The sequence below is a fragment of the Erigeron canadensis genome, chromosome 6 (genome assembly GCF_010389155.1).
Source record: "Erigeron canadensis isolate Cc75 chromosome 6, C_canadensis_v1, whole genome shotgun sequence".
Lineage (NCBI taxonomy): Eukaryota > Viridiplantae > Streptophyta > Magnoliopsida > Asterales > Asteraceae > Erigeron > Erigeron canadensis.
The window spans coordinates 28116673-28185918 of record NC_057766.1 but is presented as its reverse complement, the minus strand read 5'-3'; the positions used below and the strand labels follow the sequence as shown (position 1 = coordinate 28185918).

At 31.7% G+C, this 69246-nt stretch overlaps 4 protein-coding genes across 8 annotated transcripts; 2 read left to right on the top strand and 2 right to left on the bottom strand.

Moving 5' to 3' along the window:
* Positions 1–18818: 18818 nt before the first annotated feature.
* Positions 18819–22327, top strand: LOC122605200 (mitochondrial phosphate carrier protein 1, mitochondrial-like). 2 transcript variants are annotated; one of them, XR_006324560.1, is made up of 7 exons: positions 18819–19224; positions 19618–19967; positions 20044–20087; positions 20546–20760; positions 20831–20955; positions 21191–21364; positions 21934–22327. XR_006324560.1 is itself a non-coding variant. In XM_043778101.1 (6 exons), exons 1-6 carry the CDS (start codon positions 19093–19095, stop codon positions 21252–21254), a joined length of 930 nt encoding a protein of 309 aa, XP_043634036.1. In that variant the 5' UTR covers positions 18819–19092; the 3' UTR covers positions 21255–21803. The 2 variants fall into 2 exon arrangements, 1 of the variants encoding a protein (XP_043634036.1); XM_043778101.1 differs by lacking the exon at positions 21934–22327 and having other exon boundaries at positions 21191–21803.
* Positions 22328–24746: 2419 nt separating this feature from the next.
* On the bottom strand, positions 24747–28106 carry LOC122603247 (plant intracellular Ras-group-related LRR protein 4-like). 2 transcript variants are annotated; one of them, XM_043775905.1, is made up of 5 exons: positions 27961–28106; positions 27142–27781; positions 26117–27030; positions 25858–26027; positions 24747–25131 (listed from the first exon to the last, which is right to left on the bottom strand). In XM_043775905.1, the coding sequence occupies exons 2-4, from the start codon at positions 27764–27766 to the stop codon at positions 25893–25895; spliced, it is 1674 nt and encodes a 557-aa protein (XP_043631840.1). In that variant the 5' UTR covers positions 27767–27781; positions 27961–28106; the 3' UTR covers positions 24747–25131; positions 25858–25892. The 2 variants fall into 2 exon arrangements, with proteins under 2 accessions (XP_043631840.1, XP_043631841.1); XM_043775906.1 differs by having other exon boundaries at positions 27142–27771.
* An 11869-nt stretch (positions 28107–39975) lies between these two features.
* LOC122603904 (histone H3.v1-like) lies at positions 39976–43065 on the bottom strand. 3 transcript variants are annotated; one of them, XM_043776752.1, is made up of 4 exons: positions 42714–43065; positions 41755–42279; positions 41480–41649; positions 39976–40481 (listed from the first exon to the last, which is right to left on the bottom strand). In XM_043776752.1, the coding sequence occupies exons 2-3, from the start codon at positions 42209–42211 to the stop codon at positions 41624–41626; spliced, it is 483 nt and encodes a 160-aa protein (XP_043632687.1). In that variant the 5' UTR covers positions 42212–42279; positions 42714–43065; the 3' UTR covers positions 39976–40481; positions 41480–41623. The 3 variants fall into 3 exon arrangements, with proteins under 3 accessions (XP_043632687.1, XP_043632688.1, XP_043632686.1); XM_043776753.1 differs by having other exon boundaries at positions 41755–42271; XM_043776751.1 differs by lacking the exon at positions 42714–43065 and having other exon boundaries at positions 41755–42587.
* Positions 43066–49818: 6753 nt separating this feature from the next.
* LOC122604616 (AAA-ATPase At3g28580-like) lies at positions 49819–52439 on the top strand. Its single transcript, XM_043777493.1, has 2 exons — positions 49819–49873; positions 50860–52439. Exons 1-2 carry the CDS (start codon positions 49819–49821, stop codon positions 52437–52439), a joined length of 1635 nt encoding a protein of 544 aa, XP_043633428.1.
* Positions 52440–69246: the final 16807 nt, after the last annotated feature.

Here is a 69246-nt window from a genome sequence, read left to right as displayed (position 1 = left end):
AGTGTAACCAACTATGACTAAAAGGTTATGTAGTGTAACCAACTATGAACAAAAGGTTATGTAATGTAACCAACTACTCAACTAGCTATGTAGTGTAACCAACTTTGTAATTCCACTAACAAAAATAAAGTTATAGAATTATTCATTTCTTTTGCTTCGTTTATCTTCTTCATTTTATCACACGAACTATGGAACACAACCCAATGAGAATTTAAACCAAAATATATTAACCTACCCGATTTACCATATCATCATCAATCAATATATCTTCTTCTATCTATCACTATATATCTATATCTATATAAATTTCTCCTTCGCCGTCGTAGACAAATGGTTTCACCATGTCGATTCGTAGAAAAGCTAGAGAGGTCGCTTGTTGCTGTAATCTTCAAAATCAAAACCGTCGCCACCATGATCAATGTGGTGTACTTTGTGTTGGAGTGTGATCATTTTATTATAAATCGCATATCCGGGAATAATTTAAGCCTACAGGGTCACATAAAATGACATGGTAACTCGGTAATATTAATTGATATATTAAAGAAATATATTGATTAGTTTGATCACGAAATGATTAATTAAACATAATTAAAGGGTTAGTTATATTTAATTGATTAAAGAGGAGGATTAAAATGTGAAAATCAAAAAATGGACTTGGACCTAAAGCCCATGTAGGGGGACGGCACATTAGAGGCTCATTTAAGCCTTTATGTTGCTTATTTTCCAAGATATGTTAATTCTTGGTTTTTCATATACTTTTTCACATAAGCAAATTCTCTCCTTTTTCTTCCTTTCTTTGAAGGGGCCGAAATTCATTCTTCTAAGAGGGGTTTCGACTTTGAAGTTTAAGGTTCAAGCAAAAGGTTTGTTTGGTTTGTGATCGAGTACTAACATACGTTATTCGGGGTGTCTAGTGTGCGATCGTAGAGGGGTTTTGCTTTAAACCCTAAGCAATAATAATATCATTATTATTATCATCTTATTGGAGCTTTGCATAAGGTACATGACTCAATTCTATTCTTTGTTAATTAATTTGATTGCATATTTGATTCGATTTCTTCTGTTGCGCTTACTCGTGATTATATGGTTATTTATGTGTTCATATTCTAACACTTTGTAGAGAAAATAGGTGTGTATATATATATACATTAAATATAATTGTTTATATATAAATATTTAGTAAATATATATTCTTAATATATGTGACACGTGACCCCTTTTTTTAATTAAAAAAGAATAAAAATGAAAGTGGTAACCAACAACCTGTTTCCCATCCGGTTGCTTACATTACATAGCCCAACAAACAAAGGTGGTTACACTATATAGCTAGTCGAGTAGTTGGTTACATTACATAACCTTTTGGTCATAGTTGGTTACACTCCTGTGCCATTATCCCATAAAAATAAAGGTGGTAACCGGCAACTTGTTTTGTATCCGGTTACTTATATTGCATAACCCAAAGAACAAAGTTGGTTACACTACATAGCTAGTCGAGTAGTTGGTTACATTACATAACCTTTTGGTCATAGTTGGTTACACTCACGTGCCATTATTCCTAATATATATATAGACGTTAAAAAGAAAGTTTTTGCGGAAAAAAAAGTATGCTACCAATGGCTATAATATGATATCTGGAACACAATAGTTTGAACTAAAAAATGTGAAAATAGATCCAAAAAGGTTGGCTCAATATAATTTTAAAGATAGTACACTTTAAAGTAAACAAATCTCTTAACATGCAACATGTCCAAAAAAAAGGGCCATATTATTATCATACTTTTAGCCCACTTGCTAGCAAGCTAGGTATAAAGCCAAGAAAATATCATTACTAGATCCGAGGATTAGGATTCCCTTGGCTTTTTTTATAACCTTTAGAAGCCATTTGTGCACTTTATATTAGTATGGATAACGATGGCTTCGGTTATAATGGAGCTGTGACACCTACTGACCTACAATGATTTGTACAATGACTTTTATAAATCATGATAGATACAAACTTTTATTCAACATATTGATTTGAATAATACTGAACCTATAGTTTGAAATATGGAATCTTGAAGACCAACACAATGTTGGTTACTTGCTAGCAAACAGATTAACAATCCTAATATGGTTATAACCAAATGAGCAGCTTTTTTGTAAGATGGAATTAATTATATATATATATATGGTTACCATAGCCAAGAGAAAAAAATAATTTATCTTTTAATCTCAACCCTTTAAAATAAACTAAAAATCTAATCCTCACCATTGAAAAGAAAAAACTAATCTAGGCAAGTTAGTTATTACACCCAATGTTTTGACTTTAACATTAATTTGAAACAAAAATAATTAAATATGTTAGTAATGGAAATTGGAAAGTAAAGAAAATCATCGATATGAAGTAAAAAAAGACATTTCACCCATTATGCCATCCTTGTCGACAAACTAATCTGTACAACTGTAATTATATATAAAATCTCTAAGTCATTTATTGTTTGAGTTTTCTTTTCCATTGTTTGTGATAATGTTTGGTTTAAAAAATGCGTAGTATTTGATTAAGTTCAGGATATTTTGGTCAAAAAATGTTGACAATATAATAACATTAAAAGATATATGATTTTTGTAGGTTTCAAATTCTTTTAAGAAAAAAGAAATAATAAAAACAAAAGGGATAATGGCACGAGAGTGTAACCAACTATGACCAAAAGGTTATGTAATGTAACCAACTACTCGATTAGCTATGTAGTGTAACCAACTTTATTTTTTGAGTTATGCAATGTAAGCAACCGGATAAAAACAAGTTACCGGTTACCACTTTTATTATATATATATATATATGGCTACCATAGCATAGAGAAAAAAATCAACTTCACAAAATGATCTAAGCCATCTAAATTTACAAGCAAATTAATCTTGACCTTTTAAATTCAAAGTCAAATTATTCCAACTAAAAAGAAGTCAATTTTCTAATTAATAATGTGGTATATACATATTTTTACACCTAATATGTATTTAATTAACATGCTAACACAATAAAACACTTTCCTAATCAAAAATACAATAAAAATTGTGACACAACTATTTTGAATTTCTAATTACCCGTATCAAACCATGTTCCCTAAAGTGGAGTTTTTTTCCTAATACATATAAACAAAAGTCAAAGTTTCTAATTAGTAAAAAATCCTTACAAATGTTAAAATTATTTTTCTATACCATTACAAATACCACAAATAATTTTTTTTCATTTTAATACATCAAAAATTTCAAAAAAAATAATAATCAGTAAAGTGTTTTATATTCATATCTCTTCATGTTTTCTCCATATTCATGTTAGTTCATTTATGTTTTCTCCATATTTATATTAGTCATTCCATACGAGATAATGATGATGATGATATCCATTGATCAAACGTAATATGAATCAAGTGAAGCTGAAAATGAATATGTTCCATCTAATAGATGAAGACTAAACTATCATCTTTTCATGTTATCAAATAAAATATGTTACTTATTTATTCCAATAATGCTTTAAATCTTTTAAACCATTTTATTGTGAATGGATCGAAGTTTTGATATATCTAAGATGTTAATTTCTTATATTCCAATATTTTTTTTTTAAATTTATTTTATACATTTGTTTGTTTCTTTTTAACCTCATATAATTACATGGATATATTTACTTAAGATTTGAAATTAATAAACTGTCAGTAAAAAGGAAATTGTAAAACTTCAAAGATGGGGAAAAGGGGTAAGTGGGTGGCCACCATTTGGAGCCATGTACCTATTGGTACCCAGCGCGTTTACCGCATATACGCATACGCCGGTGAAAACCCTGAAGACTTGGTTTGCAAGTCCCCATTTTTAGGGGTACGGTACCACTAGGGTTTTTAACCCATCGGTAAAAAATAAAAAATAAAAAACTTCAAAGATGCTTCAATAACATTCTTAATTTCTTTGTTATATTTATTTTTTACGTCCAATATAGTTGGAAGAACAAATTTTGATTGATAACAATAGTTAGATGCACATTTGTATTTAATTGATATATATAGATGGTTGTTGTGATGCATAAAACAAATATAATTCACCATTATTGTACAATATATCTTTCCATTTAACTTAGAAGTTTATATAGAGCTGGGAGGCATGGTATAAAATTTGATGTAAATATATGATTTGCTAGAAGTCAAACTTGCAGACATGCATGGTATAAAATTTGCATGTCATGGTATACTTTGGTTAAAATGATTGGTCAAACTTGTAAGAAATAAGCTACACCAATTCATGATGCTAGAATAAATAGTATATGTTTGCAAGAAATATGATACATGACCTGTTTTCAGCTGGCTAACCTTGACATGGCAATGCGAATTGCTTGTTAAGTTTGGACAATTGGTCAAAACTCAAATATAGATGAATTATAGCTCATTTTGACTATTATTTTTTCTATTTTTATCTTTTTATCAGGGAACAAAATTCATTGTTGGTGTCAATTTATCTAAGGATTAGAAATACATACATTAATGCACAAAATGACTTGGAACTGTGAAATTACAAAAAGGTTTGGGTTTACAACTATCTTAAGTTTGGTTTTGCAATGCTTTATGTTAATTCTTACTAGACTTATGTCCGCACAATGTGACGGCGGTGGGGGTAGTGATGGCGGAGGTTGTGTTAGTGACGGTGGTGTGGGCGGCAGGGGAACGGTGATGAGGGCGACAATGATGCTGAATGTAAAAGTAATTGATGTTGAAGGTGGTATTGTAGTTATTTTAAGTGTTGAAAGATCTACACCTGAAAATTATTTATTAAAGGTATTATATTATATGTATATTAAATGAAGATGTTTAAATTAGTGAATAAAGGAAAGAGTTTTTTTTTTGGTTTTTCAAATGTAGAAAGTTTAAGGAAAATAAATACAGGAGAGGTGATTTATTTTACTAGATATTATAGACTAATAAAAATTGAATATTTGTATTTTTATCAATTTATGGTATTTTTATATACAAAGTTGAACATGTTTCGCGTACTCTAAAATATAAATTTATTGTTCATAACCCGGTCAACGACCGGGTATAAATCTAGTTAGACATAACTAGAGGGGTTAAGTTTAATTCATATGTGAGATTTAGTTGTTTTGGGTTGCAATTAGTGTTAGAATATAAGTACATAAACATATAACAATTCACGAATACACAGCGGAAAGAATCGTATATGCAATACTATTAATTAACAAAGAGAGAATCAAAACGTGTACATTTGCGCAAAGCTTCCAATCAGGCTGGCATAAACGGTCACACGAAACCTGTTAAGACACGAACCTGTTAAGGTCAAACATGAACACGACCTATTAACTAATCGTGTCATTTTTTTCAAACACGAACACGACACGAAAATTAACAGGTGCACCTGTTAAGACATGTTAAGGAACCTGTTAACATGTATATTATAGAATTTTTGACTAATATTGAAAAAAAACCTTAAGGATACAAAAATTCTTACAAATTCCAACTATTATATAGCGACAATAATTCTTACATTACAAAAGTTCATAAACATCTTACCTTATAAAAATCATATATCAAATCATAATATCAATTCTTGGTATTTTATATATATGTATAATTTTAACATGTCTTAACAGATCCTAACAGGTCCGGATCTGTTAAGACACGAATCTTAACAGGTCTTAACAGGTCTGGACCTGTTAAGACACGAAACCTGTTAAGGTCAAATACGAAACCTGTTAAGAACAGGTCGTGTCGTGTTAACAGGTTCCATGTCAAAATTGCCAGCCTTAGCTTCCAATAATATTATTAATAATATAATTATTATTAGTTAGGGTTTAAAGTAAACCCCTCTACGATCACACACTAGATACCCTTATACCGTATGCTAGTACCCAAATCACGATCCAAACAACCTTTGTTTATACCCTTTTATTTGAACTCCTCATGAACCATAGACAATATGTATTTGTCATATATATATTTGTTGATCAAAACCCAACCTTAATTAATGATGAGCATTAATTAAATATACATATGTTCCATGATATGTTCGACAAGCACAAAACCAAAACAACCTTAGATGGTTCGGCCGAATGGAAGAGGAAAAAAGAAAAGGTTTTTCACAATTGAATGTATTAGGCAGAAGTGAGAAGCCAAAGCAAACAATATCTGATACAGTGGTCATGGCTTGGGCTCTTAATAGATGATATCATCATCAGAATGCAAAACCGAGGCAGCTGTGAAGGAAGGTCATTTGTAGTCGACATTGGTTGGATGACTTGAAACATCTACTCAAGATAATTTAAACTTTCAGTTATCAAATGAAAATATATGCATCCTGGTTTCCTTCTGCGTACAATCTTTTCGACCACTTTATTTAGTGACCAACATACATAATAAGCAATTTTCCAATTTTTTTTGTACTTTATAAGTACACTTTAGAATCCTTACTTTTATAATTTGCTAAACTACTTTTCATTTTATAAATGAAAAATTCCTTATATGCTTTTTGCATGACAACTAAACGCATTTTCAGAACCAAGGGTACGTATACCGTATACTAACGATAAAAGAAACCCTTACATTTTCAACTTAATTTAATGAAATGAAATACATTCATTTAATTAAGAGTTGCTATTCTTTCCCAGGCTCAATAGATGTCTTCTGTACGTAGTACTTAACGTTGGCTGGATGACTTGAAACATTGTTCTGTTTGAATAATGTATAAGAAGAATTGAAGTCATAATTTCTAATGTCAATTTATGAAACCGCCGTTTGGGTGTTAGCCAAGTGGTAGTCAAGGTGTTTTCAACAATGTAGTTTCCTTTTGCAGGTCTTAAGTTTAAATCCTGACACATGTAAATATGATGAGGACTTTAGTAACGGTATACCCATCTAACCTATGGAAAGGGAAAGAAAACCCTTTAAGGCGTAGCTAGGAGTCGAAGCGGTGTAAGCGCACCCGCTTGAAGTGTTTCTCATTTATCCGTTGTTACCTTTCAAACAAAATTTGTAACCCATTTCTCATGAACGTTTTCAGTGGCTATATCTAAAAGCAAAATATACATTTTCATCATTATTATATGCCTAAAACTTTAAATATATATCAAAATTTATTTAAAAATAAACTTGGAAGTAGATATAGGTTAATTACAAAAGACAATATATGATAAATCTCTTACCATTCGTAAGTCATTAATTTACAATTTTCAAAAGAAAAAAAAAAAAAAGAAGAGAAAAAACAATAATAATGCATAAAAAAATAAAATAGGATCATGCATGGTCGTCATATACATCTAGTTGAAAAATAAACATGCTCCATTAAAATAGGATTATTTTTTTTTTTTAAATTTTAAAGACACATGTCAAAGAATAACAGCATAATTGCACTTTTGTGCCAACTAGAAGATTCAGCGCCCGCAATTAATCGTGGATACGCGATAAAATTAGAAGAAGACAAAAAAAAATTCTGGTCATTGCACAGTCTTTGGGCGTTGCCCCGGAAAAGATAACAACATGTAAAATTTACAACTCATGGTAATTAAGGAATTTATGTGATAAAAAAAGACTGAAACTTCTGTGACAAAAGTTAGAAAAATGAAATTTTAAAAACTAAATAAAACAAAACTTTCGTGCGAAAAGTAAAAGAAATAAAGTTATGCGACAAAAAATAAAAAGGTTAAAAGTTTCGTGGCAGGAATGCAAAAAGTTTGACGAAAACTAAAAAAACAAAAGTTATATAATAATGAAACTTTTGTGGCAAAATTAGAAAAAATGAAAATATAAAAAGTAAAATAAAACAAATTTTTTTTGCAAAAAATAAAAGAAGCGAAAGTGATGTGGCAAAAGTAAAACGGCGAAAACTTTCGTGGTAATTAAGGAATTTATGTGATAAAAAGTACAAAGAATGAAACTTTCGTGTCAAAACTTACAAAAATGAAAGTTTAAAAACAAAATCAAATAAAAAGGTTGAAAGGTTATGCGACAAAAAATAAAAAGGTTAAAAGTTTCATGACAGGAATGCAAAAAGTTTGACGAAAAGTAAAAAAACAAAAGTTATATAATAATGAAGCTTTCGTGGAAAAATTAAAAAAAAATAAAAATATAAAAAGTAAAATAAAACAAAATTTTTTTGCAAAAAATGAAAGAAGCGAAAGTGATGTGGCAAAAGTAAAACGGCGAAAACTTTCGTTGTAATTAAAGAATTTATGTGACAAAAATTACAAAGAATGAAACTTTCGTGTCAAAACTTACAAAAATGAAAGTTTAAAAACAAAATAAAATAAAACTTTCGTGCCAAAAGTAAAAGAATTAAAGTTATGTGACAAAAAGTAAAAAGACAAATTCTTTAAAAAAAAAATAAGAGTTAATTGCAAGATTGGTCCCTGTGGTTTGTACAATTTAGCAAGGAGGGTCCCTTTTCAAGAATCGTTGCAATGGGGGTCCCTATTTTGAGAATTTTTTGCAAATTTGGTCCCTTTTTGATGGTTCCGTTAAAGGTGGCCGTCAATTATGCACGTGTGCCGCACGTGTGGGGGTATTTACGTACTTTCTACCCCACAGGAACCCCCATTGCTAAAATGGAAAAACCACAGGGACCAATCTGGCAACTTTTTTAAAAATCCATCACTAAATAATACTACCTTTTAACTTTCCCAAATTTTTTTTTTATTAAGTTATTAACTTAAATATAATTTATAACACTTTTTAACTTTTCATTATTATTTGTTGTTAAAAAACTAAAAACATATAACCACTAAAAATTAAAAGGTATTATTTAGTGATGAATTTATAAAATTGTAAGTTTATAAAACTTTTTAAAAAGTTAAAGGTATTAGTTAGTGATGGATTTTTAAAAATTGTAAGTTTATAAGACTTTTTAAAAAGTTAAAAGTTATTATTTTTTTTCGAACATTTAGTTGGTATGCGACATCACGGCCCATGGTCAACATCTCGTATTTAGTGATGGATTTTTAAAAATTGTAAGTTTATAAAACTTTTTAAAGAGTTAAAAGGTATTAGTTAGTGATAAATTTTTAAAAATTGTAAGTTTAAAATTTTTTTTAAAAAGGTAAAAGGTATTAGTTAGTGATGAATTTTTAAAAATTGTAAGTTTATAAGACTTTTTAAAAAGTTAAAAGTTATTATTTTTTTTCGAACATTTAGTTGGTATGCGACATCACGGCCCATGGTCAACATCTCGTATTTAGTGATGGATTTTTAAAAATTGTAAGTTTATAAAACTTTTTAAAGAGTTAAAAGGTATTAGTTAGTGATAAATTTTTAAAAATTGTAAGTTTATAAAATTTTTTAAAAAGGTAAAAGGTATTAGTTAGTGATGAATTTTTAAAAATTGTAAGTTTATAAGACTTTTTAAAAAATTAAAAGTTATTTGTTTTTTCGAACATTCAGTCGGTATGCAACATCACGGAAACCTCACCGTATAATGGTGAAGCCTTGCACGTACCCTAGACAACGAGATTTTGACCATGAGCCGTTACAAGTATTCGAAGGAAAAAACCCCAAGATTTGACATCCCTAGGGATCGAACTCAAGACCTTGAGTAAAACCTAGGATGCCTCTGACCAGTTGGACTAATCATCATTGGCTAAAAGTTATTATTTTAGTGATGGATTTTTAAAAATTGTAAGTTTATACAAATTTTTAAATATTTAGTGGTGCGTTTTTATAATTGTAAGTTTAAAAAGTAAGTTTTATAAACTTAGAGTTTTTAAAAATTCATCGCTAACTAATACCTTTTAACTTTTTAAAAAGTTTTATAAACGTACAATTTTTAAAAATCCATCACTAAATAATACCTTTTAATATTCAAAAAGTTTTATAAACTTACAAATTTTAAAAATTTATCACTAATTAATACCTTTTAACTTTTTAAAAAGTTTTATAAACTTACAATTTTTAAAAATCCATCACTAAATGATACCTTTTAATTTTTAGTGGTTATATGTTTTTAGTTCTTTAACAATAAATAATCATAAAAAGATAAAAAGTGTTAAAAATTATATTTAAGTTAATAATTTAATAAAATTATTATTTTTTTTTTGGAAAAGTTAAAAGGTATCATTTAGTGATGGATTTTTAAAAAAGTTGCAAGATTGGTCCCTGTGGTTTTTTCATTTTAGCAATGGGGGTCCCTGTGGGGTAGAAAGTACGTAAATAACCCCACACGTGCGGCACACGTGCACACTTGACGGCCACCTTTAACGGATCCGTCAAAAAGGGACCAATTTTGCAAAAAATTCTCAAAATAGGGACCCCATTGCAACGATTCTTGAAAAGGAACCCTCCTTGCTAAATTGTACAAATCACAGGGACCAATCTTGCAATTAACTCAAAAAATAAAAAAAAAAGCAGGCTGACAAACTGTTGCACAGCTAAGCAGGTTCACTGTTCATAAGTATGCTCTTTGTTATATATAGTAATATAATACGCATATATACTAATACTAATATTTTACTAAATGAAATGAGCAAGTGCAGGTTCTCGATGAGCTATTTTTTTACGAGTAATACAATTCATATTCTATTCTATAAAACACCTAAGGACACGTTTTTTTTTTATATTTAGGAGGTGTTTAGCTTAGCTAATTAAGAATAAGATAACCTCGATTCTCATTGTTAGGTATACTTCTTTATAAAAATTATTGGTTGCTGTTGAAAGTTTAAAATTTTTAAGACATGCGAATTTACTTATTTGCCCCTACACACCTATTATTCCCTACCCATGTTTTCTATATTTTATAGCTCTCTTTCTTTGACAAACACTCTCCTCTTTCTTTTGCAAACAATTAAAAAAGTAATATACAAACTGACCAAAAATCAAAAGTCAAAAGCAAGGTAATCATGATATGAGAAACCCTGTCCATGGTATCCACAGCAAAACGTGGGTACCATGCTCGCCATTAATTAGCGTTAATAAAAGCTGTTTAGAACAATGTGTTAGAATAGAAAGGATTTTCGGGATCAGCCAATACATCATTTCCCTAGAAGATTGCAACTTTCTGACCAAAAAAAGATAATGCCAGCCAATATCACGAAATCGTTTCTGTAATTAGGCCATATGTCTTGGTATAAATTCAGACCTTTGTTTCTCATTGTAATCATCAACTTATCGATAAAAACCAGATTACCAATTCTATTAATTCTCACAATGTCAACAACTAAAGCCAACACAAATGTGTGTGCGCGTGGATTACATGTTTAGAACTATGTCAACAATTAATGTTTGTATCTATATTATATTTATCAATTTATTACAAGTTTACAACACAAATAGGGAAGGCTATAATGTTAGGGATGGTCAAACACATGAAAAATATGGTCACATGGCTCGTTGTACAACTCGTGCTTAATCGGAATAAACTTAGTTTTTATCTTGTTTTGATCCAGGTAGAATTAGCTCAAGTATGAGTAGAATACGTCGGCATAATTATAAATGAAAAATATCTCATCATTTTAAATTTTGAGTTGTCAAGTTTGATGTTATAAAACAAAATCATCAAAATATATACGCGGATCTCAGTGGGCTGGATAGAACCTGACCTATCCTAATCAGCCCAAGAACATCATTGAAATGGTTGTGGTTAGCCCAAGGTTTGAATAGTTCACTTAATGCGCCTTGCGTTCAAAATTTTGTAACATTAGACTAATTCACTAAAGTAGAACTTATAAAGTTTTAATCAAGGTTACAATTACTTTTGTTTTTTTACAACACCGAGTTAATCATTTTCAAAACATGATAGGCGTATTACAATTGCTCTTCTAACATCTCCCCAAGGGTAACATACTCTATTCTAATATAGTAATGTGTAATGACCGAAAGAAAAATAATATCATAAAACAAAAGAGTAATTGGTTAGTGACTTATTGGGAAAGTTTTAAAATTTAGAGAAATTCACGAGGATTCAGATTGCACTACCTAAATTTGTAGGTTTGAATTATTAGGGGGTTTTCGAGGGTTTTATTCCATTCATGCGTGGTTCAAGCTCCTAATTACTACGCGCTCTCATGCGCATTTTTTTCGTTTTTTATATTTAATTATTATTAAAAACTTCTAAAACTATTTTTCAATCCTAAATTCAATCCTTTTTTGATATAAAACCCTACACAATTATTCCCTTCATCTAATCTTCCAATCGATTCTTATGTTTATGAGCGGACATTATCATCGAAAGCATAGATTATGTATTTATCTTTGAATTCTAGAAGGTATCTTTTAATTTAATGGTAGGATTTTGTTATCTTTGCTGAATCTGATTTTGTTATTTTTTGATCTATTGATCATGATTTGATATTTTAGTCCACAACGTTTTTGAAATCAAACAGCGGGGTGTCGTTTCTCTTTGGGCTTGAGGTCAGTACATATTCTCTCCCTAAGTGTATTATATTCTAATCTATTTTATTATCATTATTTTGTAACTTTTATACATATTTTTCAATTGGTGATATAGATATGGTAGTTGACAATAATAATGAATGTAAGTATTATGGGGCGCTCAATCAATTTAATTAGATTGATTAATGGGGCATCGTTTTGTTGTTAAGCTCATAGCTATATTCTTCTTTTAGTTAGGTATTAGATTTTGGGCAAAAAATGAATGCTTAAAGCATGTGAGTGAGTTCAGTTACTTGTTACCAAATTTTGCAGATTAATTGCTGTGATCTTGGCTTTTCTATGTTGGCATGCAAATATCTGAGGTGAGCTTCACACATTCCTCAAACGACGGCCTGTGGCGTGCTGAAAGGGACCGCTAGGCATCATGCTAGGTAATTCACTATATTTAGCTTTTTAATACGCCACATGATTCTCTGCATTCGAAAAAAATCAAAACGTTTAAGATGGTCTTTGCTGATGTATTGATGTATAGTTTTCAAATTATATATTGTACACTTTTGTTTCTATGTTTTGTTGAACTTTTTGTTTCACTTTTTGTCTAGCTTAACTCTAAATCTTTTAGTCAAAAATTATTGTTTGTGTTTGTAGTAAGTTTAGATATAACAAACTGCAAAATTTTTATTTAACTAAAGTTGAAAAAAAAGGTAAACTAGAATCAATATTTATATATGAAGTTAATTTTCATATGTTTCTTCTTTAGCTTTCGTATTGATTAAGTTGTGATATTGGTCATATTAATGGTTACTCGAATCATACTGTTACTGTGTAAATTTTTAAATCGTCTATATTTGATGGAAACCAAAAGAAATTAATGTTTGATCGCTAGCTTTTTGTCTTTGTTAGCAAGTGAAGCTGAAACGGATTCAGATTTTAATCTAAAAGATGAAGATTCTGACGAAACTGATGTTGATGATGAAATGCTTGATAAAGATGAATCCAATGATGAAGGTGAATGGAACTATTCAGATGAATCAGATGACGATCCTATGTTTGATATCAATTATTGAAAGAACCCGACTCGATAAACCGAAAATACAAGATTTTTTTTTTTTTACCCCCACTACGACTCAGTGGGGTTAGGACACCTCCCACTGCGACTCAGTGGGAAATCTCTGATCTGCAAGTGAAAAACCTCCCACTGCGACTCAGTGGGAAATCTCTGATCTACAAGTGAAAAACCTCCCGCTGCGACTCAGTGGGGTTAGGACACCTCCCACTGCGACTCAGTGGGAAATCTCTGATCAGCAAGTGAAAAACCTCCCACTGCGACTCAGTGGGGTTAGGACACCTCCCACTGCGACTCAGTGGGAAATCTCTGATCTGCAAGTGAAAAACCTCCCACTGCGACTCAGTGGGGTTAGGACACCTCCCACTGCGACTCAGTGGGAACTTTCTGACCTACACCTGATGCAAAAACCAGCCATTTGACATACAAAACAACTCCAAACTATAATATTCATTTGCCCAACTTCCACAAACTAAATTTCAAATATTCCAACAACTATAAAGACACATTTCAAACACATTTACAACATCAACGAGTACACAAATCAAGATTTCCATCAAACGGGTCGTTTACCCATTTTGACACCTTTTTGACCGAAATTATGAATTCACAACTATCCAAAAACTTTACAACTGGAACATTTACAGAAATTTACCCAAAAGCATGACCCCAAACTAAAATGTACCATGAGCCAAGAAATGAGGGACAACTAAGCTTCTATACCAAAAGATCGTCATTCGCCCGGGAATGACCTAATTACCTTCAAGACATCCAAAAATCGCTTCAAACTCTAAATCAACTATCTTCAAACAACACTCACTAGTTCCTTCCTCCAGAACTACCTATATAAGAGGGTAAACATCTAAAATATAAGCAAAGGCTTAGTGAATATACTTGCATACATTTACGACTACGAAGGAGGGCATAGTACAAGGACTTTCACATGTAACCTATGGCATTGTCATGTCACATTTACATATTCACTTTGCACACAAACAATACATATATGGATCCATATAAGCTAAACAATCATAAAAAATCATATCTATCGGGATTCTTAGGCCCCGGAGGTTCTTAGGCCTCATATCACATCAACTATCGGGATTCTTAGGCCCCGGAGGTTCTTAGGCCTCATAAACAATGCCCCACATGGGCTTAACGCCGAACCAATTACCATGCTTGGAACATTCACATCTCATGGTAATTGGCCCAACGTATACATAAAGGTATGCAAGAATACTCACCTTCTCCGCAACAAAGATAATAACGCTAAATGAACAAGCACAAGCAATCTTCAACCTATGATCATATCGTAAAAAATGTACAAGCTTACATTCACAACTATGACTAGCTCAACCTAGTCATACTCAATCACTAGCCTTTCTAGACCCAAAACCCAACCCATTTGTTATTGAGTTTCATTTTCTTTAACAAACACACTAGGTAGCTCAATCTACCATTTTCATCAACAATTCCATAACTAGTCAAAACTCATATTTTCTCAAGAACTCAAATTTATCACATGCACTCATTATTTTCATAATCAAACATATCATATAACTCAATGAAAACTAGGTTAACTAAGGAATTGGGGAAAAATTAACCATAAATCATTTTTCTAGTAAAACCCCCAAATTGGTTCACTCATGAACCCTAATTTTCAAGAGAATTGACAAAGCTAGATTGGGGAAATTCATTACCTCACAATGGAAGACAATTACTTGAGATTTTAAATTCACAAATCCTTCCTTTTTTTTTCATCTCAATTTTCGGCCACCCCCACCAAAATCACCAAACCCTACTTTTAAATTCTTGAATGAAGACTAAAGTTGGTGATGATTGTTATTGTGATTTCTATTCTTGAATTAAAGAGGATTACTTTGATTTTTGAAGAAACAAGATTAGTCTTGCATGAAGAAAATAGAAGATAATGGAAAATAGTGAGTGGAAGGAGGTTTCTAACAACAAAAGGGATGTCTGGCACATCCAGAAGGTGCCATGACCCATTCCAAATTTTGAGGGTATTTTCCCGCTATCCGCTAAAGTTCTAACTAAATTAACCCCATATTCAAAAATAAAATACTAGGAAATTACTTTAATGTCAAAATTATAAAAAGGGGTTAATTTCTTTTACCTTTAAAATCTTTGGGGTGTATGAACCGAACAACAATGAACCGAACATCGGGAAAAGTTACCTTTGGGGTTCCCCATCTAAGCTTAGATGGGGGACAACCTCATACTCACTTTTTCCTATAGATATATAGTGAAAAGTTATTTTGAGAACCTTTTTTTTGTGAGAACCTTTGAGAACTTTTCAAATTAAGCCCAACCGATGATTATTCTCTACATAAAAATTGTTTTTTAAATAACTTATGTGTAATTTTGAAGTTTATAATTGTGTGGAGATATGGATTATCATCCGTTATACAATTATGTGGAGATTTGGATTCTTGATCACATGTGCACGAATATTGCTATGATCACATGTGATACATTTGATCATAGCAATATTCGTGCACATGTGATCAAGAATCCAAATCTCCACATAATTTTATAACGGATGATAATCCATGCTCCACGCAATTATAAACTTCAAAATTACACATAAGTTATTCAGAAAACAATCAAAAAACAACTTTCATGTAAAGAACAATCATCGGCTGGGCTTGATTTGAAAAGTTCTCGAAGGTTCTCGCAAAAAAAAGGGTTCTCAAAATAACTTTACCATATATATATATAACATAAACCAAAATCTTTTAGATGAGTACTAGCATATTACTCACACAATACGAGGAATTTGTACAATTTTTTGCATTAATTCTTTTTTTATACTTGAAAACTATTAACATCCAAATAAATATTTACAAACTTTTGAACCACAATTATAATGAAATAATTATTGTCAAAGAAGAATGTTAAATAATAATGTTTTCAACCATAAAACTAAAAGATATACATATAATATTAAAGAGAAATTTTTATTAACAATAACTTGTAACTATACATCTACTCTTATCAAGGATACCAAAGATGTTATTTTAATTCATGTATTTAAGCAATCACATAAAAAAAACATGTAATATAAAGATTTTTGAAAAGTATTTGTAGTGTCATTAAAATAAAATGTTATAAATGGAAAGAAAATGTAATTGAAATTTCTCGTAACAATATAATATTTTTAATGTTTTATTATAATTAAACACTAAATAAAGTAAAAAAAAAATACAACTAAGATTCTTTACTAAAAGATAATTAGTGATGTGAACGGTATAGATTATCAACAATCAAATAAGCATATATTTTCCATCAAAACTTAAATTTCATATTCAACTTATCAACCCATTTTAGATTGAAATTTTGTCAAATACTTAATTAGACGACATCTTACATACAAATATATAATATATAAAATTTTATATACATGAAAATATAATATATACTATATAAATAAATAACTTCGTTAGAAATTATAACATTAAAAAATGAGTATCATCATTATTATAAAGATTTGGTTAATAAAGTTATTGCGTGGTATTCAATTAGGTCATTTATTAAACTAAAATAAATAAAATTAAACTATTTATTTGTATAAAAGTAAAATAGGAGGACTAAAAAATGTTATTGACCAATTTTTTTGTCAATGATAATGTCATCAAGAAAATCTAATGGTGGAGAATAGAGGTGCAAGAAAAAAACCGATTAACCGAACTAACCCGATTTGTAACCGGTAACCGAAACGGGTTCGTAACCGAAATAGTAAAAACCGATTATAGGTTACCAAAAACCGTCGGCTACTAACCGATTACTCTTTTAAAACCAAAACCGATTATTAACATGTTAACCTATAACCGGTTAATTATTCCAAATAATAACCGGTTAATCACATATTATATATATTGGATAAGCATCTGAGAATGTAATGAACTATGCACGAATGTTTATGTTGTGTAATGAACTACTTGGATGTTTATTGTATGTAATAAACTTTCAAATCCCGGTTATTAGATGAACCTGGGTATATGTGGCAACCATATAAGCTGCCACTTGTAAGTTTTTGATTGATCAAATACATCCAATAACCTGGATTTGAAAGTTCATTACATACAATAAATATCCAAGTAGTTCATTACATAACATAAACATTTGTGCATAGTTCATTACATTCTCAGGTCCATATCCCTATATATATATATATACACACACATATATTTTCAATCATATTATATTCATACGCTGATATATAACCGGAAAGATCGCACCATCAGATGATTTCGTAAGCTTTCAATATATCTATACTATATATAGCTTAATGCTTATTTCATCATATCCAACGTGAATTTTGGTTGTTTTAGAGATTTGTGATGATGAATTTTGTTTTGTGTTTAAAAAATGATGTTTATTTGGAATATGGGTTTTTTTGGAATATGGGTTCGTCGCTCAGACTGTTAAGTTATTATTGTTTTAAAATTAAAAACCGAAATCAGTTAACCGATTTCTAGTGGAGAATAAAAGATAAAATTTAATCAATAGTTCACAGTTTTCCAATTTAGAATTAAGGGTTTTGTTTTAATATATATTAAATATTACAATCATCAAAAAAAATTCTTAGTTGTCATACAACACAAACATCTTTAAATTCTTTTCTTTTTGAGTAATGATAATTACATAACTATTTTTTGTTATATAAAAGAAGTACTATAATGTTTCTTTTTTTTTCCCCTAAAACAATGACTTTTTTTTATTTATATCATTGCTAAAGATTTGCAATATGTTAATAACATATCTATCTACCAACTCCACTTAGATGAATTGTCAGAGATATTTTCTAAATCTACTATATGGGTCTTGAAGGTGAGTTTTTTCCCAAGGTCTCAGGTTCGAGTCTTAAATTTCTCATCTCAAGATATTTTCCATGAGGAGGTGGTTGGAGGTCCAACAAATCGCTGGTTAAAATTGCCTCCAACGCATCTGAATCGAAACTAACTTTACAAAAAAATAAACTATATTACAAAGAAAATACCTCCTTTGTTGAAAGTTACATGGGGTAAATTGTCTAAAATGCCCTTAATGGTTAAATTACACCATGAGTCCTTTATCTTATAAAATATCTCCAGTAACCCTTTACATCATCAATTATTTATACCTCTCGATGTCGCCTCCAACACCACACCGTCGCCGTCATAACCACCGTTGCATTGTGCGGGTAACGTGCTAGTTTGATTTAGATAGATATTGGACAAATTTAAGAGTTAAGATTAGATACACTTTATTCTATTACTTTATTTATTATTATTATTTATATTTCTTCTTCTTTCTATTATTATTACATCTTTTTCTATAGTTTCTCCCAAAAATCAGGCATACCTTTTCTTATTAGAAAAAAAAAAACATCATTGGTCGTGTTAGGAAAACGAGAACACAAAATCCTGTCCGTTTGTCACTAGCATACCTTTAACCTAGTTTTATGCCGTAAAAGAAAAAAAAACGGTGATTAGTAATCTTGTATCCCAATAACAAAATAACGGCAACAACAAATTGTTGAGGCTAAAAAAGCAAATTCCTAAGCCACTTTTTTTTCTTTTTCTTTTGATCATAGAAAAAGAACACACGAATAAAGTGTTATTGTTGCAACAAAAGATGCTTGTTTTTTAAAGACCAAAATGAGTTGAAGCAACCAACATGAAAGATATGAAATTGTGTGAAGAATTTACACCAAAATATTATGGGATTTGCACTATTGGAGGAATGCTTAGTGCTGGCACAACACATCTTGTTATTACTCCCCTTGATGTTCTCAAAGTCAATATGCAGGTTTATATGTTATTTTTATTTTATATATTCTACCATTGCCAACGTAGGGTTAGCCCACTTAGTAGACGCTCGTGGTTCTTGGAGGAAACTCCAAAACGCGGTTTAAAAAATATATATATATAGGGGTTATTTGGCTTAGCTTAATATCAAGTTTATCTGCTTATTGAGTTTGACTTATGTTTGATAAGCCCGTTTTTATAGCTTATTTACAAGTCACCATTAGCTTCATAAGTCTAAAATTAAGCCACAAAATTGGGTGATACCAAATGCAAAAACAAGATGGAATAACAAATAATGAACATGATCCAAATCAAAGGCAAATGTAAATATGATAAAAGACTACTACTCAAAAAGAGTGAGTTTATTGATCATTTTTGTGTTTCTGGAATTTAGGTAAATCCAGCCAAGTATAATAGCATTGCTACAACCTTTTCCACTTTGTTGAGAGAAGGCGGGCTGTCGGCTTTTAAGAGAGGGTGGGCAGGAAAATTCTATGGATATGGTGTTCAGGGCGCTTGCAGATTCGGTCTATATGAGTACTTCAAGAAACTTTACTCAAACAATTTAAAAGACCAAAACAAGAGTCTAATATTTTTCTTGAGTAGTGCATCTGCTGAAGTGATTGCTAATGTCGCACTTTGCCCTTTTGAGGCCATTAAAGTTCGTGTTCAATCTCAACCACGTTTTGCAAAGGGTCTAATCGACGGTTTTCCAAAAGTATATGCATCAGAAGGTCTTCGCGGGTACAAATCTCAACTACCCTCTCCTTACTTTTTATATATATCGTTGGAGTTCTAATTAAAAATCATCATTTTGCAGCTTGTACAAAGGGATCATTCCACTATGGGGTCGTAACTTGCCATGTAATAAGTTTGACAATCTTGATATATACAATTATATTATAGGTGGCAAGGTGGGTGGATCGGGTAACGGGTCAAGCAAGTGCAAATTAAAATGGATTATCTTTTCAGTGCAGGTTCAATCTGGCAGGGTTAAGCTGACCTACAAACTGTTATTGGCATTTTGCCTGAATACTTTACACCTATGAATATTTAATGCTTATTATCATTATTAACACAATATCAGTGTCTTTGATTAAATCGATTTAGGAGGTTGTATGCATCAAAATATACTTCAGATTAACTTTCAATGTGTGTGAGCCTATTAATGACCCGTTCCCCTGCTATTTTTTACATTTGACCAACTTCAGATCAAACGCAACCCAAATTTTGAAGATTTCCACCTCTGATCTATATGATCATAGTTACTAAGAGAATTCTAATGCCGAGCCTTGATGTCCTTTCTTAAATCTTGTGGGCAGTCTCTATGATAATGTTTTCAACCTTTGAGCACTCGGTGGATTTTCTATACCGTTATGCTATTAAAAGAAAAAAGGAAGATTGTTCAATCACACAACAACTTGGGGTTACATGTTTAGCTGGATATGCTGCTGGATCGATTGGGAGCATCATTTCGAATCCTGCTGACAATATTGTTGCTTCTCTTAATAACAAAAGAGCGGGCAGTCTGATGACGGTAAATATTCATTACTTTAATCCTTTGATAATAGCATCACTTGATTGGTTGTTTCTTGACATGTAAACAGGTTGTGAAGAGAATTGGGTTTCAGAATCTGTTTACTAGAAGTCTTCCTATTAGGATCATGCTTGTCGGGCCTGTAGTGACTTTACAGTGGCTATTTTATGACACTATCAAGGTGTTAAGTGGCTTGTAAGTTAAATTATTATCACTTTGATTCAAGAATTTTATATAGTTAGATGATTTAAGATAAATGCATATGTTAGAATATATATGATTTAAGATAAAGAACCGGAAGCAGATGGAAATAATCATTATGGGTACACAGAACAACGCCAGATATAACTTGAATTAAGGTTACATAGATATAGATATTCTTGTTTATACAAGGTAAAACTAACCAGATTTTAAATTTTAACTTTTGCAGACCAACAAGTGGACACATTAGTACTGATGTAGAAGCCACTGGAGCGAAGATTCAACTTGCTTAATCAAACTCTTGCTAGCGTAGTGTGCAAAAGTAACACTCTGCTTCAGGGTCTTCCTGCAAAATCCATGCTACTAATCGGATCCTTGAACCAATCGTTTGCTTGATTGTCTGGTACTGGGAAACACGTGTTTTCCTTGGCTTATGTTTCATTTTGCGGAGATGTCTCAAACTTTGATCTTGCCCAGAGCCCTCCAAATAAGTTGATTACTTATTTTTTGTAGAATAGTAATGATAATTGATATATCTGGGTTCTTAACAGTCTGACAGAGAGCTCATTCCACCCAATATTGGTTATCTTCTAGAGACTCGGATATTTTAACAATTGATGACTTTGAACTACGAATACAGTATCATCAGCTATAGCCTATAAATGAAAAGCTAGTGGCATATGAAAATTTGGATGGCGTGCTCGTATATTACAATAATCCTATGCAGAATGCAACTGCAAGGGCTAATTACACAATAAATTGACCACCAGATGGCAGTAAATTCAACTGTTGAATTTATTCTTTACCAATCACCATGTTTATGTCAAAACACAAATTGTTGATGTCATGGCTAAGGGGTTAACATGATTGCTTGTATCATTGTGTTATCTGTATGTGTCGTTGTACTCCTTTCTATGCAATCTCTTTTCTTCGAGTTTTACCTCTTTTTAAGAATGGTCTTTTCACTTTCAGGGGTGGCAGCCAAATTCTTTGGATATGGTGTTCAAGGTGCTTGTGAATTCAGTCTTTATGAGTACTTCAGGAAGTTTTATTCAACAATTTAAACGACCCAAACAAGATTTTAAATTTCTAATCATTTTCATGAGCAGTGCATTAGCTGAAGTGATTGCTAATGTAACTATTCGCCCTTTTGAGGCCGTCAAAGTTTGTGTTCAAACTCAACCCAGTTTTACAAATGGTCTAGCCAACGGTTTCCCGAAGCTATATGCATCTTAAGGTCTTCGTGGATAGTGGATACAAGTTTGAACTTCCCTCTTGTTAGTAATGTTTGGATTTGTTTTAAGAAGAGATGATCCAACTCTGATCAGTTTCTAATAATAAAACTATAACAGATTACTTTTTCTCATTGCCTGAATTAGTTTTGAATAAGTAATATTACCCGCTGCAATCCCTACATTATATAAATCTCACTTCAAAATTTGTTAGTTATTGCCTATGTGGCATGCTTAAAAATGCAAGAAAGCCCAAAAATCATTACAATATTGCTCCTTGGAAGGTCTACGGATTAGTTACTTTTATAAGAAGTTCAAATTTTCGAAAACATATTAGTTATGCTTTCAAGAAGTTCAAATTTTCGAAAATTTGAATGTGTCACCGTTCGTGTATTGCTTGTGGCGGTTACTTCCTTGCATGTCTATGTCTATATAAGGCCACTTCCATTCAGTTTTATGACATTTCAAAACGTAAACACATAACAGATCAATTTTAGCATGACTTCACTAAACCATGTTTCAATTAGAAATTTGCGTCCAAATAATAAGCCATGTACAATAACGGTTAGAATTTTGCGGCTATGGAAGCAACCTCTATATGGAGATGTTAATAACATAGATAGTATTGAGATGATCTTGATGGACGAACATGTAACTATTCATTGTTTGTGAATTTTTCTTTTTTGATTAGATTACTTTTTGACATAACTTTCTTTCGAATTTATAACTAGCTTTTTAACATTCTAATGTATAAACATTTTCATTTTGACAGTTTGATAAAGTGGTTGTTGTTGTTGCAACAATCGGTTTTATTCCAACCGACCAGTTATGGTATTCAATGGAGTGTGTGAACTGTTCTCAACAAGTTAAGTTGACCGATCTCTACATGGATGAAGTCGACATTATTGATGCTTTAAGGGACAACAAAATGTGGATTTGTTGTTCATGTAACAAGGAAGGAGTTCTCATCAATCCTAGGTTTTTTTTCTATATTTCATATTAAAACTCTATAATCATTAAGTTGTGTGGTAAAATTGTATCTCTGTTTTTTTTTTTTGGTAGGTTTAATGTGCAAGTTAGGATTCTAGATGCCACTGGTGCTATTGGAGTTAAAATGAATGATCAACAAATTTCAAATCTTATACAAAGAACAACCTATCAAATTTGTGATGAAAATTATGAGGTATATTTGGTTTATTTTAGTGCTAAATAAGACTTTTCTATGCATTTTAAGTCATTAATTTTTTTAAAATGGTCATTAGTTGTAATAGGATTACATTTACTTCGCTACATGTATGCTTGAACTGGTGTTAAAGAAATTATTTAAGGTTATAGCGCATCCACGTGGGTCTATATATCAAAGTGGGAGAAAATTCATAATACCTATCACATCCAGGTAACCAACATAATCCTTCTTATATGCGCCTACTATGGGCAATCAATTTTATAATTTCTCTCCGGCGTGCAATGTACACGTTTTAAGCCCTCGTGTATCATTAATAAATCCCAAGGTATATCTAGCATTCTTCTTCTTTATATTAATCAACTCATAAGAATACTTTTATTATGTCCAACTGAGTTATATTTATTCATTGATACAATTTTAAAATAAAGTTTAAGAAAGATTATTTAGGGTTGTCCGTGCATCGCACGGAATCTAAGCACTAGTAAAAAGTATAAAACCAAATGGTAAAAAATAAAATGAACTATTTACTATTCTTTTAGATTTGAAAGAGTTTTCCCTTTATGAAAAAAAAAATACTCTTAATAAAATAACACACCAATTGTCATTTGTCACAGGTTTGGATGTCATTTGTCACAGGTTTGGATCCCAATATCACGAGAGTGTATCAAGGGGGTTGATGTATTATGTACGTAAATTTCCTAGATAATCTGAATTTTTTATAGACTCAAACATGAAACATCTGAACTCTCCGTTATATTTCAGATTTTCACCTGAAATATCATAGGCACACAATCAGCACACAATCACTTTTTACTTATCAGTAGTTCAAACATGTAATGTCATTAATCTATTTGTATATTTCTCACTCTCAGAAAAGTGAAAGGAAAAGTGGTCTATAGGAATATGAAAATGTCGGGTCATTAGGCGTTGCCACATGACCACAACGATGTTTTGATGCTTACAGCAACCGAACAATTTGTTGAATTCATAACAGCTATACCTTCTCCCATTTAAGAATGTCACGAGAATGGGCTTCTCATGACGGGAACACTTTCGATACATAGATAGCTGTCATAGACATGGCCCAACCCCATCATGAATCATGATCAACACATGGATATGCAGGTTAGAAGCCAACAAAAGTTGGAGTAATAAAGTTTCTGTCTCCTAACAGACTCTCATTTTTAACGTGTCAAATTTCCGCTTCCACGGGTAATGTTATTTTGGACATATGCTTCAAATGATTTTCATCTGCGTATCTGATCTAACATCACTAGCTGTTTTCAGGATGTAACTTAAAACCTACTAGAATGTACCCAACATAATATGCAAATTCTTACTCCAGATAGAAACATGCAAAACTATAATGGGTACAACAAAAACAGAAGATTGTTGCATTCTTAAAGAAAAGTGAAGTTCAAATAAATACATCGTCACAGATTTACAACAAATAAATGAAATAAAGCAAGCAAGTAAACGATCAACAAGTCATAGTCAATGCAGAAATTCAATAACAGTCACTTTGCCTCTTGTGCAGAAGTATTATTTTATTTAACGTGTATATTGAACTTTGTACAGTGACTCGTTGATCACCTAATGTCGGTTTTCACGATATATGAAAAAGCAAAGATACAATATAGTATAAAGGTATATCTATAAAGCCTACTTGAAGGAAGGAGGAATGAGTTGGTCTTCGAAGATTAAACACATCAAGAACTTAGGTTTGTTCCAGCACAGGACAGCTCATCATTCCTGAATTTGGATAAAAGCATTAGCATGTGATGGATCCCTTTGTTGTAGCTCCAAAATAGTTATTTATGATACAGCCTAATATTGTTCACAATCCCACGTGTTTATGACCTTCTTTCCTATTTCCTGCCAATATCTTTTACCTATATAACTATATATATAATTATTATACCTGTAACAATTTTTTTTTTTCTTGCATGATATATATAAATATATGCATTTTGTGAATAGGGTTATATTAAACATTCACTTTTTACATAGTTAGTAATCAGTTACAAAATAGAACACTCTGGCTCACCCCGGAACTTTTGTGATATACTCGTACCAAAGAGTTTTGGCCCGACAGTTATTGAGGGGACCCACTAACCAAAGATTGAGGGTTCAAGTCATATTTGGGACAATTGTGTGGAAATCAAGTGTTATTATGTTCCTTTCTAATAGTGAAAAAATATGACCTACATTAAGTATCCATATTGGCCAGAATGTTTTTAGAATTAGTTTGGTCAAGATGGGTAACAAATGAACTTGCTGAATTTCAAGTATTATACTAACAGTGAAGTAGACTAACTAAAATGTGACCAAATCAAATCAAAGTTGATACCCAAAGCTAGTCGAATGTACATTCTAAAGTAGAGCTTTCACACTTTTTAGTAATCAAGTTTGCGGCCACAACAAGTAGCAGAATCGTGGTACTTAGATAAATAATGATAACTGGGCATACGGACTTACAATGAAAACTTGTTGAAGCTGATGAAATTAGGAGTTCATGTAGACAATGTGATCCGCTTGCGTTTATTAGATATTGAAAAGAACTTCTGAGCCCAAGATTTCTTCTTTTTGACTGGCTGAACCTTCTCATCCTTTTTTTCATGGAGTTCATTCAAGTATATGACAACAGCCTGAACACCATAAAGCATATACATCAACCATGAATCTAAAACAATTGGGCAACTATTTACTATCCAAAATAATGGAAACGAGAATTCACCTGAGCGCCTTTGTCAAGAACGTCTCGCGGTGGTGCTTCCAATGGGTTCCCTTCAGTTTTCAATACTCGTAACTTTGATAACATCCTAAACGAATCTGGAAGGACTCTTATCTGGTTGTTACTCATATCCAACTCTTCCAAATTCTCAAGGTTCCCTATGGATCTCGGCAAGGATCTTAAATCGGCAAAGTTGTTGCTAACATTGATTTTCACAAGGGTGGTAGCAAAACATAAGCTTTCAGGCACCGATTCAAGTTCATTAAAACTGACATTAAGCTCCTTTATCTTTGTCAGAGATGACATGGTGGTTGGCAACCTACCTATGTTATTGTAGCGAACAGAAAGTACTTCCAACGAGTCAAGTTTTCCTATGGCTTCTGGTAAAGCTTTAAGTTTGTTATAGTCTGCAAGAAGCTCTTTAAGCGATACACATTGACCGATAATATGTGGGATTTCTTCAATATCATTGGTCTCAATGTTAAGCTTTTGTAAACTTACAAGTGAACCGACCGACTCAGGAAGAACTGATAGGCTATTTGAGCTTAAATCAAGCTCTTGAAGACGGAACAACCGACTCAAGCTAGCAGGAAGAGACGACAACTGGTTTGCCCGTAAATCAAGAAAGACCAAATTAAGAAGATCCCCCAAAGATTCTGGCAGTTCAATGATTTTGTTAGAATGCAAATCTAGTTTCGTCAACGATGAAAGCCCTGAAATGGAAGATGGTAACGTAACAAGCCGATTTTCTGACAAATCCAATGTGATCAAAGTTGATAACTTCCCTATTGAATCAGGAAGCCATTCAATTTGATCCATCAATTTACTTTGAAGATTTAATTCTTTCGTTCCTTTCTTCGCAGACACTTCAATCAAACTCGCTAGCTTCATAAGATTCAACTTCACCCCTTCTTGTTCTACAACATTAAACCATCAAAAAAATTACACAGAAAAATAATCATAACAACAACCTTCAATACACAAGAACACAACAAAGTGACAAACCATACCAAAACGGCAAAACTCACCAGAATTAATCGCCGGTGTTAAAGTCGAATCCACAATTTTCGGCCTTGAAACATCACTCGACTGAAACCCTGTTCTTAACCCATCCCCATTGAACACCGACTTTGACTTACTTACATAACTATCATCTCTAGTAACCAACAAATCCGAACTCTTACCAACATTCTCTTTATCATAATACAAACTAGAAACCGGCTTTGCAGCCACACTAACCGAACTCGGCAAACCATAACTCAACGAATTACTACTCGAAGTCGACGCACCAGATACCGTACCATTACTAGCCGAGCCACAACAACTCGAAGCTCGTTGAATCAATTCATCAAACACCTGGTGGTAATGTTCACGATCCAACAATTTAACCGCCTCTTTTTTCTGTTCTTCAATTTGAAACCGAACTAAACACTTTTGCATCTCTATTAACACACTAAACAGTTCATCAGGTACATCTTTTCGCTTTTTTTGCCTATTTATATTTTCTATTTTCGCTTGTTCTTCGGTTTCTAGATTTTTTATTAGAATTTGTGCTCCTTCAATTTCTTCAATTTCAGGTCGCTCTGGAAGCGATCTGTGAATTCTCATTATTTCTGCTAACACTTCATCTACTGATTTCCCAACCGTCTCCATTTCCACTACAAAAACCTAATACTAAAATATATCAAAAAATATCTATATCTATATATGCATATTATATATATATATACAGTAATACTAATATATATACTGTAATACTAAAATATATCTATATATGTATATTATATGTGCATATATATATATACTGGAATTACAGTAAGTAAAGAAAGAGATAAAGGAAAATGTACCGAAATTAACTGAACTGGTGTATGGATATACTTTCTACAGCATTATTAGCAGCTCAAACATGAAGATAATTGTGTTAAAAAAATTGAAGAAATAAAATGAAAGGAAAGGAAATGAAAATGTATAAAAAGAGTGAAAATGTAAAAGAAACAGCAAAAGCCGCCCACAGATTTCCTGAATATATATATATATATATATATTGTTTAGATAATAATTATTTTTAGTGAGAATAAATTAGGGAATTTATTTAAATTGAAAGAGAAAGAAAGGAAAGGAATTGGAGTTCAGAAATGGGAAGAAAGGAATGAAAAAAGAAAAAAGAAGAAGGGAATGGAAATGAATTTTGATTAAATATTTTGATTTGATGGAATGGAATGGAATGGAGTGGAATTGGAAGGGAGTGGTGGCGGCTGTATTGGTGAGAGAGAGAGAGAGAGAGAGAGAGAGAGAGAGGAATGGAAAGAAAGAGAGAACAGCATCCAGGTTGCTTCTTGTAAGTCCGATCTTAGGTGATATATATTATTTAAAAATGATTGAATAAGTTGTATGGTTTATATTTTAATAATACTCGTGATAGTTTAATCGAATAATAAAGGAAATAAGATAAGGTTTTTAGATTTGTGTTTTTAATAATTGGTTTTGGTTTTATTATTTATTTATCTGTATATATAGTTGGCTTTGAATCGGTTTCCACAAAATTTGTTTTTAAATGTTCCGTTTTTATTACTGCTTATTAAAGTTTGGGTGTGATTTAAGAAGGGGATAGAAGGATTTGTTTTTGTAAGAAGTTTTAGATTTAAATCTAAGCATTGATTTTAATTTCCAATTGTTTCATTTGAAAGTAACTAGCTAACTATCCGTGTTCAACCTGGATATATTAATAAAACTTTTATAAAAATGAATTTTTGTTATTGAAGTTGTGATAGTCCAATGACAATCATAACTTTGGATTAGTATACCTTATGTTCTAAATAAATATAATTAGTTTTTTAACCTGCATAATATGCCGATAATTTAAAACTTTGCTATGACAAAATTATTTTAATGATGCAAACTTAAAAGACCATATATAAATTATTAGAGATTTCATAAGAAAATAAAAACAGTTTAAAAAATGACATTATAAATAACAAAAAAAAAAAAATTTAAAAGGAAAGTGTTTATGACATCATAAATAAATTAATAAAAAAAAAACTTTGAGAAAAAATTTAAAGATGACAAATAAGTTAATTTTATAATATATTGATGTCATATAAATCCTCTTTTATTTAGTATAAAGATTATTAGATTTATGTTAAATAAATATCAATTTAGAATGGTTAAAATACTTAAATGTTCAAATATCGTCACAAAATCAAAAAGTTTGTGTTTATATGTTTAAGTAGTTCTTGATGGTTACATAATAATAATAATAGGTGTATCACAAGTGTGTGCTAATAAGCGGAAGTGGCGAACTAGCATTTTTTGTTGACAACTAAAATACACAGACGTTTATCTCATGGATACCACGTTCGCAAACTAAGATTAGGAATTCTACGGGAAGGAATGAAGATAATTTACATTATCTCGGGTAAAATAGTGAATGGTAATATGACAAGTTTTCAAGGCTGTTTAGAGTGAGGGGGACTTGAGCTCGCCGCTGCCCACTTCCCCCCAATGCCACCCAGTATATTGTTCCGAGGGGCGGAAAAGGCTTAAAACCATTTTAAGTGGAAGAAGCTTGTCGCCTAGTTCCATTGATTTTCCTAAAAAAAATTAGCGTTAACCTTGTATTCTTTTTTTTTTAACCCTTATAAATATAACACACTTACTCCTCATTTTTATACTCCTATCTTCCATATTCTCTCTATATTTTACAAAATCTTCCATTTTTCCTCTCTATAAATGGTTTGGACTCGGTCCGAAGAAATGAACTTAATGGAAACATCGGTCGAGGTGTTAGACGACCCGCTGTGCGATAACTACTAAGGGAACGTACGTTTTGGTCGAGAGCAACCCGTTTATTCCTCAGTTATGAAAAGCAACCAGCGAAATATCGAAATGAAGACGCAGTGACGGCTTAATGGCACCGCATGTGCGCAAACATTCACGTATTTGATATGATGTTCAACCGTTTGCACCAAGTTCACGACGGTGAGGCGGGTGAACACGATGCAGTGGTCGAAAAAACTTTGGCTGAGTACACGAAGGCATAGGGATGAGAAAAAAAAACGTGACCCGCCCCGGAACCGCCCCGAACCGACCCGCACGTAGGGCTAACGGGTCGGGTCACGGGGTCAAACTTTTGTGGCATTTTCGGGTCACGGGTTGCGCGGGTCGGGCCGGGTCAAGCCAAAAACCGAAAAAAAGTGAAGAAAACCCATGACCCGCCGGCGACCCAACCCGAATCGAACCTTCACGGACCGGGTCACGATTCCTATTTTCATGCATTGGCGGGTCGCGGGTCGGGCCATTTGCACATCCCTACAAAGGCATGTGGAAACACTTTTCATCATGGGGGAATGGGAGTTGGTACGAAGCAATCCGAAGTTTAAACAAGTTTAATCGTTTAGTTGTATGATGTAATGTTTTGGAATAGTTTACTTTTTTTTTGCAATGTGAATAATTGTTTACTTGTATTGTGTAATGTTTGGAATAAGTAATAAAATTATGTATTTTCATATAAATTAGTAATGTAAAGTAAAAAAAAAAAATGAAAGATGCCCCAAATGAATGTCTCACTCCAAGAAAAAGGAGAGCATCCCTTTGGGGGAGGCACCACCACATGGCGGAAGACGCCTCCATGTGAGTTGTACCAAAACCCCTTACTCCTTATAGCTTAAAGAATTAAGGTTTTAGTGCGCCGGAATGAACAAACTATGCCCAAAAAGTTATAGTGTGCACGAACTAACATTTTTTTTTATTGTATGCATAAACTTAGTAAAAATGTTCAAATCATGTAATGTGTATACGTGGCAGCCCATATGAGTTGCCACGTGGAATTTTTTTTTTTAACAGGCCACGTTTAACGTTTTTATTGGTCAGTTACAAAAAGTTACATGATTTAAACTTTTTTATTAAGTTTATGCATACGATAAAAAAAAACATTAGTTCATACACTCTATAACTTTTTAGGCATAATTAGTTGCATTTCGGCGCACTTGCACCCATATATGGAGAAGCTAAGATGTAATTTATCAAAGTTAACCAAAACTATTATTGTTTGTAATAATCTAAAACATGTTCAAATTACCCATTTACCTTTTTTTTTTTTGTCATGGTCATTTTGTCCATTAGATGTATCATGTTTATGTCACAACTACCATCACTACCTAGCCACCAATTTTTCCATCCATTAGATGCACGTGCACCTATATTATACTCGTAACACATATTTTCTAAATAGAAGTCTTTCTAAAACCAAACTCTCTAGCTCGAGTAAAGATACGAGTGTCTACATCCAACATTTCCCATATCAGATTGTGGTTGTCGTTGTGTTTATTTTATACTTGAGGTTAAGTAATAAACTTGAGGTATGACCAACAGATATGTGTGTTGTAAGTTTGAGATTCTCGATCAATTTATTGGTATAGCGTGATATATGTATTGTGAATTGTAAGGATGGTAATGATATGAGCCTATGACTTACTATGAGAAATGTAAGAACGATGGTGGTTAGTAGGGATGTTAATGGGTTCGGGTTGGTGGGTCGAAAAACTTCGACCCTAACCCAACCCACCAAAAGTTTCAGGTCAAAAATTTCAACCCTGACCCACAACCCGTCAACCCATGCCCCAACCCATGTGACCTGATAAACAAATATATATATAAATATAAAATGGAATAAGTCAACCAATATAAAGCTTTATCATTGATGGTGTAGGCTGAAAACGAAGGTTACAGAAAAGAAAGAAATACGAAGGTATCGTTAGTACTTGGCACAAAGTTAATACACTTACCGTCTCATATTACATCATTTATCATCTCATAGAATTTTGAATCCTCCTCTTATTTCAGATTTGAAGTTACTTTAGGTTAGAAATATAGAAATGAGAATGAGGCGTGTAGGTTAGTGTAATGTAGAGTATGAGCTATTATATATAATTCAATTATTTCAAAGTTATCGGATTGGCGGGTCGACCTGACAACCCAACAACCCAACCCGGACCCAACCCAAAAAAAATCATGTTCGTGGGTTGGCGGGTTGATGGGTCGAAAATACTCAATCCTAACCTGAGTTTTTTCCAGGTTGGGTTCGGGTTGGATTCGGGTTGGATTCAGGTTGGATCGAAATTGATAGCCTTAATGGTTAGGTAATGTTGGTGTTAGCAATACCAGTGGTGAAGGGCTGAAGGGTCAAAAAAAAATTTAGTTTCTAATTTTGGGCGTAGAATTGACTGTAATTTAAGTTTTGTATGTTTGGAACCCAAATCAATGTTATACTTTTAGATCATTACTTACTTACAACCAATAAACTTACAGAAAATAAGAGTTTTTATACTGATACATAGAAGTTAAAATATTACGAGTTAAATAAGATTTGAAGCTTTACGAACTAGGAGGTTTTATTTTTTGGGGGGAACTACAATTTACCATACTTATAAAATATGCAAATATTTGGTATCTTAAGACTTCAAAAAACCCCTAATAATTTACTGATATAAATATATGAAATAAAACTCAAATCTGAATTACTCTAAAGTCTACTTAGAATGATTGACTCCATGCATCTAATACCATATGGTTTTAAGAATTTCTTGAGTCCAACTTCACTATGCTTATTTAATTTGTTATATCCCAATCTTGTTTATAGTTTCATTGACTCTCATTATTTTAACACAACTTTAAACATTGTCTTTCGAACCAAGTGCGTATTTGATTGAAAAGTAATGAAATAATCTCACATATTGTTGGTCAACGTGACGTTGATGTTGCGATGAAAGTTTCTAAATTTTTTATATAACAAAAATATAATAATAATAATAATAATAATAATAATAATAATAATAATAATAATAATAATAATAATAATAATAATAATAATAATAAAATGTAATGTTTATTCTTTTATATTTGTTTTAAATGTCTAACTTTTTCCATATCTAGTATATCTTAAGCTTGATATTTACTTTTGTGTATACTACACACAAAAACTTATCAATTTATCAACATTTTTAGGTGACTTGATATCTATATTGAGATATGACACAATCGTATAAAAATGTGATGCTTTTTTTATTTTATAAGTCTGTACACATATTATTCAAGTTAGCTTTGAATTTAGAAACCGACCAATCAAAAAATATATTGACGTTTATTTTGAATTTATTTGTGAAAAAGTTATAATAAGCCTAACTAATAAGTTCTAAATTTTTATAAACTAATATAACAATTAATACTTAATCAATAACCACCACTCATCTTTCAAACATCCTATTACTTTTTACCTCAAACATTCTTTTTTAGTGATATATCACTTTTAGGCACAGCCATATATTTTATCCATTCGTAAACTATTTCAATCATATGATAATTCATCGGCAAAATGTTAAATCCTACAAGTACAACGAGTTGCGAGGTGATGCAATATGATTCACGACCGATGCCAATATTTGTTGTCCATTACAAAAGTATTTAATCTCTGAACTTTTAATTTTAAAAGGATTTTTTAAACGATTAATATTTTTCTAAATATTAATGAAATATAAGTATAATTGTATAAAACAAATAGGAAACAGAAGCATATGGGAGAAATCTGATCCATAAAGGAATTTAGCTATAGGCGTAGGAAACACATGACCCACGTTGCGTTGTATCACACGTGCTGGACCTGACCCAATTACAACTGTCTTCTATACCCGCATAAGCCGATCACACCCCCACGCCACCTCCTCACTTTCACTTCTCCTTTATGACTATGTCTTCCTAAGTCAAGTTTGATGATAAACAGTATTTAATTAACATGTATAAACTACTATTAAACATATATAACCATTTTTTTATGTTTATGATCTAATTACGATCCAAAATACGTCATTATGTGCATGAAATGTTAGGTCTATGTTTATCATTTAGTAGTTTAATTATTAAAAAAACATCGACTATTAAAGGCGGCCCTAGTAGAATGTATATTAAAGTACTAGAGAAATATATATTCACGCGATGCGATGGAGACGATAGCGGTAGTGCATGCCTTGGTAGCGGACATGTGGTAGTGGCAGAGGTGGCGACGGGTGACGACAATGGTGTCGGTAATGATGTGGTTATTTAAGGGTTAAGAAGTATGTTATAAATGTTTTCATTAAAAATATTATAAGTACAATTTATCATATGTAAATATTTAAATTAGAAATTAAAGAAAAATGATAATTTAGGTAAATCAAATTTTTTTAAGAAAATGAAAAAAGTCATATACTTTATAAGATAATATAAATATAGATATAGATATGTTAAAGAAGGGATACTCTTTATGTACGTAATCTAGCTTAGTTTATACAATATTTATATATAATAAAGAAGAATTGTTTTTTAAACTATTTTTAAAAACAGTTATGATGTGTCATGTCTACAAATTTTTTCAAAATATTTTTATTCTATTCATGATGTCATGTTTAGTTAATAATCTTTTTAAAATTATTATATTATATTATATAAATAAAAAAGAATTGTGATAACATAAGACTTTTAAAAATTATATACTCTCATGCATCAATTTAATTAATTATAGCATTATCATATTAATTTTAAAATATCCTTCTTATAAATATATCCCATTAATATAAATTTTTATTAAATCTTCACACTATTATGTAAGTTTTTAATCACCTTAATTTTTCGTTATAATAGGCAGAAAACTATATTGTCTTTTTGGATAGGTTTTACTTTTTTGTTTTTATCATCGGTATGTGTTTCAACATGTGTGCACAGCTGTACATGTTCTGTTTCCCTTTAGTTTCGTTATCTACATAATAACTTATCATAACCTTTCAATTTTTTTAACGTTGTTATTATACATTTTAACATGATAATATATTTTAAAACTACCCGGATATAATTCAGTTAATTTGTAAGGCGTTTATAAGTTAATCCGGGTTGAACCCTGAGTGATTAGCTAGTCTTGTATAAAGATACTATCAGTATGATGTATAATGTACCTAATTATTCCATTTATCTAAACTAAGAGATAGCTAAACTATTGTCACTCTGTTCGTTATATATGTTATGTTAATGTAAACAATTCTCCGAATTAAGCCAATCAAGTCGAAAAGAAACATTTAAACTAACTAGGTCATGATCCATTGCCCTATCGTGCTATTCGAACTTTTATATTTAATCATTAACTAGGAAATTTGGAACCGGCGTTGCGGGGCCTCAGTTGTCTTGTTGAAACGCTTATATTATTTTGGTGTATTTGTGTTGAACCTTCAACCACTTATTAATTAGAAATCACTTTGTCATGAATATGTTTATTTAAAAGTGTGAAAAAAATCAAAAAGTAATTCGTAGTAGAAACCGAACGGGATATGATACAGCAAAAACATCAAGATCTTAGTTGAGCGTTCAAGTGGATGCGATGTAATAAAATGTAAATTGTGATACGACGTGTGACACAAAAAGGTTGGATGACACAAAAAAGTTGGATGACTTAATAATGTGGAAAAAAAACTAAAAAGTAACCTGTAGTAGAAAATCCGTAAAGGATGCGATTTAGTAAAGTCTGAATAGTGGTACGGGGTTTGACATCAACAAATAGCAACTCACACGTAGGCAGTTTACTATGCAAAAAAATCTGTGGAAAAAATCAAGAATAAACGAAAGAGAAAAAACCCAAACGGAATCCAATATGACAAAATCTGAATAGCGATACGGGGTGTAAAATCAACCATTGATCAAGTGACACGTGTTGAACGTTGATTGTTGACAAGTGGCAAAATATTAATGGGCATGACACTATTCATAGCCATGCCCTTTAATATATACTAGAAAGTTTGGTGTCGCCCCTTGGGCAACGCCAGTGACGTGTTTTAAACATAGCTGGATGTCTTTGGCATGTAAGAAATATAGTTGATGGTGAGAATGTGTGTTTAATGGCATATGAAATATTGAAAGTGCTAGAGTTCATATTATATTTTAAAATTCCACATTTTCGAGTTTAAGAAAAGATACAAAAGCCAAATGCGAAAAAGGTATATGGAAAACCAAATGTTATGACAAATAACTCGAAATGATACATAATAAAACAAAAGAATAAAAAAAACAAAAAAAAATTTATAATAAACACCAATAAACAAAAGAAAAAACAAAGAGATATAATAGAAAAGAGTATAAGGAAACGAAATGGTGAAAATAGAGAAGACGAAAAAATGGGTAAATATATATATATATATATATATATATGTATATATATGTATATATATATTACAACAAAAAACACAAAAATAAAGAGAACAAATAGAAATACAAAACCAATATGAAAAGTTATAAATATAATGCAATTATTAAATGTAAAAACATTACAAAAACACAAAAATATACAAAGGAATTATATATAATAAAACCAAAAAAAACACAAATGATAAAAACAAAAAAACATAAAATGATAAAAACAAATAAATAGGATAAAAACAAAAAGAGAAATTCTTTAAAACCTCAAAAAGATTTAACAAAACAAAGAAAACTAAAATAATTGAAATATGGGGAAAAAGGGTTTTAAAAATAATTGAAGTAAGGTAATGCATTATATATGACTATTAACAGTATTCTAAAAAATAATCAAATAATTGAGGTTTTTATGTATTGTAACGGACTTTTGGGGTTGTCGAATCCATTTTGACCCGTTTTTTGTATCTGAATGTGCTTAATTTGTCAGGTGGTAACAAATTTGGCCGATCCTTGAGCAAACATTATATCTGGGGCAGTTGTGGACGAGAGATACAATGGGGAGATTCATGTGACTATTGTTGCTACAGGATTTGCACAGTCTTTTTAGAAATCTCTTCTGTCAGACCCCAAGGGAGCAAAACTTGTTGATAGAACTCCAGAAATTACACGACCTTCCATTTCTCAGAAGTCTTTGAGCATGCCGTCACCTACTCCATCTCATCCTAGAAAACTCTTCTTCTAAACCATATCTTAGGAAGTTTCAATGCTTATGTTTTCACGTTCTTTATGTAATCTCTGTGGATTTCCCTTTTTGCTCCTTGCAGTATTGGTTTCGTGAATGTGTATTAGTTTTCGGTAATTGTTTTAGAAATCCAACACTATGCAAAAGGAAAAATGAAGTTTTAGTTGTATAAAGAAACTGCTCACTCAATTCATATGCATCCGTGTAGTTTAAACTTATCTTCTTTCTGCAACTTGTAAGCCAAGATGCTATTAACCTAATACCATGTGCTCTCTAGTTATTTTTGGATTTAAATAAAATGCAACGAAAATGAAGGCATATTTTGTATAATTCCCCTTTTTCAACGTGTAACGCTTACTGCTTATGGAACAATTGTAAAGGTAACCAGAAACCAAATGACGTCCAACCACAACCGGACAATGGCCATACACAGGCTGCTTCAAATCCAAAAACACATTGTGTTTTGGTTTCGAAAATTCATAAATGGCCATACACAAGATGCTTCAAATCCAAAACATAAATCACTTTGTGTTTTGGTTTCAAGATTTCATAAAATGGCCATAGTTCCTACAATGGCCATGCACAAGATGTTTCAAATCCAAAAACACATTGTGTTTTGATTTCGAGAATTCATAAATGGCCATACACAAGATGCTTCAAATCCAAAACACTATGTGTTTTGGTTTCAAGAATTCTTAAAATGGCCATCGCTCCTACAATGGCCATACACAAGATGCTTCAAATCCAAAACAGTTTGTGTTTTGGTTTCAAGAATTCATAAAATGGCGATAATTCCTACAATGGCCTAACGGCTAACCCTACAACTTCAAACCCTAACCCCTAAGCTACCATATAAAAACTCGGGATAGATCTAAACCCTAGAATGCTAAAGGCTATAGGAGGGGAACGGAAGTCACGGTACACATCGTGTTTTGGTTTCGAGAATTCATAAATGGCCAAACACAAGATGCTTCAAGTCCAAAACACATTGTGTTTTGGTTTCGAGAATTCATAAATGGCCAAACACAAGATGCTTCAAATCGAAAACACATTGTGTTTTGGTTTCGAGAATTCATAAAATGGCCAATCTTTAGGGGGATGGAAGTCACGGTACGCTTAAGGGTTTATGGTTTGAAGCCGTAGGGTTAGCCTAACACAGCTTCAAACCCTAAACCCTAAGCTACCCATTAAAAACCGATTGGAAAGATCTAAACCCTAAAGGCTAAACCCTAGCATGCTAAAGGCTACAGGAAGGGGACGGAAGTCACGGTACGCTTAAGGGTTTATGGTTTGAAGCCGTAGGCTAACCCTATAGATTCAAACCCTAAACCCTAAGCTACCCATTAAAAACCGATTGGAAAGATCTAAACCCTAAAGGCTAAACCCTAGCATGCTAAAGGCTACAGGAGGGGGACGGAAGTCACGGTACGCTTAAGGGTTTATGGTTTGAAGCCGTAGGGTTAGCCAGCTTCAAACCCTAAACCCTAAGCTACCCATTAAAAACCGATTGGAAAGATCTAAACCCTAAAGGCTAAACCCTAGCATGCTAAAGGCTACAGGAGGGGGACAGAAGTCACGGTACGCTTAAGGGTTTATGGTTTGAAGCCGTAGCGCGGCTAACCCTACAGCTTCAAACCCTAAACCCTAAGTTATCCATTAAAAACCGATTGGAAGGATCTAAACCCTAAAGGCTAAACCCTAGAATGCTAAAGGCTACACGAGGGGGACGGAAGTTACAGTACGCTTAGGGTTTAGGGTTTGAAGCCGTAGGCTAACCCTACAGCTTCAAACCCTAAACCCAAAGCTACCCATTAAAAACCGATTTGAAGGATCTAAACCCTAAATGCTAAACCCTAGAATGCTAAAGGCTACACGAGGGGGACGGAAGTCACAGTACGCTTAGGGTTTAGGGTTTGAAGCTGGCTACTTCAAACCCTAAACCCTAAGCTACCCATTAAAAACCGATTTGAAGGATCTAAACCCTAAATGCTAAACCCTAGAATGCTAAAGGCTACAAGAGGGGGACATATGTATACGGTACGCTTAGGGTTTAGGGTTTGAAGCCGTAGGGTTAGCCGTCCTAACGGTTAACCCTACAATTTCAAACCCTAAACCCTAAGCTACCCATTAAAAACTGATTGGAAAGATCTAAACCCTAGCATGCTAAAGGCTACAGAAGGGGGACGGAAGTCACGGTACGCTTAAGGGTTTATGGTTTGAAGCTCCCTAAAGGCTAAACCCTAGCATGCTAAAGGATACAGGAGGGGGACAGAAGTCACAGTATGCTTAAGGATTTAGAGTTTGAAGCCGTAGGGTTAGGCTAACCCTACAGCTTCAAACCCTAAACCTTAAGCTACCCATTAAAACCCGATTGGAAAGATCTAAACCTTAATGGCTAACATATATGGACCAAAGGCTCAATAGTCTTTACGTATCTGATAAAGATTGCAAATTTTGATGGAGTTTAAAATGCTATAGTAGGCCAAAGGCTCAATACGCAAGGTGTTTGTAATACGAAACACATTGTGTTTCGGTTCAGGTAGTTCTTGCAATGGCCCAACACAAGATGCTTCAAGTCCAAAACACATTGTGTTTTGGTTTCGAGAATTCATAAATGGCCAAACACAAGATGCTTCAAGTCCAAAACACATTGTGTTTTGGTTTTGAGAAATCATAAATGGCCAAACACAAGATGCTTCAAGTCCAAAACACATTGTGTTTTGGTTTCGAGAATTCATAAAATGGCCAAACACAAGATGCTTCAAATCGAAAACACATTGTGTTTTGGTTTCGAGAATTCATAAAATGGCCGTACATAAGATGTTTCAAATCCAAAACACATTGAATTCGTAAAATGGTGATACACAAGATCTCTCAAATCCAAAACACATTGAGAATTTAAGCCGTTGCAAGCTAAAAATATAAGACTTTTTGTTTTATAAATTGGATAATGTAAGCATAAACTCATAATATGTAAGGTTAAGCTGATCTTACAAGATAAAAGTTATTTAACATTCAAGTTATATTAAAAATACAAAAATAGCAAAACAAAATTGAAGTACATTGTTTTGCATTAAGCGTTGTGCTATTTGATCTCGAAGTTGACTCATGAATTCACGGTCCGCTGCACTTCCATGTCTTGGTACTTGTTCTCCATCTTCACCACCACCCATTACACTCTCATCTCCATTTTGAAGGGTTACATTTGGTTGATCATATTCATCAGAAAAACTCATCACTTAAACCCTCTTTTCGTATAAAATTGTGAAGCGCAAGACATACGTAGGAGTTCAATGCATTGTGTATCATTCCCTTGCAACAACTCTAATGTAAAATGGTGCTCGGACATAACTGAAGTAGCGAAGATACAAGAACATCACAATGAGGAGCAATAACTTTTGATTATAATCCATGACCAACCTGTTGAAAACATGCAAAAATTGTCACGAAAGAAACCCAGCCAAACAGGCTCACATGAACTGCTCTAAACACAAAAAAAAAACAACCTTTTGTTATAAAAGTGTTGATTATATAAAATGTTGTTTATATGATCATTTGTTTAAACACATGATGTGTCAATTACAGATTTGATGAAGAGTAAAGGTAAAGTATGTTTTCAAAGGCCATAATAATTCCTAAAATGGCCATACGCAAGGTGTTTCTAATACAAAACACATTGTGTATTGGTTTTGAGTAGTTCTTACAGTGGCCATACACAAGGTGTTTCTAATCCAAAACACTTTGTGTTTCGATTTCGAGTAGTTTCTACAATGGCCATACACGAGATGTTTCTAATCCAAAACACATTGTGTTTCGGTTTTGAGTATTCCTACCGTGGCCATACACAAGGTGTTTCTAATACGAAACACATTGTGTTTCGGTTCAGGTAGTTCCTACAATGGCCATACACAAGATGCTTCAAGTCTAAAACACATCGTGTTTTGGTTTCGAGAATTCATAAATGGCCAAACACAAGATGCTTCAAGTCCAAAACACATTGTGTTTTGGTTTCGAGAATTCATAAATGGCCAAACACAAAATGCTTCAAGTCCAAAACACATTGTGTTTTGGTTTCGAGAATTCATAAATGGCCAAACACAAGATGCTACAAATCGAAAACACATTGTGTTTTGGTTTCGAGAATTCATACACTGCCAACCTTTTGTAAAAAAAAGCCTAAAACCTGCTACAAATCACACCCATTTGTTGTAAAGAAGGTCTAAAACTGCTGCAAAACATGTTGTAACAAACAGCCTAAGTACTACTACAAAACACACTCAAAAAAGATCCTAAATACTACTACAAATCACACCCATTTTTTTGTCCTAAACGGCCCAAAACTGCTCAAAAAAGATCTTAAATTTTAAGACTACAACAAGAAATAGCAAACACACAAAACACATTACACTTCAAATTACCTAAAAATATTGCCACCTTGTTTGCGACTTGTTTGAGGAGGTGGTCTAAGAGGCCAGTGTCACCAATCCTCTTTCTTGCTTCAATTCTAAGTTGAGGCCTTGTAATTGGATTGCCTATCTTTGCTTGCTTTTCCTTCATTAATTCTAAAAGACCGAGTTCAGCATCATACCTGCAATTAAGGCATAGCTAGTTTAATGATTTGCACATAACTATATATAACATTTATTACACAATGATTGAATAAAATAAGTTGGTTTTATCTTTTCCTAGCTACCTCTCTTTGACCATCTATCTGTGGGATTCTTGATGGCTAATTTCTTGCATTTTTTCATGGGCGTTTTCTTAACTTGCCATATGTAACCAACTTGTTTATTAGGCTTCTTTCTTTTTCTCAACTTTCTAGTAATTTGCATCTCCGCTACTTTCTGATCAGCATCCTCCTCATCATCCTCATCTTGAGCTTCTTCTTCTTCTTCTTCTTCTTCTTCTTCTTCTTCTTCTTCTTCCTCTTCTTCTACATCTTCTTCTTCTACTTCTTCTTTTTCTTCTTTAGTTTCCTCATCATTCTCCTTATGTTCAGCTTCATCATTTGCAATGACGAAATACCTCCTCTTGAACTCAATCAAAAACTGTAACTCGCTCATGTAAGTAAGTCGGGTTTCACTTAGTTCGCGATACTTATTGACTGTTTCTTCCAATTTCCTTCCACAGCGAGTGTTTTTAAAAGTCATCAAGAAGCTAATCGAGATCTAATTGTGCTAGAAATAACACAACTCCCTTGCATTTATTCTCTGTAACACTAAAAATTTCATTCCAAGCTTAAATCCCCAATTCTCATACCAAGAACTCTTATAAGCAACACCATTAATTAACCTTAATTCCATTGATCTTTCTAACTTAACATTAGCAACATATACTTTCCTATACAATATAAATTGATACAAACTATTAATTCAAGTTTTGGTTACTTGAATAAACTTAAAATGACGTCACCAAAATCTCAATTGAGAACACGCACTTACACATACTAACTCACAAACTTATATCTATAATGACAACATATATAATAATCAAAATATAAATATACTTCTGATTTCCAGAAACAACATATAATCGGAATTAAGAAAATCAAAATATCACAATTACTTCTCCAAGCCATATAGATACAGATATAGATATAAATGTGTATATATATATATAGATATGTATATATATATAGAGAGAGAGAGAGACCTTCAGATTGAGCAATAGAGATTGTGGAAAGGCGAAAACGATCACGGAGATGATTAGTGGTTTTTTCATCTTCTTCTGCTATGTCGTATTCGCTTCCGCCGTCCTCAATCGGATCCATTCGATTTCTGCTTATTATTTTAGGGTTCTAAAATTTTTGATAGCAAACCCTAGGTTTTGATTTGATTGAAATAGTAGATTTTGAGTGAAAAGAAACGGCGTCCAGAGATAAGAATCGATTAAACATTATTAGCCACGAATTCGGCCAGATAATAGATGGCGGCCGGAGAAAAAAAGCAGGCCGGAGAAGAAATGGAGGGAGGAGAGGAAATAGAGCGAGAGAGAGAGAATTAGGGCCAGGGATCTGAATGAGAAACACAAATTGTTTTGGGGGTTTTGTTCAAGTAGTAAAATGACGGATATACCCCTCCGTGTGAAAATTATATGTAGGGAAGAAGTTTTAATCTGGACTGTAAATCATGATAAATGGATGGTCAGGATGAGTTTTTTGGTTTTCAAAAAAAAAGAGTTTCCATGATTTTTTCACTATATATTACAATATATAGTAATAGTAATGTAACTAATATTTTGAATGTCAAGTTGTACTTACTTTTACTTTATAGCCTTTTATATGGTGTACCGCGAAGCGAGGATGATTCGACCGGCGAATGAGGTGGCTCTAACTTTTTGTCTACGGCTAGCATTTATGATTTTACCATTTTTTAAATTTTTATACATTTTACTCGTTAGTCGTTACGATATGGATTGAACGTTAGTGGTTAGCCCAATAAGGCAATAACATGATGGGCTTGTAGGGCTTGGTTACACACTTACACTTATACATACAGACATACAGTTGTGAAGAAATGTTCATGAACGTTAAAATTATAAATGCAAACATTATGTTAATTTAATAGTATGCTTGTGATCGTTCAATGATTCGTTGGTAAATGTTTGTTTTTTCGTGCATCTATATTCGTATTAGATAAATGCTCGCACGATACGACGGTGTGACGTCGGTGGTGACAACGACGGTTCGTGGCGGCGGGGGTGGTGTCAGTGTATTAATCTAAAGTATTTGATGTAAAAAGCTAGTGTAGTTATTTTCATAGTTTTTTTTTTTTTGAACAGCAGTGGTGACTGGATTCAGCGGCATGCCTCTTCATCGTCCGGTAGAGATCGACTACGTCACAAGCACAGTCAATCCGAGGGCATGACTGACGGTGGAAGTCTCACTACCGTTCTGAAGAAAACCAGCTAAATGCTAGAAAAAAACCTCATGCCCCACCTTATTGGCAAATACTCCCCAATATGTCGTTCAAAGTTTCGAACCCGTGACCAACATTTGGCTGAAAGACATAAAGGGCATTAAATGTCCAGTTGGGATAAATCCCAAAAAGCTAGTGTAGTTATTTTCATTGTTGAAGGAATGAAGGATGTATATTTGTTGTAAATAGTTTCACTACGGATATTATATGTATATTAAATTGAGATATTTAAATGACTCAGGTTGGTTTTTGCTTGGCCAGTAAAACTTTAAGGATAATAATAATAATTTACTTGCTTGATGGTATGAGATCTTTTTAGGGAATGTTTGTGATTGAGTTTTGAGCTGATTATTTGATTATTGCATTTGTATAACGGAAATAAGCGAAAAATCTGTTTGACAAAGTAAGTGATTATCTGCGTTTAATTAGAGAGAAAATACAGTTTTGAAAAAGCAGATAGGGACATACTTTTTCAAAACACAGTTTTTAAACGCATAATCTATTTTGAAAATGCAAACACAAACACCAAAACTAGAAATATTATCTACGCGTTGAGGTGAGACATTTGACTCTGTAAATTAACAGAAATCATATAATAAATCAGCACATGAATATTATCACCTTCAAAATCGAGATTGATTTACTGTATAAAACAATAATAAAAAGAACAGAAATGTGAAAAAACAAATGAGAAGGAGGAAACATTACCTTCAAAATGAGTTGAGTTTAAACAGATAAAATGGAAATGAAAACACATGTAAATTTTAGGAAATTCAAGTAGAGCAAAAAGGAGAATTATAAAAGATTTTTTTTAGCTTGATTGTACTTTATGTATATTTACTTGTAAAATTCATATTACTCGTACTTTTTAGTATATAGGTAAATACCTTAAGGCCGGCTTGAATCATTTCATTTGTACAATACTACAATTAACATTAACACAAAAATCTGAAGTGTCACCTGGATTTCTACATAATTCAAATATTTTTGATGTGTATGAAGTTGATAATGATAGATTTGACATTTTGTCCAAGTTTTCAAAATTTATATATATATCAATATATGGACCCTCATTACTAGTATTGAAGTTGCAACACAAACCTTCTATGAATTAAACTGATTAAATGCCCGTTAAGAAAGACTTTAGATAATACAATAAAATGATGATAAATAAACATATGTATGGTCCATATACGTAATTAATTAGTAAATGATTAAAATTACATGACAACTTTTTTTTTTAATTTTTAATTTTAGTTGATTCATATTTATATTTTTAACGTTGTTATCAACAACGCATCAAAAGAGAAAGTAAGAATACAATCAAGAAAAAAATAACATGGTTAAGAAGACTAGACCACCTAGCTGGTTCCAATCGAAATTAGTTCCAGTCTAAACCCAAAACTGCAAAGCTAGACTAGCGGGGTTTGAATGTATAACTTCTAAACATAAAGAACTAATTAACCGTGTTATATTATGGATAAACTGTTAAGACGATCCAGGTAATTAATTAGCGGGGTTTGAATGTAACTTCCTGTTTGCAATATTTTAATTCCCAGGTCATGATCCGAGCTAGTGATTAGTCGAGAGACCGGGTAAATGATGACCGTTTTTCGCCCTTAATTTTTTTTCAGAAAGCTGGTGGGGTAGTTTAATTTTGATAATCATACTTAATTGGCCGGTATGGTGAACTGAACTCGATTCAAATCAAGTTTACATATATAAATTTTAAATACATTTTATACTACTGGATTTTTTACTCATACGTTTATGAACACATAAATACTTAATATAATATAGTTAAATGTTGTTTTACAGTTCAATATTAATATTCTTATTCTCATTGAATGGGGTTATCCGCGCGGTTGAATAATTAAAACTGATGGCCACACCGGGTGAAAAAAAAATTCATATTAAAATTAAAATAGTAATATATTAAATTTTTATTTTTTAGTCAGCGAATCATTTTGGTTTTTTATATTTTGATTTTATGAATGGTTTATTTGTGATCACCAATTATGTTTCTCAAGCCGCATCGAGTTGGTGGTACTTTATTGAGTTTGGTTTATTTATGTTCAATGATCAAAATACATACAAATTTTATATGAAAATTATTTTAATAAACAAAAAAAAAGGCTATTTTATAAAATATACATGGTTTTGCAAACTAACAAATTTAAACAAAATACCCGTGTTATACCGTCATAAAAACACACGGATTACTTTCAACCAATTCAAAGTCACCACATGGTCACTCTTCATCTTCTGTTTTTCTTTCTCTTTCTCTTTCTCTTCTATCCTCAACACCCCATTTTCTTTCAAAAGTAAATGATAACAACACAAATCAAACCAGTTTTCCTTCTATCAATTAAAAACAACAGCAAAATCGAACTTTCTTCACTTGTTGAAGGCAAAAACAACAGAACATTATTGACTTACAAAACGCGAAACGATTGAATGTTAAGAATGGCAGCGATGAATCATTTTCTATCCCTGACGGTCGAGTCACCTACTCTTTTATATGACATACTGGCTTTGACGATGATGATGCATCAATTTCCATTCCCACTACTCTTTATCATGCCTGACTTGAGGTTCTGCTAATGATTCAACGACTTCTAGTGCTAATAATGGTATAGCTTTATTTCAAGTCTTTCATTAACTTATCCTTTCACCTTGCCACTTTCAATTATAAAAAAAGAAAAACATAATAAGAACTAAACAAAGCCAAATCTGATTATTTAGCAATAACATATAAAGCCAAATCAAGTAATCAACCCATTTGTCTACAGTAGCTAAAATCATCATGTGTCAAAGTATACAACCACTAATAACAACAAATAGAAACAAAAGCTAAGTCAATAACCAGATAATGTAAGAAAAGGTAACATTAGTCAAGAAAATTGAGAAAGAAATTTCTATAAAATTTATAAAGGCCAGCACCCATTCCCTGTAACAGTAAAGTTGTAAAATGATTTTATCATTATAATGTGTTGGCGATACGTATACAATAACGAACAAAACAAGATATATATTCAATCTCCGAAGGCGTGTGGAACACTATCAAATTGAATCAATTCGGTGGTTCACCCCAAATTACTCAATCGGATACAATCAGAGATTCGAGAACGTTCTGTATGTTTGTGTTTGAGAGAAAAATTGTAAAACGGGAGAGAATTCAATAGAATTCGTATATCAGAAATAATGTTGCCAGGCCCGTAACTGCTTTTATGCAGTTAAATTCGACTTTGCCAAATTGGCAAAATAAGTCCCTCAATTACCGAAAATTAATTTTCTGAGACGTTTTTGCCATAACAATATTAATGGAAATAAAAAATTTCCATTACACTAAAATACCAACATAATGGAAGACGAATAATAAAAAAAATGACAGGGTAAAAAATTGATAAAATAACAAACCACAAGATGACCTAAATTTAAAGGTGAAAACCACAAACGTGTTAAAATAGTTTGACCAAAATTTTGGTGTAAAAACTAAAGATGAAAACTTGTGCTTTTAGTTATCTAGGTTGCTTATTACTACTTTTCCTTATTCTTTTGTTGTCGGGTGTACTCATCAGACAGTTCTAGAGGACTAGGTGCGTAGGTTACCTTTGTCGTTTTGTGAATAGACTAAGATTTAGTTTACCTTAGCGGCCTAAGGTACTTTGCTCCGTAGGTTGTGTAGAAATAGTTTAATCCCCTTAGTTATTAGTCAATTCATATGTATAGGTTTGGTTGTCCTTGCTGAAGGCTTTGTTTACTATGCTCCTAAATTTTATGTTGTTATTTGCGTACTATGGTTGCTAGAGTTTATGTATTGTGCTAAGGTTTTGTTGTCGTACGTTCACTACCCTTCCCTACTGGTAAGGTGGCATACCCGGCGGACCAGCTGACAGGTATATCGCCTATCATGGTCTCGACAGACAGGTATAAACACTTTATCCTTTTACGACTTTTACATCTTCCTGGCCGGAGGTCCTTATGGAAGCAGTCTCTCTATCTTTGGGTAGAGGTAAGACTGTCTACAGCTTACCTCCCCAATACCCCGCTCATGGATTAGGTACAGTTGTTGTTGTTATGAAAACTTTGAAGAGGGGGGGGGGGGGGGGTGGGTTAAAATTCTAAAGATATAATCATGCATATAAAAATATATTATGATAGGGTAATAGTAAAAAAAAAAACACTTTAGAAGCTAAAGTTAAAAATTAACAAAAGAAACTTGACTTGCTTTAAAATGTTTACATCAATATAAATGTAACAAACGATATGATTTTGTATATTAAAAAAAAGTTACATATAACGAAAATAATGAAATAATCAAAATAAAGGTAACAACCGTAAATGTGCTAGAGTGGTTTGATGTGAAAACCGAAAAGCTTGGTGCAATAAAATGAAAACAAAATATTTGATGGGGTATAAGTCTAAAGGTAGGAATTTGGAGTTAAAAAAAAATACAAAATAAAAAATTGAACTGTTTACTATGTATATGATGTTTACTATGTATATGAAGTTACGCTAATAAATGGTTTAATGCTAAAAATTTCGGGATCGATTTTATTTAGGTATATGTTAGGATAATTATTTGTATTTAATTTTTATTTATGGTGAACTTTAGCGAGTAACCTCAGACCAAATGTTTAGCTGATAAGGTTTTCCATCGAAAGTTTAAATTGTAGATATGCTCGTTGAGGAAGCTTTGTAATATAAAACCGGTTAAGACGTATATTATACCACTGTCATCCATTAGTAATTCATTTCTTAAAAAAAAACACAACAAATGTCGGTACTTTTAAAACAAATGCATAACCATATAATCAAGCATATTTGTCACTTGACTTTCTTTTCGTAGGAAATCATCTATATGTAAAACTTTGCAAAACAAATTACTACTTATATCTACACTTTAGACTTTAGATATAACGAATGATCTCTCGATTAGTTGTTTAAGTATGTCCATTTCTGTCCTTTACAGGTAATATTTTGTATACATATCGACCAGAAATTAGGGTATAAATTAAATTTCCATTAAAAAAAGATTTTAGATATAATACAATGAATTGTAACAAAAGTAATGATGAAAAAAATACAAAGTATGGTCCGAACACATAACTTAAATGTCTAAAGCACTTAGGCTGCATGAAGATTCATCAAATAAGTATGGTTGACCAAAATAGAGGTATAGTGTTGTTTAAGTATGTCCTTTTCCACCCTTTACAACGTAACTAATATTTTGTACAGCTATTTTTAGTTTTTCGTGAATATAATATTGTTATAACAGATTGCAACAAAAATCTCCTATATATATATAAATTAAATTAAAAATGTCCATTAAGAAAACCTTTGTAACAAAACTGGTAACATACGGAGTATATATTATATGGTCCATATAGACAACCATAATAAAGGTTTAGTTGTTTAAATACGTCCATTTGTATCCTTATTGTGTAAATATATATATAGACAACCATATATATATTATATGGTCCATATATAGAGACAATCATTATTATCTTTTTTCTTTAGATGTAAAGTACTTACGATATAATCTAGCATACATTATGTTAATAAAGTATTTAAGTACTTTTTAAAAAGTCCCTTGCACTCTTGCAGAATAGATAGTGCTCATTTACACTGTGAAAATTTTATCACCAAGTTCGAACTTGAGACTTATGAGAAAAAACTCACTCGGACCTATTATAAGTGGAAACTTGATTTAGACCGAATGGTTGAAGTTACATTATAATTTATCAAAAAGTGCACATATATCATTTATTTAATTAAATTTCCATTATATCGAACTTTGACCTCACGCATCTATAAATGTAATAATAAGCAACATGGTTGGATCAAAGCTTTTGGAGATAGAGGTTATGGGTTCGATACTCATCACATGTAAAGGTTGAATGGTCTTTTCTACCATTTAATTAGGTAGACATGGAAGCAGCCTCTCTACTTAGGTAGAGGTAAGTTCTGCCTACATCTTAACCTCCCCCGTACACCTTCAAGGTATTGAGGTTCAAAAACCCGCGGAAGGAGTCACTGAGCAGTTTCTTTAAGCATCATGGTTTGGATCAGTAGTAAACACCCTGACCTCTAGAGGTAGAGGTCATGGGTTCGATCCTCATTTCATGCAAAGGTTGGGGGGCCTTTTCTACCTGGTAGAAAATGAAAACAGTCTCTTTATTTATGTAGGGGTAAAATCTGCCTACATCTTAACCTTCTCCATACACCGTCAAAGTATTGGGATTCAAAACCCGCAAAAGGCGACACTGACTCAAAACCCGCAGAAAACGACAATGAGCAGTTTCTTTCTTTCTTTTATCTATAAATGTAATATGTGATATTTATATAATGTTTCAAGTGTATTTAAATGTCCATTTATCGTTTTTCACTATTATATGTATTAACTAAGTAACAATCTCAATGATCGACATATAAATTACCCATTTCCACACCTAAAATGTAATATTACAATTCTATATTCTTTTTAGTCACACTATATATATCAGGTATGCATCTTCTATTATTTATCAACAACAAAATATTGATATATAAAAAGTTGTATATCTTACTAGCTATATTAAAGGTAACATAAAATACATGTGGATTAACATTTTATAGTTTTGTCAAATGTATAAAAAAGTTGAAGCTATATATAGATACACATATGTACTCACTTCATTAAATGAAGTGTAGAATATTTATGCTTATATGATACACATATTTACTCACATATTTCGCAGCCGATCTTTTTATTGCAATAATCTTTATCTTTACATTTCACAACCCATCTTTTCATTGCAATAATCTTCATTTTCTTCCTTTTCTTACTTCTTTTCAACCCCATAAATTATTTCACTATAATAATCTTTTGTGAGTTTTGTTCAATCTAACAATGGTGGACATGACACATTTAGGGTCGATTTTGGCTAGTACTATGTTCATATTGGCTTGTTTTCGACAATGGTTTCCACAAGAGCTTGGTCATCGTATCGAAAACTATTTGGAAAAACTCATAAGCCGTGTGTACCCTTATATAAGCATAGTTTTCCCCGAATACCAAGTTGAAGATTATTTCTCTCCTAGTGAAGCCTATAACGCCATCGAAAAATACCTTGGCACCCACTCTTCCAAAGGGGCTAAAAGACTCAATGCAAATGTAATCAAGTCCGAAAAATCTGTGTTTTTAAGCATGGATGATTATGAAGAAGTAACCGACGAGTTTAAAGGCATCAAGATTTGGTGGAGTTCAAACAAAAAAGTTCGTCAACAACAAATTCTGCTTTCTTCTGATGATGACGAGAAACGTTATTTCAAGCTCACTTGCCATCGTAGACATCGTGATTTTATCACTCAACATTACTTGCCCCATGTGATCGATGAAGGAAAATGCATTGCTGATAAAACAAGACAAAGAAAGCTCTATACAAATAACAAGAAATGTTATTGGACTTACATTTTATTTGAGCATCCTTCCACATTTGACACTCTTGCCATGGACCCGAAAAAGAAAAAGGATATATTGGATGATCTTATTAAGTTTAGCAAGTCGAAAGACTATTACAAGAAGGTGGGAAAGTCGTGGAAGCGAGGATATCTCCTTTATGGTCCTCCTGGAACCGGAAAGTCTAGCATGATTGCGGCTATGGCTAACTTTCTTGAGTATGACATCTATGATCTTGAATTAACCTCAGTGCAAGACAACAATGATTTAAGGAGGCTACTTATCCACACATTAAGTAAGTCGATAATTGTGATAGAAGATATCGATTGCTCACTTGATCTCACGGGCCAAAGGAAGGAAAAGAAGGATGTTGATAATGGGGAGGCTAAAAATCCAATTGGTGAAAATGAAAAGGACAAGAAGAAAAAAGGAAGTGAAGTAACTCTATCGGGCCTATTGAACTTTATTGATGGGTTATGGTCAGCTTGTGGTAGTGAAAGACTAATTATTTTCACAACAAACCATATTGATAAGCTTGATCCTGCTCTTATAAGAAGAGGCAGAATGGATAAACATATTGAGTTGTCTTATTGTTGTTTTGAAACTTTTAAGGTTCTTGCAAAGAACTATTTGGACTTGGATTCTCATGATTTGTTTCCAACCATAAGTCGGCTTTTGGGAACAATCAATATGACCCCAGCCGATGTTGCTGAAAGCTTGATCCCAATTAGTTTATTTGATCAAGAGAATGTGGAAACTTGTTTGAACAAGTTGATCAAATCATTGGAAAATGCTAGGATCAAGGTTGAGGATGAGAAAGTGGCAAGTGAAGAAATCAGTGACGAAAATCGGGAAGAATTGCATGTAGGTGATGAAGAAGGAAAGAAGGTTGATCAAGATACCAAAAGTTTGAAGACAAAGTCACTTAAAGGGAATGAAAAAAAAGATGCAAGTTTGACTAGGGATGATCTTAGCAGTTGGGTCATAACAGAAGAAGAACAAAGGGGTTGTTAATTACTTAATAATTGTATTTACATTTTAGTAACTATATTTATATTTATCTTAGATGTTGGTCATGCGATATCAGAACTTTAGAAGTAGTATTTCTTATCGTTTTGAAAAATGTTGTTTGACATGTTACTTACAAATATTTTTACTTCCTAAATGAAGTTGCAAATTCTTTTTAGCTCTAGTTATATATTTATATTATTACTTCATGCATTCTCATTAAGTAAATTTTGTTGAGTATTATATAACAAACATATAATATAACTTTTAGTGTCATAAATTTTACGAAAACAAAAACACAATTGAGATATATTTAGCATTAAACAGATCGTTATTTCCCCTGACGACAAGTCTTTGACCAAATATTAGTTGGGCCTGGTTGAGGCCTATTGGGCTTAGAGTACTTGAACACTCTATATCTCAATTTCTCAATCGGAATTTCTACTTGACACAATTGAATCAATCAACATACATAATTCTAAGTTCTAAGTCTGTTATTGAGTGTTACTTCGTTTCCATACTTCGGTAACAAAATACGATAGATGGTAGATACTCCAAGCATTAGTGAGTTTTGATTGGACGCTTAGTTGGGGAAAACACCTCTAGTTTTCCATATGAAATTACAATAGATAGTCGCCGGTTCAGACTTCAGCCCTTGCTGGTGAATTATCTTTGATGTCAGCTATTTCAGCTGGTCAACTTGTCAAAAGCCATATGAAATTACAATAGATCTTCAAGAGATTTGACTAAAGTGGCTACTTAGTCAGGATGAAGTTGATGGTTCAAGTTCTATTTAATTACTTGAATGTATAATAAAAAATCTATGACCAAACAAGTTGGGGCAAAGATGGTGATGGAAAATTGATTAGTGATAAACTAAAAAGACATAGCATATATCTGTATTATTTTTAGTTATTTTTCTTCACGTAAATACTGTGAAAAATTTCAATTCGTTAATGCATATAAAGAGACGGACTCGCAGTCTTTGTAAGGACATCTACTCAAATGATTTGAATATGTATATTTATTTTCTATAAAAATTAAAGTTGGAAAAAGTAAATTACTTCTGTCTTTACTGTAACAATCTAGAGAATTAGCTAGAGAGTTTATGAGAATTTCCATTTTCATTAATTTGGAAATAAAGTCTGACTTGATATATGAACACCAAGATCTGGAACAGAAGACCGAGAGACGGGCGAACTCTCTTAATTAATCAATATCAAGAAGTGAATGATATATGAGAAATGTTTATAAGGATGATGACAATGATCATCTCCATGCCTAGCCATGCCTAGCAATTAACCAATAACACAACTCCACATCATTTCATGCCTAAATCATGCTTAACCATTCCTAACCCATGGCAACCATGCTTCCTCATGTCTCACCATCCCTTTACTATTTTCCTTCAATTATATCCACTCTCTCTCCTATCCCTCCTTAAATCATCAAATATATTTCTCTCCCTCTTCCATGCCTAAACGGCAATGTTTGTCTAAAACCTCCATGCCTAGTCCATGCCTAAAGCGTGGCGGCGATGTTTACCGCTAGGCATAGCCATGCCTACCCCGTTGCCATTGTCCTAAGGGTAATACCGTGATGTAATGTAATTGTTGTGAAATGAGTTACCCCGGCCCGTATTACAAAATGTCCCACTTACATTCTTAACATTGTCATTGACTTTCGGACTTACGTATTCAAGATATGTTAAAATAACTAATATAAACTTAGGGTTGAATTTACAAGGTCTATCTAACTTCAGGGTTAAGAGTTTGTGCAGGGTTGTTATTCAAAATTCTTGAAGGACTAAAGTTGTAAAGAAGATTAAGTGGAAGGAGGTCGGTGTGATAGCTGGAAGATTAGAAGTACATATACCCAATTAGGGTTATAGATGATATATATACACATATACACATATTCTGTATAATTGTTGTTCTCTCAATATTTCTCTTGTAATTCTATTTTAGATAAAGATTGATTTATCTTGATCAATCTCCTGACTGATCATCTTGATCATATCATTGTAATAATCGAACTCTATAAGTCGACATTTACAGCCGACTGATTATTTTACAAATTAATAAATAATAATAATAAAGAATAATAATCCTTTGTTATTCTTTGATTGATCTTTGAGTTCGTTCATGGTATCAGAGCCAGGTTACTCTGATCGTTGATTTCTGTTTAAAGTTTTTTGGATTTAGGGCGTATTTCGATTTCGAAACCCTAGATCTAAGAAACCCTAAGGTTTAGGGTTTTCTTCTGGTTTACGATCTTGTTGATTCCGCTGCTTATCAATTCAGATCCTTCTTCTTCTTGACTAAGTGAATCAAGAAGAAATTTAGGGTTTCTTCATATTTCAGATCCTGATTGTTCTTCTTGACTAAGTGAATCAAGAAGAAAATTAGGGTTCATCTACCTTCAACCGATAGCACTGTATTGTTGATCTTCTTTCCCTTATATCTTTATTATTTTCATAAAATATTTTTTTACTTTATTTCAATTCTCAAAAAAGGATTTGTGTTAATACTTGACCGGTCTCCAAGAGAGGCTTGGAATCCTGTCACTGGCACATTTGAGAGATTGAAATTATTTTTCTGATTTTTTTATAAATATATTGAATCTGATTTAAGTTTTGTTTTATTTCTTTTTATTGTGTGGTTAAAATTTGGTTGTTGGTTAAGTATCTGTAATTCGGTTCTTGTTGATAATTTGTATTATTTGATATTTGATTGATTATGGCTCCTGAAACTCATTCTAGTAGTAGTTCTAAACCTACTGCTGTTAGTGCACTTGATTTTGGTGATCCTTTATATCTTCATCCTACTGATACTAGTGGTACCTCTATTTTATCTTTCAAATTGACTGGTACTGATAATTACAATGTTTGGTCATGTGCTATGATGCTTGCTTTAGAAACTAAAAATAAAGTAGGGTTCATAGATGGTTCATGTGAAAAGGATAATGATAATCCTGTTTTGGCTAAACAATGGGATAGGTGTAACTCAGTGGTTTTATCTTGGATTTTAGGATCTGTCAGTCAAGAGTTATATATGGGACAAATATTTTCTAAAATTGCAAGTGAAGTATTAGAAGATTTGAAAGAAACATATGATAAAGTGGATGGTTCTGTTACTTTTAATTTGCATCATAAGATAAATACATTAAGTCAAAATGGTTCTTCTTTGTCTGAATATTATCATAAACTGAATACTTTCTGGAAACAATTTGATGCTATGGTTAAATTGCCTGTTTGTACATGTAAAGCTGCAAAAGAATTTAAGTCTCATCATGATTTGATAAGGTTAATGCAATTTTTAATGGGTTTAGATGAAATTTATATGTCTGTTAGAAGTAACATTCTTACTAGAGATCCTTTACCTAATGTGAAGTCTGCATATGCTTTGTTGTCTAGAGAAGAATCTCATAGGAATGTTAGTTCTGTGAATCATGTTAAACTTGTTAATTCTGCTTTTGTGTCAAAGTTTAATGATCCAAAAAGGAAGTTTGTTAGAAATGAAAATTTGGTATGTGTTAATCCTGCTTATGGTTTAAAAGGGCATACAATAGATAAGTGTTATAAACTTGTTGGATATCTAGATTTTAATAAAAGGAAACCTAATTATACGAATAAGAATTATACTAGTAATAGTGTAATTAATGAAAGAAATAACTGGAATGATAAATCTGATATCAATGTACAAAATTCTAAAAATACTACTTCTGATAATTCTGTTAATTCTAGTTTTCCTTTTACTAATGAACAAATTGCAAAACTTATGAGTTTGTTGAATGAGAATCAGGATTCAAAAGGAAAAACTCAAGCTAATATGGCAGGCGCTTTGTTTAATGCTTTCATGTCCTCTACATATTTTAATTCAAATATTCAGTTTGACACTTTGATTAGTCTAATTAACTGGATTATTGATTCTGGTGCAAATCAACACATGTGTGCATCTGATAAAAATATGATTAATGTAATTGATGTGTCTTCTTTAAATCTAACTGTAAATCATCCAAATGGTACTTTTGCTCAAATTACTAAAATTGGTGATTTAAGAGTTACAGATAACATTACATTATTTGATGTGCTTGTTGTACCTGAGTATAATGTAAATCTTTTATCTGTTCATAAAGCTACTAGAGATAGTAAATTGTTTTTTGGTTTTTCTGAGCATACATGCTATATACACGATTTGAGAACAATGAAAAGTTTGGGGACTGGTAGAATACATGGAGGTCTTTATTTGTTAAATCAGGGTAAGATTTGTGTTAATAATGTCAGCTTGAATTCTGTGAATAATTGCAATGTGTCTGCAGAATTGTGGCATTCCAGATTAGGTCATCCATCTTATAATGTTCTGCATGTGTTAAAGTCCAAACTTAAACTTGATTTGATTGATAATTCTATGCCATGTGATACTTGTCATAAATCTAAGCAAACTAGACAACCTTTTCCTCTAAGTGATCACAAATCTTTAAATGTTGGTGACTTAATACATGTTGATGTATGGGGTCCATATAGGAAGGCTAGTAAAGAAGGATACAAGTATTTTTTAACTAATGTTGATGATTTCTTTAAAGCAGTTTGGGTTTACATGTTAAAGAATAAAACTGAAGTTTATGAAAACTTAAGTGTTTTTATAAAAATGATTAACACACAATTTGGGAAGAAAGTTAAAATAATTAGGTTAGACAATGGCACTGAATTTGTTAACTAGAACATGGATAAAATGTTTAAACAACTTGGTATTATACATCAAACAACTTGTGCATACACTCCCCAACAAAATGGGGTTGCAGAAAGGAAACATAGACATTTATTAAATGTTGCTAGAGCTCTTCTATTTCAGGGAGGGCTATCTTTATATATGTGGACTGAATGTGTTTATACTACTGTATATTTGATCAATAGAACTCCTTCTTCTGTTTTGAAAGGAAAATCTCCTTATGAAATTGTGTTTGGTTTTGAACCTGTTTTATCTCATCTTAGAAATTTTGGTTGTCTTTGTTATGCAACTATTTTGAACAATGATGATAAGTTTTCCAAGAGAGCAGAAAAATGTGTTTTACTTGGTTACTCAAATTCAAAAAAGGGATATACATTGTATAGTTTAAATGATAAAACTATTCTGTTTTCTAGAGATGTAAAGTTTTATGAACAAATATTTCCTTTTAAGATAAGTACAAGTAGTAGTTCTAATGAAGAGTTATGCAACTTTTTTGACAGGATTGAGATGATTGTTGAATCCACTGGACCCAATGATGACAATTTTAACAAAACTGATTGTGATGGCAGGGCCACCATTGACATTGGTAGTACACATGAATCTGCTAATGACAATGGAGGTACAGCAACACATGATGACAACATCAATGAGGTGTTGCAAGGTGGGAATAATGATAATTCTGAGGGTGTTCATCTAGTTGATTATGAGATCACTAGTGATACTGTTCCAGTGGATACTCTCAATCTTAGGAGGTCTAATAGAACCACTAATGTTCCTAGAAATTTAAATGATTATATTCTTGATGGTAAAGTTAAATATGGTATTGACAGAGTTGTGAATTACTCTAACTTGAGTTCAAATGTGTTTAATTTCTTGTCTAGCATTAATAAAAATGTTGAACCATCTACTTATAATCAAGCTGCCAAAGATCCAAATTGGGTTGAGGCAATGAATCTTGAAATGGAAGCCTTGTATAGGAATAATACTTGGATTTTAACTGATCTTCCTAAAGGTAGAGAACCTATAGGTTGTAAATGGGTATATAAAATTAAATACAAATCTTCCGGAGAAATAGAAAGGTATAAAGCTAGATTAGTTGCTAAGGGGTATAATCAAAAGGAAGGTATAGATTATGAAGAAACTTTTTCTCCTGTTGTTAAAATGGTAACTGTTAAGTGTCTTATTAATATTGCTGTGCAAAATAATTGGAATTTGTTTCAGTTAGATATCAATAATGCATTCTTGTATGGTGACTTATATGAAGAAGTTTATATAACCTTACCTCTTGGATATTTTTCTAAAGATGATAAAAGAGTTTGTAAGCTTGTAAAATCTCTTTATGGACTAAAACAAGCTCCTAGACAGTGGAATTATAAGCTTACTACTGCTCTTTTGGAATATGGTTTTGATCAAAGTAAGAGTGACTATTCACTCTTTACTAAAACTGATTATGGGTTGTTTATTGCATTGCTTATATATGTTGATGATATTGTGATTACTAAAAATGATGTTTCAGAAGTAGAAAAAGTTAAAACTTTTTTGAAAACTAAGTTTTTAATTAAAGATTTAGAAAAATTAAAGTATTTCTTAGGAATTGAAGTTATTGATACTTCAAAAGGAGTTTGCTTAACTCAAAGAAAGTATTGTATGGACTTATTGTTTGAATATGGGATGTTAGGTGCTAAACCTATGAAAACCTCCATGGATATGAATCTTGTGATATCTGACAGAAAGGATGAGTCAGATCCTTTTATTGAAAATGTTACTCTATATCAAAAAATAATTGGTAAATTGATATATCTTACAATTACAAGACCAGACATTAGCTATCCTGTGCAGTGTTTGAGTCAGTATATGCATGCTCCTAAAGCTTCACATTTGAGACTTGCCTTCAGAATTTTAAGGTATTTAAGGAAAAACCCAGGTAAAGGTATTCATATTGTTAAAAGTCAATCTCCTTCTTTATTTGCTTATGTAGATTCAGATTGGGGTAAATGTGTGACCTCAAGAAGGTCAGTTACTGGGTTTTGTATTTTCTTGGGAGAGTCTTTAATTTCCTGGAAAAGTAAAAAGCAGAGCACTGTGTCCAGATCTTCTTCTGAAGCAGAATATAGGGCTATGGCCACTGTGACATGTGAGATTATTTGGATCCTTAATGTTTTAAAAGATTTAAAGGTAAAGGATTTGTTGCCTGTTACCTTGTTTTGTGATAACAAATCTGCTGTTTTGATTGCTACAAATCCAGTTCTTCATGAAAGAACAAAACATATAGAGATTGATATTCACATTGTGAGGGAAAATGTTAATTCTGGATTACTTAATCTCATTAAAGTTGATTCTAATGATCAAACTGCTGATATTTTTACTAAGAGTCTTTGTGTAAGACAACATGATTTTCTATTAAACAAGATGAATTTGATTGACTTATTTGCAGTCTAAGTTTATATTAAGGGAGGGTGTTAAAATAACTAATATAAACTTAGGGTTGAATTTACAAGGTCTATCTAACTTCAGGGTTAAGAGTTTGTGCAGGGTTGTTATTCAAAATTCTTGAAGGACTAAAGTTGTAAAGAAGATTAAGTGGAAGGAGGTCGGTGTGATAGCTGGAAGATTAGAAGTACATATACCCAATTAGGGTTATAAATGATATATACACATATACACATATTCTGTATAATTGTTGTTCTCTCAATATTTCTCTTGTAATTCTATTTTAGATAAAGATTGATTTATCTTGATCAATCTCCTGACTGATCATCTTGATCATATCATTGTAATAATCGAACTCTATAAGTCGACATTTACAGCCGACTGATTATTTTAAAAATTAATAAATAATAATAATTCTTTGTTATTCTTTGATTGATCTTTGAGTTCGTTCAAGACTTCAAGATACAAACCCGAAAATGTGTCTTGCTGCCCACAGGGCCACAGTCTCCTGGGAAGACCACAAATCCAATACCGACCCATTTATATCAGCCCAAAAGTTTATATTAACCCAAATATTTTCGGATCGCATCTTAAAACCACTTGGAAGGTATTGGTAACCTACGTTTACATGGTCGAGTCTAATGCTTGCCTTTTTCTTGCCTTTGTTTTTGTACACATTAGCTGTAGACAAGTCAAATTTCTAGATCTTATAATAAAACAGAAAAAGGCTTTTGAAACGACACAAAACTACAAATTTGATAGCTAGTACACTTCGATATGATATACTTTTCACGAATGCCTCGCCAGCTTTTCAACAAACAAACTTATCCTCTTTTTGGAAATGAGTATATGTTGTTTTCTTGTTCATTTATTTATTTATCTAAAAAAGAGTTGGATTAGTAATATGCTAGTTACATATATTAACCGTTTTGTTGAATCATAGATAAATGCTTGCGTGATGCGGTGGTGTGTCAACGGGTGGTATTAGCGGCGACGAGTGGTGATAAAATAGGGCCTTTGGATGGAAACCCCCTAATCTCATGTATCATTTTGTACCCACTAATCCCCAACCAGTGTAGGTATTAATGTAAAAGTGTTTGATGTAAAAAGGAGTGGTATGTTAATTATTTTAAAAGTTGCAGATTTTATGTTATAAATAATTTCATTAAGGGTATTATAGGTATCTTAAATGAAAATGTTTAAATTAGTGAAAAAAAGAGACATTTGAGGTTATTAACTACTTATTTAAAATTTAAAAAAAACAAATACTTTATAATGTAATAGAAATAGTAGATATAATATCATTGCTATATACTTTTTACAAAATATATTGGGGGTAACCCTATACATTGAAGTCCTATATATGTATATATATATTTTTTGTTAATTAAAAGAATTTTACCTCGGTAAAATTAGCATATTAACATGGCGATTCAAAGTTACTCGTATTTTATTTTTACAATGGTGATAATTAGATGCATAAATAATGAATGTACGAATTTTCATATATAGTAGCCGAAAACACCTCAATATCGTTTTAAAGTATTTGCTTCGTGTGATTATATATGATTTTGTTGTGGTAGCTAGCCAAAAACAATTTAATAACTTATAAAGGTAGGTCTCTGTTATAAAGGTATAAAGCTACTTTTTTACGTTAGCTACAATTGGACAATCTATATTAAGGCGTTTTAGAAAACGTAAAACTCATATATATTGGGGGTCTTCAATAAAGAAAAATTCAAGCAGGCTGACCGCTGACATTTTAAAGCATCAATTGAACCACATAAAAACATACACAAAAAAATAATGGTCAAATGTGGAAATCCCATGTGTTGTAGCCTTTCCAATTATATCTTTCTAAATTGATATCATCCACATTACAAACAAGACGACATTCAAATATGTGAATCTTTTGTGGTAATTAATTAAATAAGATTAATTAGATGTTTATTATAGTCAAATGAAGAAATATTCGATGTTTAGAATTTGTGGCCAAATGATGAGATGGATGAGATATATAAAATCACATTTTTAGACACCGTCCTAAAACTATGAGCCACTGGGAAAACGTATTGTGACAAGATTTATTTTTAAAATATACGAGTAACTAAATAAACAAATTAATTAAATGCCATTCCAAAGAAAACTAAATTAAATAAATACTACTAGAATACTAAAACTTTTGCTTTCAAGTTAATTAAACTGGTCGACTTTATGTAACGAAGTTTAGGAAATTTGTTCAAAAACGATGACTAATTGTTGCGGTTTTGTGGTCATCCATTTAACACATGAAGTGAAAAATTGTATCACAATTTTCTTCTCCTATATTTGATGGTCAATCAGTTTGACTTTTTAGTTTTAATTTGTGTTTTAAAAAACATAATTATCGTATAGAAAATTACTCTTAAAATCTTATAAAATTTTACATCATACATTTGTATCGTATCCAATGAGCATGATATACTCATTTCAAACTTTATACAAAAAATCTGTGCTTCTTGGAATTTACATATACATTATAAAAAACTAAAATCATGGAACACATATAATTCCATGTACTCGATCATCATAAAAAAGTTGATAAAATATACAACCTTCTCAACAAAAAATTAATTAAATCAATCATACACTTATTGTATATATATCTATCATCATGCATATATGTCTCCACTCTCCGGAGAGACTTTATCAATAGAAGAAGCAGATGAACGTTTGATGAACTCCAAACAATCTGCAATGGCTTCCGAATAAAAAGAATTCGATCTAGTAAACGACGTTAGCCGACAAACCTCAAAACCAACATCTTTCTTCTTAGTTACCATGCATCTTCTTCTAGTAGTGCAATGATCACTTAAATTGTTGTAAGTCATTGGCTTCCTAGAACTTGACCTCCAACTTCTCATAATAATCCTAAAGAAGTTAAAGAGCTTTGTGCGTAATCGTTGTACCGAAAAACGCTTGGAGTTCAGTCGGAATCCTTTGGTTCCATAACGCTTTCGGTGAACCTTAGTGTAACTTAGGTGACCCATTTGAATTTTCTCAAAGTTTTAGAAAGAACAAATGGTTTGTATATTATTGTTTGTGGTTGTTTATATAGAGATGCACCCATGGTCCAAGTTGACTTTTTTGGAAAGTGAAAGTTGGATACTGTATAAAATATTGAAATTAAATTAGAATTAAAAAATAATATAGTAATAAGTTAATTATCCTTGTTGGTGAGAAAGGTTGAGTGGAAAGGTGAAATGTCATTATATTTCTTACAAATTTTGCTTTTTTGGGTGGTGGTAATTACTTATTAGACTTGTAAAATAAGGTAATCAAAATAACATAACCGACTTTAAACTATAACTAGATTAATACCCGGTCGGTGACCGGGTTATTAAGTAAATTCAAAAGCTTTTTATTCAAAATCAACGTTTATTGTGAAATCGAGCATAGTGTTAAAATAAAGTCTTAAATTTTGTATGCGGTTTAATATAAATTAAGATTCTCAATACTCGATCTTATCCGAAATTCGATTTCAAGTTGACCCGAAAGCTATGTTAGGATTGTGAATCTCGGTCCGACAACCCGTCAATTTGATTTTTTTGGTTGGGGTCGAGTGGACCTTTTTGGTTAATAAGTCAACCAACCAACCCTAAAATATTTAAATTTATATAGTGTTTTTAATAGGCCAAACCACCAACTCATTTGATCTGACAACCTAAATCCCATTTGACTTGGAATTAACCCATTAACCCACTAACACATATCACTTGAGATCAACCTACCAACCCATTTAACACGCCAACCTAGGGATGTGAACGGGTTGACACCTGGCCCGACCTGGACCGAATTGGCATGCCTCGTAACCTGGGATGGCATGAAAAACGAAATTGAAACCCGACCAGTTAACCTCTTAGGCGGGACGGTTCGGGCCCGGGTTCTGCAGGATTGTGTTCACTCAAACCATTTTAGCCCGAAATATTTTTTTGTTTCACTATTCATATGAGAAAGATGAAGGAATAGAACTAACTGCATCGATTGGAGTCCATATACATATGACCGCATCGATTGGCGGCCAACCGACCAACCCACCAATCCATGTGACCCGAACTCAACCCACCATATTATTGTCAACCTAAATTTATTTTTTCATGTTGGTGGTTGGGTTCGGATTGACAGGTTTTGTTTAAGAAAATCGATTTTGATATCAATTCGGCTTCGAATTGGGTATTTTCAACCCACCAACTCGAATTTGTTAGTCTAAACCCGTAATAAATATATTATAATTATACTTATAAATATTTTAGTTATTGTTCTAGAGCTATTTACCCGTATATTAAAAATTTTAAAATCTATGGTTGATGAAATGGACAGTCGTCAGCTTCACCCGTTTTCATAAGTAAAGTTTATGATTATCATTTTTAAATTTGATTAAAGTGAAAATTTAAATTTTGATTAAGTCGACCCGGGTTGACCCAAACCCGGGTTTACGTTTAGATAATTAACCCGATTTTAATACCATGTTAGTTCGTGTTAAATATTTTAATCTGCCAACCCACACCCGTTATACTTTTTTTTTTTTAAATAATGGTGGTTAGTATATTGACGTTAAGATGTTCGTCTTATAATATTTAAGACTGTGCAAAATATTAAATCATAATACATACTCAAAATAATATATTTCGAAAGTGTTTCACTATTTAATCCACATAATGAGTTTTATGATAATGTCTTTTCATGAGTAAATATAGTTAGGAGCATGACTCTGCATATTTTATCATCATCAACAATACATGTCCATTGAACATACTTTATATTATTATTTTCATCTATGATGGTAAATTTATTGTTTTAATCTATAATGTTCAATCCTGATACAGTGCAATTAACTTTTACATTTTAAAATATTAATCATTATTTGTTAGTAATTAAATGCGAAAGACCGAATTTTAACATGGAACTATGTTCTGTCTCCTTTAACCCTGATCGATTGCTTAAATTATCTAGTTAGCGATGTCAAGATAATTTATAAATTTTATACTATATATAACAACATAAGAAAATCACAATATTTATAAATGTAATACTTTACTATTCTTAAGTAGTTTATAAAGTAATAATAGTAATAATAATAAATAATTAATTAAATCATTTAGGCATGTAATATTTCAAATATAATAATAATAATCTTATATAAATTAAGTATATAATCTTATAGAAAGTTTCGTTTACTTTTGTATATATATAATAATAATAATACATTAATTAATTAAGTGACATAAATCACAATCTTAATAGGTGTGTTTGGTATATTTAGTTTGGATTATTAAGCTGTAATATTAGTTCCATAATAATAATAAAAAGGTGTAATTATATATATTAATGGCTACCATGGCCAAGAGAAAAAAACATTTTAAGTTTTCATCTAGACCATTGAAAATATAACAAAAATCAATCTAAACCATTAAAATACAAAGTCAAAGTCAAAGTTTTATAAATAAGAAAATTTAGAAATTATATACAAATATATTAAACATGATTGCAAAATTAAACGTGAATGAGCCGTTTACAACATAACAGTCAAATGACTTCTTATTAATATAAGGCAAGTATATTTTTAGTTACAACATTCATGTTTTCCAACCAACAAAGTGACAAAAAAAAAAAAAATGCATTTGACTTTAATGAGTACATCTTGAATGTTGACAACAACTTTTTGAAGAACAATGATTCAAAACAAGAACCCGAGGGTAAGGCAAACCTCAAATCAATGAAATTGCATAAGATTATCAATGTTAATGATCTAGGCGATGAAAAAGTAACATTACGTAAATTAATACTTTTTGTAAAAAAGAATAATTTGTAACTCTCTTTTTTACCCTTTTCTCATTGAAGGATGAGGTTGATGGTGATAAGCTTTTAGATGATGCTAAGTTGCTAAAAAATGACATCTATATAATGAAAGATCAAACATATATTCAAAATCATTATATACATCTAATATGTTATAACTTTGCTTATTAATATGTTTATGTAAAATGTATATAATTTTCTATTATCTCAATTTCTTTTGTAGGATGAATTTTAATTGGGATTAATGATGATATTCACTTCGTATATATAGTTTCGAACCTGGTCAACGACCGGGTATAAATCTAGTTTGAAAAGCTATTTGAGATTTTGGATAAATTATAGATAATAATTAATAAACATTAAAGAGTTACCTTGTTTAGTTAAGTTTGACTTTTAATTTTAAGGGTTAGGATTAACTTGACTATTAATTTGAATGGTCAAGATTAAAGGTTAGTTTTATTTTTTTCTCTATGTTCTACCAACAATATATATATATATATATTATCTAGAAGTAGAAGAAAAATGTATTTACAATAATAATCTTAAGAGTACTTCATGAAATAGTTATTATTTATTTAAAGGGTTTTGTTAAATGTAGTTCGTAAGGTTGTAATTAAGGTGTATTAAACAATTGTGTATTTATTATAAAATTCAGATAGTAGACTTTTTTGATATAAAAGATATACATTTTTTATGCACGTTAAATACATCCCTAAAGGTTACGTTTGACATTTTTATTGAAATAGTAGGTTTTATAAACTAGATAGTAGTATACTTACTAAAACTAGAGTAAATTATACGGATCCTACATTTAATTTATCAATTTTAGCTTTCAACTTGTTTTACAGCACGTATCTAACGTCTGTTAAATATTTATGAAATATCTCTTCATGCTAGTTAAACTCACTATATACTATTAACACCTACAACAATTCATGCTTTAAACGATTTTGCACTTTGCAGTAACCTAAGGGTTTAGAATCCGGAGTGTAATTAACTTTGCAACTTTTCTTTTTGCATGTAAGTATGAAAAATTTTGTATATTGTATGTAAGTGTCTCATTAAATTGATCACTTAATATAAAATTTTTACTTTTACCAATCAAAAACTTCTATGTGGCCAACTCATATAATTGTCACGTATAAATTTTTACATTAAACATTTAATTTAGCGAGATACTTATATACAATATTTAAAATTTTTGATGCATATACACAATAAAAAAAGTTGTCAAATTACTTATACTCCGAATACTTAACCCATAACCTAATTCTTATAGTTGGCAAAAGTATGTTCCGGTATCCTTCTTCTATAATTTCTTCTAGATTCGCTTTATAAACACATCCAAAAGGACAATAATATTTCTAACTACTTTTGGTTAGTTTCTCTCACCAAACTTCAATAGCCAACAAATGAAAATTACTCTCCCGTATCTTCTTACTCCATAAACTCATCCAAGATCCACCTACATTCTAGAAGTATAGTTTTTGGGTTTTCTAAATTGAATTTTTTTTTTTTAACATACTGTATACTACAAAATATGGAAAATGCTAAATAAAGCTATTAAGGTCTATGATGCACTGAAACTCTAAACATATAGGCGTACCCGTTTCGGAAACTTTATGGGAACGGAAACTCGTACGAAATGTTTCCTTGAAGTTTCCGTATATACCGAAACATTTCTATGAAGTTTCCATACCGTATCTAATTAATATTAGGGTTTCAATGAGTTTATTGTATTCCAAAGACGACTGTCATCTTACGACTATGCATACCCCCAAACACAAACCAACTAAATATACAATTGAGATCACCATCAAGCGTTTTCTATTCCAAAATTGATTAGTAAAAATTCAATCCGTGATCACCAGTCACCATCAAGCATTTATTATAAAATTATATATATAATTATACTTAATCTCTCAAGTCTCAAGTCTTTCTCACTCAAACATATTTTTATTTTTTAAATATTTTTATTGTCGTATCTTTGTCGTACCTGTATACTAAGTTTTTTAGTTATGCCATTTCTCGTTCTCGTATCGTTCCCGTGCCCTTTTACCGTATCCGTTTCGGTGCTACATAGCTTAGGGCTTCACTTAATATGCATACAAAAGTTGTACGTTTCCATATCAAAAACTCACCCCCTGAATTTTATGGTAACTATACAACTATTTAATGCACCTTCACGAAGCCCTTAGGCTTCATTTAACAAAACCCATAAAATATTTATGAAACAAATCTCTTTAGAAATTTACTAAATTTACACAATGAAGAAAGATATACATTGCGACACACACATAATATGTATTCCCTCCGTCTCATTTTAGTTGTCCACTGTTGACTTTCAAAGTCTTTTTACTTCAACTTTGAATGTAAATATTTTTGTTTATATTTAATAAAAGTTGGTAGAAAATATATAAATAAATTTAAGTTTAAACGAATTTTTCAATGATAACTTTCATCAAGTATAATATAATACATACAAAAATATTTACGGTCAAAATTGAAGCAAAAAGACTTTCAAAAGTCAACAGTGGACAGTTAAAATAGGACAATAGGACAAAAGAGTATTATATTCGTAGCAATAAACAACCACCAACCTGAGTTTTGTAACACTCAATTCTAATAGTTGAGTTTTGTAACATTCAATTTCTAAATATATATATATATATATATATATATAATGAAAAGTTATTTTAAGAAACTTTTTTTCGAGAAACTTTGAGAACTTTTCAAATCAAGCCCAATCGATGAGTATTCTTTACATGAAAATTGTTTTTTGATTATTTTCTGAATAACTTATGTGTAATTTTGAATTTTATAATTGTGTGGATGCATGGATTATCATCCGTTATACAATTATGTGAAGATTTGGATTCTTGATCACATGTGCACGAATATTGCTATGATTACATGTGATCGACTTGCATACATGTGATCATATCAATATTCGTGCACATGTGATCAAGAATCCAAATCTCCACATAATTGTATAACGGATGATAATCCATGCCTCCACACAATTATAAACTTCAAAATTACGCATAAGTTATTTAGATTCAATTGAAAAACAATTTTCATATAAGGAATAATCATCGGTTGGGCTTGATTTGAAAGTTTTTAAAAGTTCTTACAAAAAAAAGTTTCTCAAAATAACTTTTATATATATATATATATATATAAAAGCTAAACTATAAGGAGTCATTCTAAAGTTTTAATTCATCTAGTTCTCACTCTACTCATCCTTATTTCCGCATTATAATCAATCCGTGTTAATATGAGAGACACAATGACACATTTGATGATGGCTTACTAGCGTAGGAATATCATTATATATTCTCTTCTTTCATGTATGATTTTTGTTGGTTTTTCTCGTGATTTTCAGAGTAATTTCTCAAAATATGCTTGTTTTTGAAAAGTTAGAAAACAATATATTTGTTTTAATAACATGTTCCAAAACTATGCTTTTAACATAAAATATTAATAAAACTCATTATTTCATCCCTCTCACTCTTATTTTCATTTTTTTGTCTTAATAACTTTTTCTTTTCCTTTTCTTTTTTTTTTCATATTTATTTACTACTTTCGTCTATTACAACTAGCATGGTACCCGCGTGTTGCAACAGATACTACGGTACATGCTTTTTATGTGAATGATGTGTGTGAAATCATGTAAGAGAACCGGTGTGTGTGTGAAAAATAGAGTTTTGATGGCTCATGTTTTAGATTTAGGTTTGTATTTCATGAGGAGAGTAGTTTAGACATTTCATCCCCATGTAATTTTCAACATGGAAGACTATTTCTTTTATTATCAA

Coding starts and splice junctions, on each gene's coding strand:
- LOC122603247 (XM_043775905.1), bottom strand. CDS start 27,766: ATGGAGACGGTTGGGAAATCAGTAGATGAAGTGTTAGCAGAAATAATG. Junction 27,031..27,141: donor AACACCGGCGATTAATTCTG/GTGAGTTTTGCC, acceptor TTAATGTTGTAG/AACAAGAAGGGGTGAAGTTG. Junction 26,028..26,116: donor TTCTTGACAAAGGCGCTCAG/GTGAATTCTCGT, acceptor TATGGTGTTCAG/GCTGTTGTCATATACTTGAA.
- LOC122605200 (XM_043778101.1), top strand. CDS start 19,093: ATGAAAGATATGAAATTGTGTGAAGAATTTACACCAAAATATTATGGG. Junction 20,761..20,830: donor GAGCGGGCAGTCTGATGACG/GTAAATATTCAT, acceptor ACATGTAAACAG/GTTGTGAAGAGAATTGGGTT. Junction 20,956..21,190: donor ATCAAGGTGTTAAGTGGCTT/GTAAGTTAAATT, acceptor TAACTTTTGCAG/ACCAACAAGTGGACACATTA.
- LOC122604616 (XM_043777493.1), top strand. CDS start 49,819: ATGGTTGGATCAAAGCTTTTGGAGATAGAGGTTATGGGTTCGATACTC. Junction 49,874..50,859: donor GGGTTCGATACTCATCACAT/GTAAAGGTTGAA, acceptor ATCTTTTGTGAG/TTTTGTTCAATCTAACAATG.
- LOC122603904 (XM_043776752.1), bottom strand. CDS start 42,211: ATGACTTTTAAAAACACTCGCTGTGGAAGGAAATTGGAAGAAACAGTC. Junction 41,650..41,754: donor AGATAGATGGTCAAAGAGAG/GTAGCTAGGAAA, acceptor CCTTAATTGCAG/GTATGATGCTGAACTCGGTC.